Below are 72089 nucleotides of genomic sequence, written 5' to 3' on the forward strand. Positions count from 1 at the left end.
TTTTCGCATTCGCTTCACCCGAGGCCGATACAAGAACCAACATCACCAGTGCAGAAGCAGCAGGTGCACCTGAACCGATTCCCGCGAATCTCCGTTGTTGTGCAGTCCATCTTTATTCGATACCTCGGCAGTCAACAATGTTCGTCTTTTTTTAATCCTCAAAGAGGGTTGGAGGCTGGCGATGGGCAACGGACGCCAACGATCTTTGCGGCGTAACGGTCGAATTTAACCTTGACGCTAAAGCTGATTGGGATGAACAGGGAGGTTTGTGATACGGAGGTGCAAGGCGCTGCTTGGGAGAACTGAACAGAACAAAAGGACGTTTGATGATGCTAATGAAACACTCGGAAGCGCCAGAAATGTCGGAATAAAAATTTTTTTTTCACCCGAGGCCAAAGTGTCATCTTGGATTTTTCAGGGGAAAGTCGACTTTCGCCAAAATCAAATTTTTCCGCCGAGTGAACGCTGATTCTGTATTTTCTGGGCCGCCCAATGCCACTGCGCCCCTCACTGACCACAGAAATGAAGAATTAAAAAAAATTTTTTTTTCACCCAGAGCCAAAGTGCCATATTTATGCTTTTTTCGGGGGGAAAGTCGACTTTCGGCAAAATCGAATTTTTCCGCCGAGTGAACGTTGATTCTGTATTCGCATTACACGGGATTATTAATGGAATTATCGTCGGGTGGGACGGAAGAAACGGAAATTTGAAGTTCAGGGGGGCTTCGAATACGCTCGTAGACCGTCAGGTGTTGAGGGGCATCAAGACGATGGAGACACATTCTACTTCCCATTTTTTTGTAGTTGGATATTGATTTCATAGCGACAGCATCGTATTTCACATCCTGCAATGGGTTTAAGGCTCTTCCTATTTATGGGGAGCGGGATACCGGATAAATTTGGTTCCTCACTTTTAAGAATTTTTTTCCTGAAATTTCCGGCACACTTGGACATTTTTATCATGTGTTTTATCAATTCCATTCGATTCCTGAGGAAATTTGGGTTCTGTATAGGCAGATGGACGGCTCTAGCCTTAAAACCAAATTTCGTTCCCCTATAGGCAAGTAGACGGCTCAGAATTGCGTTTTTCCACTTCCTACACCCTGTACAAGATGAATTGAATTAATTTTTTTTGGCACTTTCGTTTTTCGCGATTATCTCGGAAACTATGAGAGATAGAGCCTTAAAACCTATTCCATTCGATTCCTGAGGAAATTTGGGTTCCGTATAGGCAGATGGACGGCTCAGAATTGCGTTTTTCCACTTCCTACACCCTATACAAGATGAATTAAATTAATTTTTTTTGGCACTTTCGTTTTTCGCGATTATCTCGGAAACTATGAGAGATAGAGCCTTAAAACCTATTCCATTCGATTCCTGAGGAAATTTGGGTTCCGTATAGGCAGATGGACGGCTCAGAATTGCGTTTTTCCACTTCCTACACCCTATACAAGATGAATTAAATTAATTTTTTTTGGCACTTTCGTTTTTCGCGATTATCTCGGAAACTATGAGAGATAGAGCCTTAAAACCTATTCCATTCGATTCCTGAGGAAATTTGGGTTCCGTATAGGCAGATGGACGGCTCAGAATTGCGTTTTTCCACTTCCTACACCCTATACAAGATGAATTAAATTAATTTTTTTTGGCACTTTCGTTTTTCGCGATTATCTCGGAAACTATGAGAGATAGAGCCTTAAAACCTATTCCATTCGATTCCTGAGGAAATTTGGGTTCCGTATAGGCAGATGGACGGCTCAGAATTGCGTTTTTCCACTTCCTACACCCTATACAAGATGAATTAAATTAATTTTTTTTGGCACTTTCGTTTTTCGCGATTATCTCGGAAACTATGAGAGATAGAGCCTTAAAACCTATTCCATTCGATTCCTGAGGAAATTTGGGTTCCGTATAGGCAGATGGACGGCTCAGAATTGCGTTTTTCCACTTCCTACACCCTATACAAGATGAATTAAATTAATTTTTTTTGGCACTTTCGTTTTTCGCGATTATCTCGGAAACTATGAGAGATAGAGCCTTAAAACCTATTCCATTCGATTCCTGAGGAAATTTGGGTTCCGTATAGGCAGATGGACGGCTCAGAATTGCGTTTTTCCACTTCCTACACCCTATACAAGATGAATTAAATTAATTTTTTTTGGCACTTTCGTTTTTCGCGATTATCTCGGAAACTATGAGAGATAGAGCCTTAAAACCTATTCCATTCGATTCCTGAGGAAATTTGGGTTCCGTATAGGCAGATGGACGGCTCAGAATTGCGTTTTTCCACTTCCTACACCCTATACAAGATGAATTAAATTAATTTTTTTTGGCACTTTCGTTTTTCGCGATTATCTCGGAAACTATGAGAGATAGAGCCTTAAAACCTATTCCATTCGATTCCTGAGGAAATTTGGGTTCCGTATAGGCAGATGGACGGCTCAGAATTGCGTTTTTCCACTTCCTACACCCTATACAAGATGAATTAAATTAATTTTTTTTGGCACTTTCGTTTTTCGCGATTATCTCGGAAACTATGAGAGATAGAGCCTTAAAACCTATTCCATTCGATTCCTGAGGAAATTTGGGTTCCGTATAGGCAGATGGACGGCTCAGAATTGCGTTTTTCCACTTCCTACACCCTATACAAGATGAATTAAATTAATTTTTTTTGGCACTTTCGTTTTTCGCGATTATCTCGGAAACTATGAGAGATAGAGCCTTAAAACCTATTCCATTCGATTCCTGAGGAAATTTGGGTTCCGTATAGGCAGATGGACGGCTCAGAATTGCGTTTTTCCACTTCCTACACCCTATACAAGATGAATTAAATTAATTTTTTTTGGCACTTTCGTTTTTCGCGATTATCTCGGAAACTATGAGAGATAGAGCCTTAAAACCTATTCCATTCGATTCCTGAGGAAATTTGGGTTCCGTATAGGCAGATGGACGGCTCAGAATTGCGTTTTTCCACTTCCTACACCCTATACAAGATGAATTAAATTAATTTTTTTTGGCACTTTCGTTTTTCGCGATTATCTCGGAAACTATGAGAGATAGAGCCTTAAAACCTATTCCATTCGATTCCTGAGGAAATTTGGGTTCCGTATAGGCAGATGGACGGCTCAGAATTGCGTTTTTCCACTTCCTACACCCTATACAAGATGAATTAAATTAATTTTTTTTGGCACTTTCGTTTTTCGCGATTATCTCGGAAACTATGAGAGATAGAGCCTTAAAACCTATTCCATTCGATTCCTGAGGAAATTTGGGTTCCGTATAGGCAGATGGACGGCTCAGAATTGCGTTTTTCCACTTCCTACACCCTATACAAGATGAATTAAATTAATTTTTTTTGGCACTTTCGTTTTTCGCGATTATCTCGGAAACTATGAGAGATAGAGCCTTAAAACCTATTCCATTCGATTCCTGAGGAAATTTGGGTTCCGTATAGGCAGATGGACGGCTCAGAATTGCGTTTTTCCACTTCCTACACCCTATACAAGATGAATTAAATTAATTTTTTTTGGCACTTTCGTTTTTCGCGATTATCTCGGAAACTATGAGAGATAGAGCCTTAAAACCTATTCCATTCGATTCCTGAGGAAATTTGGGTTCCGTATAGGCAGATGGACGGCTCAGAATTGCGTTTTTCCACTTCCTACACCCTATACAAGATGAATTAAATTAATTTTTTTTGGCACTTTCGTTTTTCGCGATTATCTCGGAAACTATGAGAGATAGAGCCTTAAAACCTATTCCATTCGATTCCTGAGGAAATTTGGGTTCCGTATAGGCAGATGGACGGCTCAGAATTGCGTTTTTCCACTTCCTACACCCTATACAAGATGAATTAAATTAATTTTTTTTGGCACTTTCGTTTTTCGCGATTATCTCGGAAACTATGAGAGATAGAGCCTTAAAACCTATTCCATTCGATTCCTGAGGAAATTTGGGTTCCGTATAGGCAGATGGACGGCTCAGAATTGCGTTTTTCCACTTCCTACACCCTATACAAGATGAATTAAATTAATTTTTTTTGGCACTTTCGTTTTTCGCGATTATCTCGGAAACTATGAGAGATAGAGCCTTAAAACCTATTCCATTCGATTCCTGAGGAAATTTGGGTTCCGTATAGGCAGATGGACGGCTCAGAATTGCGTTTTTCCACGTCCTACACCCTATACAAGATGAATTAAATTAATTTTTTTTGGCACTTTCGTTTTTCGCGATTATCTCGGAAACTATGAGAGATAGAGCCTTAAAACCTATTCCATTCGATTCCTGAGGAAATTTGGGTTCCGTATAGGCAGATGGACGGCTCAGAATTGCGTTTTTCCACGTCCTACACCCTATACAAGATGAATTAAATTAATTTTTTTTGGCACTTTCGTTTTTCGCGATTATCTCGGAAACTATGAGAGATAGAGCCTTAAAACCTATTCCATTCGATTCCTGAGGAAATTTGGGTTCCGTATAGGCAGATGGACGGCTCAGAATTGCGTTTTTCCACGTCCTACACCCTATACAAGATGAATTAAATTAATTTTTTTTGGCACTTTCGTTTTTCGCGATTATCTCGGAAACTATGAGAGATAGAGCCTTAAAACCTATTCCATTCGATTCCTGAGGAAATTTGGGTTCCGTATAGGCAGATGGACGGCTCAGAATTGCGTTTTTCCACGTCCTACACCCTATACAAGATGAATTAAATTAATTTTTTTTGGCACTTTCGTTTTTCGCGATTATCTCGGAAACTATGAGAGATAGAGCCTTAAAACCTATTCCATTCGATTCCTGAGGAAATTTGGGTTCCGTATAGGCAGATGGACGGCTCAGAATTGCGTTTTTCCACGTCCTACACCCTATACAAGATGAATTAAATTAATTTTTTTTGGCACTTTCGTTTTTCGCGATTATCTCGGAAACTATGAGAGATAGAGCCTTAAAACCTATTCCATTCGATTCCTGAGGAAATTTGGGTTCCGTATAGGCAGATGGACGGCTCAGAATTGCGTTTTTCCACGTCCTACACCCTATACAAGATGAATTAAATTAATTTTTTTTGGCACTTTCGTTTTTCGCGATTATCTCGGAAACTATGAGAGATAGAGCCTTAAAACCTATTCCATTCGATTCCTGAGGAAATTTGGGTTCCGTATAGGCAGATGGACGGCTCAGAATTGCGTTTTTCCACGTCCTACACCCTATACAAGATGAATTAAATTAATTTTTTTTGGCACTTTCGTTTTTCGCGATTATCTCGGAAACTATGAGAGATAGAGCCTTAAAACCTATTCCATTCGATTCCTGAGGAAATTTGGGTTCCGTATAGGCAGATGGACGGCTCAGAATTGCGTTTTTCCACTTCCTACACCCTATACAAGATGAATTAAATTAATTTTTTTTGGCACTTTCGTTTTTCGCGATTATCTCGGAAACTATGAGAGATAGAGCCTTAAAACCTATTCCATTCGATTCCTGAGGAAATTTGGGTTCCGTATAGGCAGATGGACGGCTCAGAATTGCGTTTTTCCACTTCCTACACCCTATACAAGATGAATTAAATTAATTTTTTTTGGCATTTTCGTTTTTCGCGATTATCTCGGAAACTATGAGAGATAGAGCCTTAAAACCTATTCCATTCGATTCCTGAGAAAATTTGGGTTCCGTATAGGCAGATGGACGGCTCAGAATTGCGTTTTTCCACTTCCTACACCCTGTACAAGATGAATGGGGATGGCAAGATTCTCGGCAGAACTGAAATCTCATTTGAAAAAAAAGAGTTTACTTAAACGAAGTACTTGGATATTTTTAATTTCACGAAGACTCGTCATTAAAAATTCACAATTATATTCTGTGGTCAGAAGGCAATGCCTCCTAATTTGTTTCTACCAATTAAATGATTTATTTGGTCTTCAACTCTACCATGTGTTAATAGTTGTTCCATTTTACGTCCGGGTGATTTTAAAAAAACCGTTAAACATGATGCATATCTCTTGAATATAACAATTCTCATGACAATGTTAAAAAAATTGAAAACCTCAAATGGAATATAAATTACATCGAGCGAAAAAATTTATACCTAGTAAAAAATATTATGTTCTGTGGTCAAAGCGCAATGTCTACTAACACTGTTTTTCGGTGAGAGGTTGTGTGATTCATTTACCTCGCGACCGCAAGTGCTTTCTCTGTTTATATGTACTCATGTGTTTATGCCGTGTCCCTGAGCCCTTGAAATACGACCTTCCCCCTCTCTCAAGACAATGGACTCTTTTCAGTCTATTTAACTTCATGAATTCGTGGAAATAGTCGCGAAGAACTTCTAGAATGGCCTCGTGTCATTATCTCATTAGAGACATACAGACAAAAAATTGTAACTTCAGAGGCAAAATGGAAATTTTCGACTCTTTCTGAAACGTCAATGACTCGTTGAATTTTTATTAGAAAATTGTGTAATTTTTGTCAACGGAAAAATGGGATTGGTTGTACTTGTGATGAGGCTGATCCTAGATAAATTTTGATGATAATCCACGACATTTTCAAATTCTTGTTCAATTTGCTTGACAAATATAATGAATGAATGCGCACGGAGAGAAAAATTCAATAAAAATTACCAGAAAAAAACGTAAAAATTACGTTTCGAAACGTAATCCGCGAGCGAAGTAAAATTCAATAAAAAGTGTGTGTCGGAACTGAAATTGTACGAATCGCCACGTAAATTCTACGATTTGTTCCGTAAAAATTAATCAGCCGCCTGATGACTCACCGCTGTGGGGGAAACAAGTCGATCCGTAATTTTTCCCCAACGATTGAGAAATATTACGGAACGGAACGTAGAAATAATTCACCAGCTTCAGAAAAATTGCTGAACGTTCAAGAATTTTTGATTTTCGAGGCATAATAAGTCACCAAGTTTCTGTAAGATTTTACTTCTTCGGGAAAAATTACGTGACAATTTCGTACTTTGTTCGGTGACGAACCTGAAAATTCACTGAACGTTTCAGATTTCTTCTCTTCCATTCCTATAAAAATTGCGGGGAAACGATTCCCCATTGCGGATTACGTGAATTATTCCGTAATTTTTACTGAATATTCCTCTCCACGTGTCCAAATCTGCACAGTATCCTCTGTACGAAGTCATAAAAGGTACACAGATAACCTCGAATTTAATACTGAACTCTGATATTAAACCGGAGTGGGCGAAAACTACGCCCGGGAGTTTATTATGAAAACGGCGATAATGGGAAATGATTTTATCTCGCAAAGTGAAGGAGTCGTATATGTGTTGCATAATAATACATAATGTATAGACCTTCAGGGGACAGATCGCAGCTTAGTCCCTCTCGCTGTGCTCGAGGGTCCCTCCACGATTCTAATTAACATTTTTTTATTCCCGGAATTCCAGTGTTCCTTATCTTGTACCTTGACATCAAATCCCATTAAGTTGGAATAAAAAAAATCCCCCGGAGTAATTTTCATTTTACGATGCCCCGATTTCTCAGGATTTTTATGACTCCATTTGAAGTAAAAAGAATACTTTGAGTATCCTTTGAAGTATTCCATTGTGGAACAAAGTGTAAACTGGCAGAATTGACGCATTTGAATCGAATAAACGTCTTTATTCAATTTTCCTCAAGTTTTCCTGCATTTCAACGAGTGGAGCAAGTTTGGAAAAAAATCTATTACGCTGCCCGCTCGGGATTTTTAACTGTGCAACAGAAATTAAAAAAATACAAAAAATGGGTTTAACGTGTAATTGCGCGGTAAAATGGAAATGGCATGAAAATGGATTTTTTGCGGTAAATTGTGAAGAACGGCAAGTAAAATCTGACCTTTCAGTGGAGGGAAATTCATGAACGGGCGTCAATGGGTCAGGGACATAACTCAGCGGAGAAAAACTATAACTACGATTGCTGCTATATAATGCAGCGGCTCGACGACTGTTGCTAAGGCGCAACGCCAAGTAGTCAATTATTTTTAGACGCGTGCGTACGGGTTTTTGTGTAGCGGGAAAATCTCGGACGAATTCCACGCTAAAAAATATGACGAGTGAAAAAATATTTTTGGCAATTTTTAAAACGCGGGAGCGAAATATCCGCGGACAGAAAAATCTGTTGAAGATTTATCCCTGAGTTTTGGTAATTAAATCATGCGAGGCCTCCCTGATTCCTACAGCACAAGTATAAAAAAGATTAGTTTAGATTTCATATATAAACTTATGGCTGATTAGCAGCTCTCGAGTTTAGACTTTGTAAAAACAATTTAAATTCTGTTTTATCTATTAGTAAAATATCTATTAAAGAAATATTTTTCATTAATTATGCACATTGTCACATGCGATCGCTATTTGTTTACAACTATTATGCAAAAAAAAAAATTGAATGAGATGCACTATGTGTTTTTTGGCACAGAGAAAGGTAATAAAAAAAAGATTTTATGACATGCGAATGCTAATTGATGATTGTAATAATCATAACAGAGTATCGGAGAATGATACTTTTGGTATTTCGAATCTATTCAACGTGTAGAAAGAAATTATCAGAAGTTTCATAATTTTAATATTAATATTGATTGCCAAGAGTTAAAATTAAAGAATAATTATATTGACCCCAGCAACAAATATGTTAAATATCAATGTACAAACTTATATATGTACTTTGAATAAAATTATTTTCGACGTTTATTCGATCCGAAATTATAGAGAAGCGCGGTAAACGTAATCGTCGGATTTTGGATTTCCAAAGGAAAAATAGTCGTCAGCGCCACGAGTGGTTGTTCATGAAACTTGCGCACAAGTCGGTAACGGCGATGACGTTGGCGTTGGCTGTCTCTAGGCGAGCCACGAAGCCGCCTCGGCCGAGAAGATAGGACGGTCAGAGAACTATTGACAAAATCACGAACATTCAAAAATTAATTTCGCCCGTCTCCCGCCCCCCCAAAGTACTGCCAAAAAATTGGCTTTTGCTCCGGCGAGAGTCGATCACGAATAGAAAAAAATTGAGAATATTCCGGGCGATGCGGACGATGTGGGGGATGATCAAGTTTTGAGGGGGGGACATGACTTTGCCACGGCCGGTTTTCCGTGAGAAAGATAAAGCGGGTCGGTGTGGCAGTCGTAGCGGCTCATGGTACTCTGCGTAGGCAACCCACGTAGAGCAAAGTAAAACGGGGTTTCTGTAGTTTTCAAGTGGCTCCAACCAACCGATGGCACTTTTAGAATGGCCGACTGAGTAAAATTCGCGGGAACTCGGGGGAATATTCCCCTCCAGTTTGACAGAATTTCTCCGTTGATTTGAGAATATTGAAATGGAACTGGTGAATTGAATTCTAGAGTCGAGTGTACACACCGGAAGTATTCAAACGGCGCAGATAGAAGATAAGGAAAGTGATGCTCAGGAAAGGAGATAAACGAGAACGAACTATATACGAATAAAACTAGGACATGATAGCGATGTTTTTGGATTAGGCTAGACGATTTTTCCAACTCCGCACGGTTTTATTTTCCATGAATACGAGGGTGAAAACTTCCTTTACAGCATCAATTAAAATTACTTGGCGGAGTGAAAGGAAACTGGAGCAAATGTTTCCCATCAAAAAATATATTAAAAATATAATATAATATGGGCCAATTCCATATATTTTTCAAATTTATAAAGAATATATGAAAAAATATATAAACTGTATTTTATATATTTTTTTACATAAATTGGACCTATTTAAGACATTTTTTTATGTTTTTCAAAATATAAATTTTTCCGTGTGGGTGGAGACTGAATAAGAGACTCGGACGCGTCCGAAACGGTTTAAGGATATCCAAGTACTTTGGTAATTTTTTTCTGCACTGAAATGCTTTCCTTTTATATAACGCTGAATATCCACGATTTTTTTTCAATTTTTTCTCACGGAATTTAATCGACGAATTTGTGAAGGACACATCAACGTCACCTCAGCGCGATAAAAATCCCGAAATAACACGTGAAAATAAACAAACCCAATCACCGAGTCCTCAGTAATTTCAATCACGTTTACAGCTCCCCCCCCTCCCCCCCAAAAAAAGACCTCAGAATACTTGAGGGTCAGGTGTTTTCCGTCGAGTCAAAAGTCGTCTCAAATAATCCTGCAGTTCCCCTTCCAAAAGTATCAAAACTCGAGTCCCCCTGAATATTTCATAGCCGTCAATTCGGACGTCATGAGAATTGACAAGCGGCCATAGTCATCCAGGCACGAATAAGGCCGTTACCTCACGTATACGGGCTAGGTGAAAAGGTATTCAAGGAGCCTTGTTGCATCCTCAACTCAGTAGTTTAACCCACACAATCACAGTCCGCACTTACGAATTACGCAGCAGGGTGCAATGTACCTGTTGTTTACCACAGAAGAGGGTTCAAAGCCCGGTCAGTGCAACGGGTATTCCCCTCCCCTGGTTTCTCTCATCTCCTCGCTTCCATTGGGACACTCCCATTCGATTCCACTGCCCCCCCACCGGGCGTACCTGTCTCAAGACTTGCCACTATACTCATTCTCCTGTGTAGGTCCTCCCCAAGGTGAACTCCAAATTTATGGTTTAATTATCGTTCTGGTAATTAAATTTTTGACGTCCACATAGAGGAATGACGCATTTGAATAAATGGAACTCTTCATTTTGCATTTTTTTAAAATGGAATTGGATTCTTCAAAGCTGATCAAAGGATTAGTTGTTGTTAACAAATCGATTTGTTTGGACACGGGGGTGTATTCGGTTCCACCAAATGTTCATTCGTTAATAGTTAACAAATGAATAACTATTAACGAATATTCATTTGGTCATATTCAACTCTACCATTCGTTGATAGAGAGAGAGAGTTTACTAACATTTTGTGAGAAAACCACGAAAAAGGAAATGAAAAGGTAATGGCGAGGGTCAACGACCGAGGGGGGGGGGAAGGGGCATTAGGGCCTGAAATATCGCGTGGTCTCGGTAGCGCGCTGGTCCAGAGATTTGGCGTACACCGTTACCTCCCGATTTAGGGCCCCAACTTGATCGTACGTTCATTATCATCATTCACATTTGTGAGCACGTGCATTTATTCAAAAAAATTGCTCCCCATTGACCTTTATTACGTCCCGTACTACTATCTGCGTCGAGTCGTCAACGCGTTCACGCGAATCGTCTGACGCGTGTTGAAAAGCAAAAAAGCCGGATATAACTGAATCCAAGGAGTTTTTGTAATGTTATTATTAATTTTTTAAAATAATAACATTGAAAAATTTCGTTGAAAATAAATAGAAAATCGTAAAATTTTTGATTCCACTGAAAATTCAATGTAATTTGACGCTGAATATTCATACGAGATTAGAAATTCAAATAAATTAGGGAATTCTCGTTTTTATGTTGTTTAAAATTCTAGAATTTTACTGAATTTTCAGAGAAATCTGGAATTTCATGATTTTTCCCCCTAAATCGCATTCAGTGTCACTGTCCTGAAAATTAGTAGTCAACTATCCATGAAATTTCATTTTTTTCCAACAGTATAGTTGGAATAGTGCAATGACAATTTGTGAAAAATCATGACGAATCAAATTTTTTTTATAATTGTTAATTTATCTGGACACGTCTGATGTCAGGACAGAATGTCGTCACATCTTTTACTAGCTGAGAGAATTTTCCGCATAAAATGTTTTATGCAATTTTATGCTGAACCTATCCATAACGAAAATAATTCAACATAATTGATCTCTTCAATTTTACTTTCTCACTGATTCCTTGATATATAATAATAACGTCCCCCGAACTATACAAAATAATTAATCCGTGTTTTCACCATGAAGAAATTGCTCCCAAACATAAGTAAACAAGAACAAACCCCACGACTCACAAACATGTAATCAAGTCCCGCATTTTCATTCCCATAAAATCCGGAATTATAACAAAAATGAGTTAAACTCGGTGAACGAGATTGTCGTATCACTCGCGAGTGCGTGATACATAGACACGTGGAGTGGCTTCCGTAAACAAAAGTGATCGAGAGCAACCGGATTTGCCGCAGTGTGAACAGACCCTTAAAGCAGAGGAGTCTCATGATATAAGTATAAAGTGTGAGAGAATATCCGTGAGGGTCTGATCGCTGTACATGCGATGGAGCAGAAGGAGCCGAGGGGCGGGAGGAGGTGGACCAATGAGACGAGTCGCTTTGCACAGGCCCTCTTGGAGTGCTACGACGTAGTACTCCAAGGGTTCAAAGCCCGGTCATACGCCCTGGTGAACCAGCCCCTGCCGAGAATATTCTCTCTCTCTCTCTCTCTCTCTCTCTCTCTCTCTCTCTCTCTCTCTCACTCGTTTTATTTTCACTCTCTCTCTCTCTCTCTCTCTCTCGTTTTGTTCCCTTTATCCTCTCCGCTTCTGCTTCTTCTTCACTGACAAACGTTTATATCTACAAGTATAGCCCACAGAGAGATAAATAAATCGTAACATGTTTTTTGAGTTTTTAATGTCATGAAAAAAATAACAGTGTGTGCACTTCCATGAACGAGTTAATGGCGAGAGTAATTTCTGAGGAGGAGAAAATTATGGTGAAGATTGTTGAGAGTTAGGGCTTGAGGTACAGGGCATGTTATTCTTGGAGATGTAATTGCAAGGTTTCAGTAAAAAAATTGAAATAATTTCAGAGGTGCAGTAAAATTCGCATGATTGATGATTAATGAGGAAAATTCAATAGGAAGTAAATAGATCATTGAGGAGAGACGCCGCGAAATTTTAGAGCTGAGGGTTGTCTGTATCATCCGCTGACAGGAAGAATTAATTTTATCAAGAGAATTTTACTTGAACCATCATTTGGTTTTTTATTTTCAAATAAAACGTCATTTGATTGAGAGAAATCGAACTAGTTTTTTTAATCAGAATAAACCAACAGGTTTGGATGCGAAAATAATTTTGAAAAAATTAATTTTCAATAAATCGAAATTCAGAGAAGCTGTTGCCTGAATTTTCAATTTTTTAAAGGTTTTTCAGTGCCGTGTTACCCTGAAAATCGAGAATTACTTGAATATTCGAGAAATTAACTGATTCGTTAAAGAAGAAATTTTTCACAGGAGATTCAGATAAAAATTACGGAACGCTCTGGAAAAATTCCGTGACAGTTCCGTAAAATTTCCTGCAATCACATTTCGCTCCGGAATTACGGGAAAGATACGTAATTTTTATTGAATATTTCTCTCCGTGTAAGATCTTGTACTAATGACAGAGCAAATGCTGTATTTTTCAATCTACAATTGCAAATTCCCAGCGCAATTCATTTTTATTGCGCCAATTACCGAGATTTTTGGCTGCCCTCTAATTGCGAGTTACGGTTGAGTATTAGATTATAAGTTGAAGGGAGAGATGCACATGCCAAGAAGAATTGGAGAAGGCTGTACGTCAGCCTCGGAACAACGAGGAGTCGAGAGAGAGAGAGAGAGAGAGAGAGGCAGCCTCAGAGGGCGACGGCCTCTGCACGTATTGTTAATCGATGCTCTTATATAGGGCATCGTTAGAGGGTTTTGATGAGTATAAGAACGATCGTGAACGATAAATCTACAGCAGTCCCAATGGAGACATTTGAGCTTCGCCAACTTCGCTTCGATTTTATTGCTTCGTCATTCTTGTTTTGAAGATGAGTCCCTACAGTGATGATGGATGGGTGAAGAGGGAAGGATTAGAATGGATGAAGCCTCGACAAAAAAATTAAGCCCCTCGGGAGGATACACCGTTGAGGAAAATAACAAACAAGGCGGTTGGCCCGCATTTATCGGAGATTTTTATCGATCTTAATCAATTAAATATTGAATTTTCGTCATAATTCAATGTTCGAAAATTCACTATTTGATGAAAAAATCTATTAAAAAAATTAAAATCCGCAAAATTTAGGTCAAAATATTTTTAAGTATATTATTATATACTTCAATAAAATAACAAATGAAATTTCAAGGAATTTCATAGTTGAAAATTCAAAATTAAACGCAAAAAAGCCATGAAAACAGTCAATTCCATTTAAATTATTTCATCAAAATTAGTAAAATCCGGGAAATTTTAGGTAAATATATTCTTCAATTTTGAATTAATTGAAAATACCGCGTAATCGAAAAAACAGAAATTTGACATTCGCTTGAATTCTCAATGAAATGTCAAATTTTACGATTTTTTCACCCCCGTATCAAATTCAATGTCGTCCTTCAGAAAATTATTACCAAACTGTTCACGAAATTTCAATTTTTTACAAGGCTAATTTTTCCAAAATTGTTTTCTCCACGAAAAAGTACACAAAATAAGAATGAATAAAAAATAATGGCCAAAGGGAAATGGCCGAGAGCACCAATATAATGTTATGGAGGAAATATTTTTTTCAGGTAGCCCACGTTAAATTCCACCCACTCCTCAACCTGGCGTATTTAAAATGCAAATTTGAGCGTCAATAAATCTCGCGAACACGGCTCCAAAGGAGCTAAAATCGTTTCGCCTTTTATATCGTATTTTCTTATTTTTTCCTCATCCCGGATCGAGTGCTTTTTTTCTTCGCCATTTAGGAAAAAAAATATTCTGACAAATTGCGGATAGAACTCATGATACGACATCTCTCCAGAATTTTTTGGGCTTTCGTGGAATTGCTGCACGCGATTTGCTATTTTTGAGGATGAAATATGATTTATAAATTGTGTGAAGATAATTGTCTGTCTAACGAGTTTGCAGGGGTGAGAAATGAATTTCACGGGGTGGTGGTGGTGGAGGGGGAGGCCCAAAAACGATTTCAATCTGCTGCCTTTTCTCCTCCTCTCTTCCACTCTACTCATGTGCTTCACTCGTCTCTTTTTCTTTGCACTGAGCTCCCAACTCGTCGTGTTCCTTATTTTCTTATTTTCTCGTGATTTGCCCGGTCCCTCTTCACGCTTCAGCATCGCCAGTGGTCCATGATGTCCCGAGCCACTCCAGGGTGCTGCAGCCTACGCGCAATCGCTACCGCGCAACACGCGTGCTACTGACTCAAGTGCGAGAGGAATAAATATACACGCGCGCTCAAATTGTTCCCCAAAATTGAAAATAATCCAGAGGAGAAAATCTTCTTCTTAAAATATGTAATTAGATTTTTTTTAGTCGGTAAAGATAATTTACACATTACTCTGGAATTCGTAAAATGCACTTGAAACGTAATCCGTGAGTGAAGTAAAACTCAACAAAAAAGTGTGAGTCGGAACCGAAATTGTACGAATCGCCACGTAAATTCATTGCGGATTACGTGAATTCTTCCGTAATTTTTACTGAATATTTTTCTCCGCGAAGCCGAAGCTCACGTGTCTTTCCCTCTTAATGTCGGAGATTTTTCTTCTCAAACAGAAAAATCATGAATTTTGTTTTGCAAACTTAAAACTTTCATTGGAGATCAATTCTTTCTAAAGATAGAAAAGACGACGATTAACAAAACCCAATTAGAACTTCCGATCAATTAAAACTTTTCCATTTTTCTATTTATCGAAGCTCACTCAAACCTGCCGATTCCTAAAGCTCCCAAGAAACTAAAGTTGCTAAATCGGTTCAAAAAGTCGATCCGCTCACACGACTTCATCAAACAAACTTCACGGCCTTGACTTTAAACTTTTCTCCCCTTCACATTGTATTCAATTCCAAATCCAGTGCCATGTTCTTTGAAGCGTCTTGAAGACCCCAGAATGCGCTTCAAAATAGTTCACGCCGTGATCTCCGCTGCTCAAGCCCCATGGTCTGTCCAATCCGATCGCTTTTGTCTGCTTCCCAGAAATAAACTCGTAAAAATCACTTCTCCCCCGAGGATTTTCCTTTATTTCGAAGCGGTTACGTATGGGAAAAACTTCTTGGAACCACTTCTCGTCTATTTTGCCCACCCCTCAAATTCCTCTACCGGCTATTATTATACATCGCTCGTCCCACACATCCACTTCTATAGGGCTCTCGATACTGTCAACATTTAACTCGTCCCCCATCTCCACTGTAGTTTTCCTCGATCCTCATACCATTCGTTTCGGTTTTACGGCCGGGCCCTCATAGCCGGTTCTACACTTTCCCCCCAAGGCTTCCTCCCCATCCACATCACTCTGAGATTATCTTCCCCCAACGTCTTCACCGCTTCTTTTTTTCGTCCCCCTTTGTCCGTCTCCCTTGTTCGTTTTTGGTTGTTTACGCCGAGTCTTTCTTCTCTCTTCTTGCTTCGTTTTACTTTTTTCCTTGTGCGTCTTGAGGCATCACCTCTTCCATCCAAGTGGTCACTCGCTTCGTTTCCTTTCATTTCTCTTCCCATTTTAGTCAGTTTTTTCTTTGACAATGCGAGCTCTTTTCCTCCAACAGCTAGATGTAAAAGACGAGAGGTCGGCGGACAGAGGAAAATGAATGAAGTGCGCGTTTGTGAGGTAGATGCTCCTATTTTATGTTTACTCCTGATGCATTTGGCTTTTATATTGAGGGGAAATGATTCTCCTGGTTCGGTTGGTGGAAGAAATTTGGGGCTTTTCATGACCGCACCGGATTCAAATCGCCAGTTTAATCTCCGGGACTTGCATGCATGAGATGTTGACTTTCGCTTTTTTTTAGATGTCGATCGAATGGGATTACCCGTGATTTATACGAATCCATGATTCAATAGTCCGTGAGAACTTGAGGAGCTCACGTAGCAAAGAGGAACTATGGCATCGAGAATAGGGTCATAGAAAAACATGAGAACGGGGGGTGAGAGGCGCTACACTGACTTTGCAAGCAAGTGCAACAGAGGAATGAAGAATGCAGACAGTAGACTAGTAAAAAATTTTCCTCAAAATATCAATTCGTTGAATACGAATATCAGTCTAGATTAACGTACAAGATGTATCGAACTGTCGTTTCTTTTCTGAAACAGACACATTTACGTAAACTGCCTAATCTAGTCACTGTTGATTGTTAAATTAACTATTTACAGACAAAAATACTTCTGCTTAATCAGTGTAATTTTGAAGCATTGAAATTTAGAGTCACGTGTCTTGTCTGACATATCTGCTATGAATCCACGGTCAAAGTTACCGTAGAGCGTGTAAATAGACACTGGCAAAAAAAAATCTCGCAGAACCCGTTACCAAAAATGGAAAAGAAAGAAAAAGGAAAAACAACACTCAAGCCCATTAAAATTTTCTTCTTTTTAATTCACGGCATTGTGGATGGGATGGGTATTATACATATATGTACCCTGAAATATACGACGGCCCGTTGAAATGGGCATTAAAAAGAGCACCCGAGAGGGCACTTAAACTTGGACGAGTCCTGTATAATCCGTATATAGCCCCCATGTAGCTACGAAGAGAGTCTGGACGTGCCTTTAATACGATTTAAGCCGTGTGCCGGGGCTACCCGTGTTACGAACTACGGGTTTTACTCTCCACCATAGGAGGCGCGGCCTTGAAGATGCTTTGCGGCTATTCAGCCAGTGTATACACAAATACCCACACATTTGCACAAAAAATAAAGTACGAATGGAAAAAAAAACACGAGTCTGTGTTGGTGTGCACGTATGATTGCAAAGGGGCGAGAGCACGCGCGGCCAGAGCGAGGTCCACTTCTTCGATGCTGATGACTGCCTTTTGTTATTCAAATTCGTAGCTATTTGAGGGACCAGTATTACATTTTTGGATTGAATCGATTCTAATCTTTTTTAAGGGTTTATTTTTTTTTTTTCAGGGCAATTTTAATTCAACTCGGTGATGAGCCGGGGATTCTCTTCCATTCATCTTGGGAATTTTGAGAATTCATGGGTGTTTTGGGATCTTGTTTTTTAAGTAATACTGGTGGGCACTAGATATATCTTGAGATGTCTATCATTCGGATATTCGAAATTAAATGTCGGAACTTGTATTTCGAACTGATTTTTAAAAGTCGCGGGCGGTTGGTATGAGGTTTCTCATACACTGAAGATCGATTATATGTCTAAAATCGAATAATTAGTGCAAGAGTCCAGGGCCTCTAATTTTTGAGCGATAGAGGTTTCTTTTTTTCAAAATTTTTGAAAAAATATGCAGAATGGTAATAAGGACCATAAGCACTTTTTCTCTAAATGCCTCGCCATAATAACAACACACGTATCCACGTAAAAAAAAATGTCATCAGATATCCATAAAAAATCAGATTTCATGACGTAAAAAAAGTGCACTAAACAAACGACAATAAACAAAAAGAATACAATCACTCACCAAATGAAGACCAGCCCTTGTCCTTCCATGGGGTTGCTTTCGTGATTTCTGCAGAGAAAAGAAAATAAACAATTATCAAAATCATTTGTCACATTCATTGATACCCGCGGCTTTCATGTGACTTCATTTACCAATTGGGAAACCCGTTCATTGCCCTCGAAAGACGAGATCAGATACGCGCATGCAACTGCTCAGTACGATACATCCACGCGTTTTTATTACATTATTGAATAAGTACTCGATGCACTTTTAAAGCCGTCCGCCGAAACTCACTTTTGTCAGATGCGGATCGACGCCTCGTCTTCTCGGGAGAACGAGTTTTATCAGGGGGGTTTCGTGTGGCTATTTTAGGGCGCAATAATTACGGTTTTTTGGGGAGTCAATTACTTCGGACATTTATGCATTGGACACTTGTAAATTATACGGCATGGTCGACATTTTTGAGGGGCCCAGAGGGGGGATGATTAGTGGCAGCAGTGTAATTATAATTATTTCAATTATTCAAGTACGGAAAAAAAATTATGGAAAAATTTAACGTTTTCGTTTGAAAAATTTTGGTTTGAAAATCAAAAACTATTGACTTCTTCTGTCAAATATCTATTGAGAAATATAAGTTGTGTGACCTGAATGGAAAATGAATGGACATTGGCGCAAGGAATAAATAGAATTTTTGGATTGTTGGAACAGAACCGATTTTGACTGTTGGTCAGTTTTCCATGAATATCTCGGAATCTGCGGCAGATAATTAAATTTTTGTTATGACCTTTTTTGTAGCTCTCATTCCGCTCTACAAAATATGTCATTACAAAAATTTCGCTATCTCCTTTAAAAGGCTCAGCTAAGAGCTAACTCGACCTGAATTGTTTTACCGCTTCACCACTGAATTGTAAAAATGTTTTTACAGAATCTGCGGATGAAATCACTTTGTAAAAAAATTCGAAGAGGTAATGGCTGTTTACGTCTGAATTGTCGATTGAAATAGATACTTTTCTATTTCAAGATGAACATTTAAATTTTTCTATTTTTAGATGATATGAATAGGAAAGTAGAAAGAAGGAAAAATTATGAAAAATTTGCTTGAGAGAATGAAATTCACCACAGATCCTTATTCAGTAACTTGGTAGATTCCATCTTCGCTGTGCACAACACGAAAAGAAATAAAAATAAACCCGGGAGTCTCCCGGGACATGAGAAACAATTCGTCATTCATTGATATCGAGAGTTTTGGATTCATTTACCAATTGGTACACCCGTTCATTGACCTCAAAACAGGGCAACACGTGCATGCACACTGCTGTGGACATCACCACACTTTTTTATTACATCATTTAATAAGTACGTGATGCAGTTTTGAAGACGTCTGGTGAGGCTGACTTTTGTCAGTGACCAATTCCACGCCTCTTTTCCTTGGGAGAACGAGTTTTATCAGGGGCTCTCGTGTGGCCAAAATGTACGTTAATAATCGTACAGTGGCAATTATAACGGGTGACTAAAAAATTCATCGATAATTTTTTAGGTCAGTCTTCTTGGTCAATGTAAAAATTATGAGTTTTGTATAATTTCAGGCGAGTTGGAAAAAACCTCTTTAAGTAATGACGGGCTTTAGTCTTGATCAACTAGAATTCTCCTCGAATATAAAATCTTAATAATACATTTACCTTGAAAAGGAGTGACATCAGGAGGAAATGTCCCAGAAATTTGTGAGTGGCTTATAAAATTTTTTACAAAAATGTTTTTAATTACATTTTCCGAATTTCTTCCTTCCAAAGATATTTACAGAACAATTTCAAAATCAACTAGAGTCCCATTTCCCGAATCCTCATTATATGAGTCTTTCATAACTTCAAACTCCTTCTACATTCCTCAATTATCATTAAAAAAAGTCCACGTAACTCTCCCCGAAACCTCAAATAACAGGTTTTGCTCCAGAAGTTGTCAATTACCCAGAGAACACTCACAAATCAATTATTCCTTGTCCAATCAATTGAAAAACAAAATAAAATCGCGAATAAAATTAAAACCGCTACCAGAAAAGATGGCAGTAGAATTTTGTGATGTGATATCCCCCACCCCCTGTAATCTCGTATGGATGGCAAGAGGCTGCCCAGGTTCCACCCTGTAATTACAAAATTGCGTTTTCCTTTGCTCTCGACAGGATCGCTCGGGCGGGGCCCGTCGTGGCCCCGAAATACGGCTTCCGTACAATCTGTATCGTGTTATAAATAGCAGGGGACGTGCAGGAGAGTGTGGCCCGCAGGAATATAAACTCGAGAGGTGCACCGTCCCCATCTCTCTGATACGAAAGACAGGGGCAGAATAAAAGAAAAAAAAGATGATAAAAAAGTGTGGAATGAAAAGAAGTGCTCTCCACTGTACGATCATTATCGCTGCTAGCCAATAATCATTGTAATTCGAGGAAATTATCGGAACGAGTCCACTCGAATTCGAGAGATCGAGGGAAAAAATAAAGTTTTATTTGCATGGGCTCCATGAAATATGCAAGTTTATGAGAGAATAATGACGAATTTTATTCCTCTTTGGAACTTGTCTCCTCGACAATGTTCTGGTGCACAGAGAAAAATATTCAGTAAAAATTACGGAACAATTCACGTAATCCGCAAGGGGAAATCGTTTTCCGGCAATTTTTGTAGGAATGGAAGAGAAGAAATCTGAAACGTTCAGTGAATTTTCAGGTTCATCACTGAACAAAGTACGAAATTGTCACGTAATTTTTCCCGCAGAAGGAAAATCTTAGGGGAACTTGCCGACTTATTACGCCTCCAAAATAAAAAATTCTTGAACGTTCAACAATTTTTATGAGGCTGGTGAGTTATTTCTACGTTCCGTTCCGTAAAATTTCTCAATCGTTGGGGAAAAATTACTTCGTACAATGCGTACGTATACGAATCATAATTTCAGTTCCGAGTCACTTTTTATTGAGATTTTCTCTCCGTGTAATGAGGTGATGATTCCCGTGTTTTTATTGCGCTTCAGAGTTCCTTCTGTTGTAATATGTAAATACGTTTCAAGCAAGTAGGTTGAGAGGACAGTCGAAGAGAACTTTCTTCGGGACCGTAAAATTTTCGGTAAATACACGAGGTCTTTCGATATTTCTCGACGATTTTTTTCACTCGTCAGGGTGATTAATGACTGGCAGATCGTATTAACAAGAAAATCTTCGTCGGTCGAATTGTCTTGATATCCCGAGCGATTTTTCATTGGTAGGATGATTGAATGATGGACAGATTGTATTAAAAACGGAATTTCCATCAACCGCGGCATTATCTTGATAATGATCGTCGATCTTTTTTGTGTGAAAGTTCAGACGCTTTGAAAATTCCTTGTGCAGTCACTCGTTACTGAGATGACTCAATGGTAACGTTTCGTATTTTATAAAATAAATTTTAAAATAATGACTGACAGTTTGTATTTTATACAAATTAGTTTTTGACGAATATCTCGGAATCTAAAAGAGATGGAAGAAATTTTGTCTCGACCTTTTTTATAGCTCTCAATCGACCCTACAAAAAAGGTCATAAGAAAAATTTTGCTATCTCTGTGAGATTCCGAGATATTCATCAAAAACTGACTAAAAGTCAAAATCGACTCAATCCGGTTTACCGCTTCGCTACTGAAAGTATTCTCCGATTCCGAAATTACCCTTAAAATATTAAATTTCCACTAGAAATTCCAGAAGACTGCTTTTAAAGCGTCTGATGAACTAAAGAAAAAATCTCGAGGCATTGAAAAAATAGAATTCATTATTAAAATGATTCAGCTATTGGCAATCAGATAGCCTCAACACCCCCATTGGCCCCTCAACAATAGTCATAATGAGGTGATGCCTTCCTTGTTATAATATTTTTTTTGTTCATTCAGAAGATGTTTTTCCATTTTTCATATTCCAAAAAGGGGCAGACTACATTCAAATTCTATTATTTATTAGGAGATATTGACGATGTGAAAAGGTTTGTTGTAGCTTACCTTCCTCTAAACACCAGAAATCTTGCAGTCCACTCCCTTCTGTCTCTCTCCGCATCCTAGACTGTATAATTGTTCCCCTCATCATCACACCTTATCAAAATGATCTTCAGTGTAGCCCCCAGCACATCAAACCACACAAACAAACACTTTTTTCCCCATCTATTCATCTCAGCGTTTCCCAAGTCCCTCATTCACCACAAAAATCCAAGATGCCTCAATAATTAACAATAATGATTACCATTTTCTATTTTACACAAATTGTCCTCCAATTCAGCAATTATCTTTGAAGTATTAGATTTTGGCATTTAATAAATTAGAAAATGAAGCTCTAGGCGTTGAAAAAATTGAATCCCTCATCACTAAGATGATTCAGCCATTGAAATGACAATGTAGTCGTGTTTAGGTGAAAACTCCTTCATTTTCATGAGGTTTGAGACTTTTCGATCATTTATTCAGACGATACTGACGATTTGAGGTTTACTGTACTTCACATCTCCCTAATCAATAGAAATCTTCCATTGGACTCCTCCTGCCACCCTGATAGACTGTATAATTGTCCCTCTCGTCAAAATAATCTTCAGTGTAGCCCACAGCAAATTAAACCACACAAACAAACACTTTTTTCCCCATCTATTCATCTCAGCGTTTCCCAAGTCCCTCATTCACCACAAAAATCCAAGATGCCTCAATAATTAACAATAATGATTACCATTTTCTATTTTACACAAATTTTCCTCCAATTCAGCAATTATGTTTGAAGTATTAGATTTTGGCATTTAATAAATTAGAAAATGAAGCTCTAGGCGTTGAAAAAATTGAATCCCTCATCATTAAGATGATTCAGCCATTGGAGGTCAACAGTCATATCCACTGTCAATATTTATGTCTCCATAAATCACGGAATCGTCTTAGACCTAACAGATTCCATCTCGCAACGACAATGTCATTTTTATGAGGTTGAGACTTTTCCTCATGTCAAAGGTATTTTTCCATTCTCCGAAAAGCGACCGAATACATTCGAACCCCATCATTTATCCAGGAGAAATTGGCGATTTGAGAATGTTTACTGTGCTCTCATTTACCTGTTACCTCTCCCGATTCACTGGGCATCGTCCTCTCACCCTCCTTCGCCTCCTAGACTGTGTAATTGTCCCCCTCATCATCTCACCTCATCAAAATGATCTTCAGTGTAGTCCCCAGCAGACAAAACCGCATTAACAAGCGTTTCTCCCCGTCTATTCATCCGAGGATCCCAGCCTTCCCCAACTCCCCCATCCATTCGCCTCAGAAATCCGTGGAGCACTGCCCACCGCCATCTTGCAGACGCCACGGGTACTCTCTCCGCGCTCCACCAATCGCGGCGCGCGTCACCCAACATGGCGGCGCTCAGCCCCCGGTTTTGGCGCCAACTCGTCACTCGTTGCCCGACCGAACGTGTCTCAACACGCTCAGTCCTCCCCCGTGACATTTCCGCGAACAAAAACACTCATTTACCTCAAATACACAATCAGAAGTCGTGAAAAGGGACCAGTGGCCAGTGCTAATGTTTCTCTGATCGATAAATAATGCAACAGCCACCGAAACGCCCAAAACTATCGAGTGAATCTTGCATCGCTGACATTTCTACGTCTATCGGTATATGAAATAACCAAATCCTCAGTAAATCGAGACATTTTCGTCGGGAAAGTGAATAAATAACTTGGAAACCCCTGGAAAAAAATATCTGGGTCCAGTTTTCGGGTTTTTTTCATTCTGACGTTCGATAGTTGGTGAAAAATCGGGCGAAAGGGCGGGAAAGGGGGGCGGAAATGATCTCAGTTCCTTTGTTTCCAGAGAGCATTGCAGGCACTGTGAAATCTATCGGGGAGACTCACTCGACCTTTCTCAAAGTCAATAAAGCTGTTGTCAGTTATCTGCTGGAGGAGAAGAGACAGGCTGAGGCTGTGAATCTCAACGTCACGCAGAAGTCTGACGGAGAGTCTACGTAATGGTGAGTTTTTTTGGATTCTAGAGATATTTGGAGGGCTTCACTGGGAAAAAATAATTATTTTTGCCAAAAAAATAATTTAATTTAATATTTAATTCAGTTAATTTGATATTTATTTTCTTGAGAGAAGTATTTTTTTTTTAATCGTGTTTCTTCAATTGAGTCATTCCTAGATGAGCCTGACTGCGGTTCAATTATAATAATCATGCTGCTCTAGAGGATGACTATGTTACACGTGACCTGGAATGAACTTTTGTCATGATTATTCATTTTTCCTAGCTTTCTTATTTTCTGGAAAGAATTTCGATTAATTTTTTAATGTTGCCATTTATTGAGGGATTTTACTGAAGGTCATTCTAATGAGGATTGCATGGGAATGACTCGACTGGAGAAATAAGTTATTGAAAAAATAAATACTTCTCCCAAGTAAATAGACATTTATCAAAAGTAATTTTTTTTCTCAGTGTTGTTTTTGTCTCTCGTTCTGATGAATACGTGTGGGGGACATTGGGGATATTCGTTGTTTCATTGGAAGAATTGTAGTTGAACTATTTCGTAATTATTTTGTGGGCGGGAATTTTTTACTGCATGAGTAGTTGTGGTTTTATTGGGAGATTTTTCGAGGCCTTTGCTTTATGCTTTTTGGGGCTTTTTAACGTTTTTTGTGGGAGCTGAGACCTTGGGAAGGTCTTGACAGCAGTGATCTTTCAAGGTAAGTGGAAATACCTGTTGTTTTGGGGATTTACAGGTGAGGTTGGGAATGTTTGTGCAAAGGTTTCAACGAATTTAGACATTTTTGGGAAATACGGGATAAGTTCCAACTTTTTCAATCGGTATTATAATTTTTTAGATCATTACTAGATCGAAAGTAAACGATGAAGCTGAAACTAACGAGAGATTCGACAGCAGACGATTTGTCTTAGGCCAGTCTAGAGATTTACAAATGTTTTTAAATAATGAACAAACTCTTTCGCACTTGAAAAACATTTGTACATGTGATTATTTGGCTCTCCTACACTTAAATATCCCGTAAATTGAATTTTCCGCTGACGAATATCCTGCTAGTTTCAGCTTCATAAGTAAAAGTTACATTTTGTCTGAATTGTTTTGTAATTATTTCGTAGGAGGGAATTTTTTGTTGCATGAATCTCCTCGGTTTTATTGGAAGAATTTTCGGAGCCTTCGTTTTATGCTTTTTTTCTGTGTGTGTGTGTGTGTTTTTTATTTGGCTGGGGGAGATGGGACCTTGGAAGGTCTTGACAGCAGTGAATGGAAATAACTGTTATTTTGGAGATTTATGGATGAATTTTGAAGGATTTGGGTATTTTTTGGGGGATTTTTGGGGAATACGTGAAAGTTCTCGATTTTTCCTTTGATATTACTCATTCTGTGGAGCATGGGATCGAAAATGAAAGTTATTTTTTATTCAAATCATTCGTCAATCATTCTTCCATTTCATAATTTTGATGAGTAAGCTATTTCCAATTCTTTTATTTCATGAGCTATGCAAAATTTTTTTTTCGGGTAACCATAAATTTTTGACATTATTAAATTAGATAATAGATGTTCTGTATTTTGAATTTAATTATTCTGAAACTGCTTAATTTTTTAAAATGTTGAATGTCAAGATTTTTTTGTAGAGACCTTTGTGATTTATGAAAAAATCTTCACTTTCTTGTTAAATCCCTTAATCCTAAAATATTTGCATGAATCATCTCTGAAAAACTTTTAATTGAAGCTCAATTATCAAAAGAAAAGAGCGATTCTAGTAACCAATTTCGGGAAATATTTTTTGTAGAGAATTTCATGGACTACGAGGAATTTTCTTGACTTGCTTCGTTATTGTGCTTGTAATTTTTCGACTAATCACCTTCGCAAATGCGATCTGTAGTTCATCATTGCACTTTATTGTCCTTCTAATTTCTCATTTTCCATTCAATAATGTACTTTCGAGTTGAATAACGTGAGGATTGCTTAAAATTATTTCACTTTATTTATCACAATGTTGTATACATGGCCTCAACTAGAGTAAACAAAAAATCATGTGATTCACATGAGTAGTCGCATGAATCGATAGATAAAATTGATAAGTCCTGAGGGATTAAGTACATCAATTACTCTAAAATGTCACTTCTCGAAAAATTCCCTCTCTCTTTACAATATTCGGTACTAAAAAATATGATAAAGCCTGAAACACTTAAATTAGGATGGACAAGTCAATGACTTCAACAGTGATGCCCAGAGCCATCAAAATACTTCGTCTGAATGATCATAAAATTATTCTAATGGTATAGTAATTGCTCAATCTTTGGGTTCGTCTTTGTGTTTTCTCCGCGGATCAGAGGCGTCGATGGGAATTATTACTGGAGGGATTTCCCCTATGCCCACGGGAAAACTGTAGTTGGGTCCTTCAGACCAGCCTTTTCCTGATGATATCGGTCGACAGCTGCAATTAATCCAATACGCGTCAGTATTTCCAATCTCCTCATTTTAATTTCAGTTGAGAGTAAAGTTAATGTTAGTTACAAAGTTAGTTAGTTAGAAAGAAAATAATTATGCTAAAGGAAAATAATCACGGAAAAATACTAATTTTGGAGAAAATAATTATGCTAAAGGAAAATAATTATGAAGAAATATTGCGTAGATATTTTCTATTAATTGATTGAGAATCAGGCGTTTTTGAAACCGAATGGATGAGTTGTGAAGATTGGGTTAAATTGGCTCGAGTCATTCTGTGATTGGTCTAGCGTTCGTTTTTAATAAAAGACCAACATTTCTGATGTTTATAAATGAAAAATTAATTATTTAGTGCCGAAGCTTGAGATTAAAAAAATTTTAAAAAATTCATGCAAGTTCCCTATTAATGAAAGCAAAGGTATTGAATTAAATAGCAGTCAATCCCTCTTCTCCATGCAATCCTTACAGATTGCTCAGTAGATCCACCACCACCACCGCCACCAAAATTCATAAGAATATCATTTTCTCGTCATCACACCTGCATGTATTCTGATCAAAATAATATCCAGTGTTGCACTCTTGAATATTTCTGCAGAGACAGACGCAACCGTCAGGATCCCAGAGCTTTGTTTTATTACTAATTGTGCATTTAGTCTCCTCGTCTGAATTTCGACACCTGCACCTGCACTCGTCCCGCACGTATTGTTGCTTGTCTGTGCAGTGCTGAAAACAGAAAAATATCGATATGAAGACGATTGACGTCAGTGCGTCAGAATTTTTGTGCGTGACTTCCACTAATTACTGCAATTAATCGTCAACCTGTGTTTTTAATTGGTGAATTATCGCAGTAATGAATGACGTCTGGGGAAAATGACAAAACATTTCTTGGAGAATTTTGAAAACGATGAGAAAATGTTTTGTGACATTTAATTCGTGGAATGAACTAATGCCAAGTAATTGATAAAACAATTTTTGGTACTGACCAAATTTCATATCTAGTCTAGCAATAAATAAAAATAGTGCAAAACTCTAATTATCGATTTAGCACGACTATATCGGTAAATTAATCTTTTGAGAAAAAAATATCAAAGTAGATTCGTTGGAGAGAATTTCAAGAGCTTCTAAAAACGTCTTCCAACATTTTCTCCTAAAATCACTCACACTGAGAGAAAAAATTAGTTCTGCCGAAAAATTACATGTTCCACAGAAGAGATTTTGTCATGTGGAATGAATTTAGTTGAACGCATAATAATTTCAAGAAAAAAGTTAAACTAAATAATTTTTAGGAGAATATTTTTTTTCTTGGGAAAACAATATTCTTTCCCCAATTTATTATTTTTGTGGTTCTGCCAACTGAAATGATTTCGATACACTAAACTATATTTTTTCTTGCCGATAGTTCGAATTCTTCTAGGAATATTTCTGATAGTCATGACAAAAATTAAATTTTTGTGAGAAATCTTGAATTTCCTTCTATCAAGTTGACTAATTTTCTCCAAATAAATCCGTTCCACTCTGTCAAATATTCTCGCGTGGAACATATAATTTTTCGGCAGAACTAATTGATTCTCGATATGATGACATAATTGAAAATATATAGTCAACCTCGATTTCATTCTGATGATTTTATCATGACTCATCTATTTACCTCTGCCTGTATCCTGCATCGACATTTGCACGATGTGTGCTCCTCCAAAGTCACAATTTCCTTATGACTGTACCTCATTTTATTATGTCCAGTAACTTTCGCCACGTGCACCTGAGGAATTAGCCAATAGAATTGTTAATTTTCTGCTTTTCTTCATGTCCCAAACGAAAGTTATTCGTTTTTCGCTCAGTGCATTCTCCCCTAATGATAGGTGTACCTCAAAATTTCGAGTTTCGTTTGTGACGGGTTGACAGGAGAGTGAAGGGTGGCCACAACAGCCACCGCATCTTTTTATTCTCGTGCAGGCTGGGTAGTAAACCACTGCACGGTCATTTTTATCCTTTTTGAATGGTACTGGCTGTAGCTCGGGCTTGCACATTGCGGACACTATTGCGCTCACGCTTGATCGTTCTTCACCTCCAAAACGACCTGACAGAAATTGATAAAATGATTCTCGTGAATTTGTAGAACATGATGATGATTCGTGAATTATGAAGTGCAATCTTAGAAATTTCTTAAAATTTCAGTCACAACGTCATCTGAATTTTTTTACTGTGAGATTGAAATCGATGTCGAGTGAAAGCGATCACTAAATTAATCGTTCATCTTGGAAATTCGAGAAAATTGGGTTTTTTGTGGTTAATATTTAGTTGTAGTTTTTCTGAAGAGGGTTTTCCTTTTTGTCGTGTTAGGGAGGAAACATGGAGGAGGAACTTTCACAGGCAGTTTCCTTCGTCAACAGTTACTTTGCTCTTGTAGACGGTCTAGCCTCAGATTTGGAGGATCATCTGGCTGACGATGTCGTGCTAGACTGGTTCGGACAGACCATCAAGGGTCGTAAGGATGTTGCTTCTTTCATGAAGTATCAGAAGATCAAATCGAGGCATGTGTTCAATGAAATTACACCGAAGACGAGCATTGGATATCGAGAGCATCGATCATTGAGGTAATTATTCGTTCGAACAAAGCATGAATTATCCCGATGATAAGTCGGTTTAGGTGAAGCTGTCACGAGATTTTTTAGAGACAATGTCATCTGCAAAAGAAATCTCTTGGCATTTTTCTCCTGAAATCACTCATTTCTCGGAAAAATTCTTCCCTTAATTAGAGTTAAAATACACTAACGACTTGAAAGATATCCAACTATTTTTTACAGTTTGATACAGATCATATATAAATTCAACCATTTTCAGTCGTCAAATTTGTTAATTTAATTGCATGAGAAAAATTTTAAAATCATAAGTATTCAACATCATTCAAATTACATTTTGCATAGAGCTACGATTTTTTTAGATAGTCGTTGTTTATAACTAAATAATTAAAATTGTCTAAACTTTCGGAAACCTTGTTTTTTAGGGATGAAAAATCTATTTCATTTAATATTTTTTCCTCTCGAATCTTTTTTTTTATAATTTTCATCTAACGATTTTGTTGGCCCAAACAAGACTTGTTTGAAAACTTGTTCATTTGTCTCTCAGCGTGGAAAAAAAATTGCCAAAGTATTTGGATATCCATGATACCAAAAAATTGCAAAACGTAAAAAATCTCAATTTAATTTGATAACTGCACCCTCGAACGTTCTTCTCATATCGAGCTTAAATTTTCCCCCAACAGACGAAAACACTATTCAACCGGAGGCATTCCCTCCAACAACAACCCCACCGCCGACGAAAGCGAGTCCCAATCAAAGTACAAACGCAAATGCTACTCAGACGCCTTCACCCAGCACCCCCACAACCTCGCCGACGACAGCATCATCTTCGACACATCCCTCTCCGAACCAGCGGCCCAGTCAGACCCCAACAGCTCAGCGGACTCGTTCCAGAGCAGAAGCCCCGAAGTGACGGATCACGTAATCGAGAGTGAGCTCAACATGGAGGGACTGCGCCTCGACAGCTTCATGACTCCCCAGCTCACCTGTCAGCCCCATTCAGGCGATTCTGGTGGGCATCACTGCACCTCTGAGACACCTGACACAGACATGACAGCCAACTTTCAGCCCACGAACATGGACGAGATGGAGATGAACATCGCTGAGTTGAAGGCAAAGGATCTAGTCAAAAGGGAGATTGGACAGGGCGATGCAGACAAGTCATCCCTGAAGTTTCTGGAGGCTTGTGGGGTCATTGAGTTCTGCAAATACTTCAACAGCCAGCAGATTCGAAAGGACACACGTAAACGCCACAGCAAGCTGCAGATCGCATACTCAATCAAGGACGAGAATTCAAATCCAAAGATTTTCCATTGTGATCAGAGGAGTGTTGGAGGCGAGGGGCACGAGGACGACTACGAGGAGGAGAGGAATCAGTTCCTCGAGTGCCTACAGCTCCAGATGAACAAGCAGGAGGGGAACATCAATACCCTCTCGACTCCGAAGTATGTGAGGGGACAGCTGAAGTTCGATAAATTCAAGGGCGAAGGACTGGGAGGGGCTGGGGACAGTAATTTTATTTTTAAATATAAGATTCATGTTATTATTTATGAGAGCAATACCAAGTGTCGACTGAACCTGTCTAATGAGTTCGAGGGGAAGGAATACTTGGAAGATGATGGTCAGTAGATATTTAGAGGGGTTTCTGGCGAATGGTTGGGGGGGAAGGTAGGGGTGAAGTGGAATGAGAGTTTTTGGATTTTGTGGTTTAATGGAGGACTATCTGGATTTTCAATATTTGGATGAAAATTACCAAATTCATGGTGTCTCCCTAGAACACTCAACATTTTTCTTAAAAATAACTCATTACGCAGATAATGATCAAATTAACAAATTAATGAGAGTGCCCACAACATTGAATTAATGTAGTTGATCAGGTGATTGTCTCCACCACGAGTGGGTCTTCTGGGTCTGCCGAAATGATTTCATAATTTAAAAAACTCCCTCACTAAACCACTTCACCACTGGACTAGTCTTTAGTTCACCGATTCATTGTTTTCTTTTTTTACGTTATTTTTTCAGTTTAAGATTCGATAAAGCATTTTTTGTTTGCATTTTTTTTTTCGTTTTATACTTTTATGTTCAGACTGATTCGAGTCACTACGTTAACCATGTACATTGAAACGTAAATCGTACTGCCAACCAGTCATTGGAGATAATAGTAATAAAAAAGAAAGTTGTCACATTTTTGTGGAGATTATTCCCTGAATCCAGTGCTATCGGTAATTACTGGTATTCCACATTTTCGTGATTCACCGACCGGTTTCTAATGGATATCGCCAATAACAGTAATTACAAAAATGTGGAATCCGGTTTCAAGAGTGCATTTGCACTTACTCGCCATTTGGACATTCCTCTCGCTGTCTGGAACTCCCTCCAGGATATTTAGGAAATCGTCCAAGGAGTCCAATTCGTTTAGTTGCTTCGCCAGTGATATTGAACTCTGTTGGGGAGAATGAATAAAAATTGGAGTCAGTATATACTTTGTTACTCAGCGATAATGTGATAATGAATTTCCAGGGAATAGATTGGCTCACGATAAAAATAGCAAAGGTGCCAATTTTGATGAACGTAAAACGATAAGATTTAGAGATTACTGAGGGGAGACCTTTCCACGAGTTGAAGTAGTTTCAGTTCGCATAATACTTTTCTGGTTATTAACTAGGTAGAAATTGTGTAATTTGAATATACAGAATTTTTGAACATGTATAATCATTAAATGAATGAAAGAATTTGTTATTTCATTCATTAGTGTACCCTCTTGGGTTTTCTTTTTGTTCGAAAACCCTTGAAAAATAGAAGAATTGATTAAAGATGCTGTATGGATTAGAACAGCAAGTGAGACTTGTTCAAGAATATATTTTTCTACCAGTGTAACAAAGAGTGGATGAAATAAAATAAAATCATTTAAAACAATAATAACGCAGCTCCTTCAATAATTAAACACTTCATTTTTTTGATCCATAATTTATTAGATTAGTAAGGGAATGGAAACTTTTTTCGAGTGCGCAATTTGAATGTACAGAATTTTTGAATATGAATAATAATTTTTATTTTATTCATCAGATGCTTACGATGCGTTTTTTATTTTTGTTCCAAACCCTTGGAAAATTGAAATATTTATGAAAGATGTATGGATTACAACAAATCATACGATGATTTAATAGATTATGGGTCTTGAAATTGAAATTCTTCAAGAGTTTAGCACAAAATGTTTTTTGATAGAAGTAAGGCTAGTCAAAAATATATTTTTCCATCAGTTAAAGAGTATGGGGTGAAAGAAAATGAAAAAAAATTAAATTTTATAAAAAATTAACACTAATGCGGGATTTCAATTGAGAGCGGATTCTGCTTATCTGTTTATTGCGCTAAATTACTCAATTTATCGTCTGACATGATTGAATCACTGGACTTGCTTTTCACATAATCTAATCGGGTATTAAAACACGATAGGGGCCGCACCTGTCCAGCATTTACAGAGGAAACACTAAGTTTTGGTGCCCCAGTTTCTAATACTTCGTAAATACCTCATTTTCCTTTTAATTTCCTATTCGCTGTGAATTGATTATGATTGTCCCTTCATTCATTCATAAAATCATCTTTATTTTTCTTGTTTGGTCATGAAATTTCAGTGTCAAAGAAGAGATTCTTGCCGTTTTTTACTCTGCTACTTTCAATGAAATTATTTATTATCGCATACTAATTTGTCCATTTTTTTCCATAAAATTGTCATCTCTCAAGTGATGATATTTTTTTTCTGAGAACGAGTGACTCTAAAACACAAGGTCAAACTAACAAGTGACAAAAGACTCTTTTCTCTGAACCTAGAATAATTTTCCATAAAAATATCTCCTCGCAACTTTTCCATTTGGAACCAAAAAACTAAAAACTTCATATTTCCCCAGCCTCCCATGCCTTGCACAGTCAACATAACTATCATAAGTTTTCACTCAGTTGACTCAATAATAACATTCAGTACGTCTTGTTCGCATTCTCCCTCTGCCACCATTTCCCTGTATTTTATTATTTTTACGTGCCTATCATCGAAATACTTTATCTGATAATTTTTCCAATTGTAAATAACCGATGTCTCGGTGAGTCACGGTTGTCGAGTGGCCGATACCTGGGATGACTAATAGAGAAAAAATTAATTAAATCAACAGGTCAAAATTCTGACGCCTCCGGAATACTGAAGTATTTACGAAGTTGTCAGGCTAGATTTGAAAAAGAATTTTCCTCCGGTTTTTCCGCGCACATTGAAAGGTCACAGGGATTCCCTCGGTTATCTCGCGGTCTCCAAGCTAATGGGCTATTGCTATTTTCATGAGATTTCCTATTGCGGGGATGGATGACCGCAAAAATCGAATACGTATAAATAATGGGTGACCTTGTACCGTCTTTGATTGTTCTTTTATCAGTGGACGATAAATATTTAGTTGTTCGTGACACTAAATCGCATTCGGTGTCCTGAAAATTCAAGAATGCAAAAATGGAACTGAAATTGACAGTTCTCTGATTTTTTATTTTCAATGACGAAATTCCTTGAAATTACGGTCGTAATTGAATTCGGTAAAAATTTCCAAAAAGTGTACCAAAAATTTCAGGCCAAAATTTTTAGTGTATTGGAGGTTTTGAGGATTAAGGATCTCCAAATTTGTTAGTGCGGTCCGCACGGAACTGTGGAATGTACTCAGGTATCCTTAAGTTTTTTCTGTTATCTGTTTCCAAATAAAACCTCAGGAAAAAAAACCATTCAGGTTCATGCCCAGGAGTCCCTCCGCAAATATTTTACCTCCTGCCGTGTGATACTGAAGACGTTCTTTCTGAGAAACACCATCTCCTCAGAATTATGACTGATATAAACTGAGAATGAACTAACGGCGAATTAAAATCACCGCTTCCCTGAAATCATTGGAAACCGATGTATTTCAAGTCTGGAATGGAGTGAAAAATGCGCGTTGGTGATTGAAAATAGCCTCCTATAATTTATAATTGAAGATAGCGTTAGTTTCTGGGAAAGTGAGGCGTATTTGACGTATCTGGAGACTTTACACATGTCGCGTATCAATTACGAGCGATTGTTATTTATCACGTTGTTGCTGGCCGCAGGCGTTCGACGGTTAATCTGGAAAACCTGATGACGTTCTATTAAATTTTCACAATCAAGGCTGAATTGTTTTTTCTCTGAAAATGTTAATGTCCACAAACATTAACTTTCCATTAGCGCAAACGCCTGCAGCTTGATTCATGAAACTTGGTCATTTATCTTTGAGTTGTTCATCGTTCTCTTCCTTCCATTTATCATTTCACTTTATTAGGCTCGAGAAGATCAATATGATGAAGTGATTTGCATGAAATTTGCAGTGTTTTTCATTTTTTCATGAGGTGAGGTGAAGAAGCTTCCAACATGAATAGGTTTTTAATAATTTCCATTCGAGAACAACTTGCAAACTTGAAACAATTGTTTTGTAGCGCCGAAAAAATTATTGGGGACACCATAATTGCTCTAGCGCCGCACGAGAATTTTTCGAGAATTACCGAAAATTGTTTAAAATTGATAGAATATTTATGCGAAGTCAATATTTAAAAACAGAGTAATTCTGTCCGAAATATAATTCGATTTAGAATACCACCATATTGCCAATTTATTAGCAAAAATAACTAATTGCCTCCAATTATTATCCGAAAATTCAATGAACGAATTGAACGTCAATTTAAATGAAATGAACAAGTTGAATTCAATAAGCAAATTAAATTCGTTGATTCCGAATTCCCACATGCGATTTTTAATCACGATCTTGGAAATTACTCCGCCAAGGTAAAATTGTTGAGACGTCTTCCAGAACCCATAAAATTTCTCACAAGAAATATCTTTTGTCAATTCTCACTAAAACCACTCATCCCCTGGATAATGAGAAGATTACTTCAATATCAGCCATTACTTTTCCGTAATTCCGGAGCGAAATATGGTTGTAGGAAATTTTACGGGACCGTCACGTAATTTTTACCTAAAATCACGGAATTTTTCCAGAGCGTTCCGTAATTTTTATCTGAATCCGTGTGATTTCCCCCTTCTTGACAAATTTCTCAATGAAACTCAGGCGCATACTCGGCACGCAAACGTCTCAGGTGGCGTCAAGTTCGTGATTAAATTCGCCAACAAGTTGCGATTGCACAGCTCTGAATCCGCTACCGGTACGATCTATCCTCGACATTATTATGCCGCGGCCTTCGAGGTCACATGGACCCGGCTCGCTATGTTGAAAAAACCCACTGACAACTTTACTCCTGTCTCCGGACCTATTTTGTTCTGTTCTATTTGATTCTACTCAGTATAATTTTCCATTTCACAAAACTCATATTATCTATCTCTTTATGATCACTTCTGTCAACATAAGGCGACGTCACATCAATGTCAACGCAGCAATATCAAGGAAAATATTCAAATGTGACAGGTGTTTGTCGCCTGTGTATGTGTCTCAAGAATGCCAGTTTGAATTTACGTAATAAACCGTCAGGCAATTGTGTGAATTTTCCGTAGTGATTTTCACTTTTGCGAGTTTGGGGAAGGGCCAATGTCAATTCTCGCAGGAGGAAAAGCGGAGGACATCACGGAAAAAGAACTAGAATGCGATTCTTGATTTTCCTGAATATTATCGTCTCAATATCTTCAAATTACCGATAATGAAGTCTGCGGGTTGTCACTCCCTTCGTCACTACTTCGCGAATGTATCTGTCGATTCCTGGGGCTGCTGATGGGTCCATCAAACACAAAATCATCGAGATTTCCGTAATAAGGATTGCGTTGACCAAACACGAGACCAAATGCAACAAACACTATCAATAATTTCATGTTGAATCTCCGGGATTTTTTCCAGAAGAGTGTGAGCGTATGATTTCACTTGATTGAACCACTAAAGTTCAGTTGGAATACTGGGGTTGGGCAGTGATTACAAAAACTCGCACAATCTCCCGCGGAAAACTCGAAAGTCTGGGGAGACATTCGGTTCGCACTGCTACCTCGCACGGACACGACTGTCCGGTTCGAGCTGCGTCTCTCGATAATGTGTAAGCGTGGAGTCTGCACGTGTTGGTACGTGATAATGGGCGTGTAAAACCAAATGAATGAGGCATTCGCAGCGGTAGATTTGCGCATGCGCGCTGTCATTGCGTTTTTTCACTCCAATCATTGTTTTTTTCTTGTTACTTTCGAATGAAAGCTTCGTAATCGCTCAAATTTAAGGTGTTTCGGATAAAAAGTAAAAATAATGAAAGAAAATTGGAAAATTCGTGGGAGAAATTTCAGCAAAATCGAACTTTTTCGCCGAGTGATGGATTGCGGTTATTTAAGGGACGGGCTCTCCAGAGGTATCAACTGTGTGGGGGAAAAGTCAAAAATGAAAAAAAAAAATTTTCACCCGAGGCCAAAAGTGTCATCCTGGATTTTTTCAGGGGAAAAGTCAACTTCCGCCGAAATCGATTTTTTTCGCCCGGTGAAGGTGGATTCCGGTTATTCAAGGGACGGGCTATCCAGAACTATCAACAGTATAGGGGAAAAGTCAAAAATGGAAAAAAAAATTTTTTCACCTGAGGCCAAAAGTGTCATATCTTGGATTTTTTCAGGGGAAAAGTCAACTTTCGCCAAAATCGACTTTTTTAGCCGAGTGAAAGTGGATTCCGACTATTTGAGGGACGGGCTATCCAGAACTATCAATAGTATGGGGGAAAAGTCAAAAATGAAAAAAAAAAATTTTCACCCGAGGCCGAAAGTGTCATATCTTGGATTTTTTCAGGGGAAAAGTCAACTTTCGCCAAAATCGACTTTTTTAGCCGAGTGAAAGTGGATTCCGACTATTTGAGGGACGGGCTATCCAGAACTATCAACAGTATGGGGGAAAAGTCAAAAATGAAAAAAAAAAATTTTCACCCGAGGCCGAAAGTGTCATATCTTGGATTTTTTCAGGGGAAAAGTCAACTTTCGCCAAAATCTATTTTTTTGGCCGAGTGAACGTTGATTCTGTATCTATTAACGATTCTGATGCCAATGAAAGACTCGGGGGCCCCAGAAATGCAGAAAAAAAAAATTTAGAACGAGATGATCTCTTCAAATAGAAGTCTCGTCTGAGTCTCGTGCGCGGCCGTATAATTACCACAGGTCGGGTGCTAGACTCTCGCGAATTATCTGCTCATCTGTGTTCAGATGAGCCTACTCTACCGACGCATAGGTCGGTCGCGCTATCGGTAATTTACCCCACAAAGATTCTACATAACCGACGTTCCCCAGACCGTTGAAGACGTGATCGTGAACCCTTCAAGCCTCGCTCCCTTTTCCACAGTTTTATCAAAAACTTCGAAAAATGTCGAATCCCGCACATACAGACATGGTCGAAGAGGATGCGGCAGACTTGCAGTTCCCAAAAGGTACGTCAACCTCATCTGCATACTCTTAACCCTCTTAATTCACGAATATAACCTCCAAGCTCACATTTGTTTACACCAGAAAACACGTCAATTTTTTTCTCTACACCCTAGATAAAGATGTAATACTGACCATAGATGAACTCCTAAATTCCTATGATTTAATCTGCTAAACACTAATTACTATTGATCAATTAAACCACGAATGTATCAAGTTGAATGCCCAAGAGGTTTACTAATGAACTTTTTTTTGGTTAAATTAGTTATTACTCTACTAATTTGTCTTTAGCTACCACGGGACCACAGGTTTTCGAAAAAATTTGAAAATGTAAAGACCAATCGATTAATTAAATTTTATAGGGCTCATGATAGGGAACTTCCAGTCCAGCAATAGGGAACTTCCATGAAGCTCAATGTTTTCTAATTCCCCCATTCACACATTCCTCTAAACGGCGAAAATTATGGAGAAATATTGTCTAGATGTATTTCGACAATTAATCGAAAATCAAGAACCCTCCCCCCCCGTGCAATAAATCGGCGTCTAAAGTGACGATTTTCTGCTTTCAGACTGCTCTCACCCCCTCCCCCGCGCCCCCATATCAGTCACAAAAGAAGAAATCCTCACTTCAGACCCGACTTGTTTCACCTGCCACTCCGCCCTCTCCGAGCCCTACATAAAATGCGCAATCTGCCAAAGCACAAACCTCTGCCCCAAGTGTTTCTCCCGCGGCAAAGAGCGCGTGCCCCACAGAAACGACCACGATTACATAATAATCAGGAACGAGTTCCCCCTGATCGAGTCGTCCACCTGGAGCGCAAAGGAGGAGTCCGCCTTCCTGGACATCCTCCAGGACTGCGGCTTCGGCAACTGGGTGGACGTCTCGAAGCGAATGCAGGGGAGGTCCCCCGAGGACTGCAAGTCCCACTACCTCGACAACTACATCGACAATCAGAGTCTGCCAGGTTTGCCTGGCATGAGAGAGGCTCCTTCGACTGTCCTCTCCACCGAGGCCACTCCTTACTCATTCAAGCTGCAGGACCTCGAGGAGCCCCCGAGGTTCGCCACAGGCACCTCCAACAGTCGACTGTTGGCCGGATACAACGCAGCGAGATCAGACTTCGAAGTTAATTTCGATAATCACGCTGAACTCCTCGTGTCAGAGCTGAGGTACAACGAATTCAGTCGAGAGGACGACGATTACAGACTGGGGACTAGTCTCCAAGCTGCCATTGTCGAGTCTTACAACAACAGATTGAGGGAGAGAGCGAGACGAAAGGCGATAGTTCGAGAGCACGGACTGATCGCCTTCAGGAGGACAATGTCCTGGCTCCAGAGGTACGACCAGACAATCACCAGGACAACAGCTGAAAGACTCCTGGTGTTTATGCAGCTGGCGGGGGGAATGGACTTCGATTATGTCCTGGAGGGCCTCCATCGCGCTGGAGAGTTGAGAAATTCTCTGAGGAGACTCTCCGAGTACAGGATGAATGGCATCAGGAGCTTTCACAGCATTCCCATGTTCAAGAAGCTTCTGGCGCTGAAGGGGGAGAGCGACAGGGAGAGGAAGATGTACTTGGGGAGTGTTGAGTACAGCTGGAAGAGCTGTCTTCCTCAGAAGTTGACGATTAGGGAGGCGCCTGTCGTTGTTGGGAGCTCCTCCAGGAGGCAGCCGCCTCCTTTGGATATCAGGGGACTTCCTGCTGAGGAGAAGCTCAGTCCCGAGGAGAGGGAACTCTGCATTCATGCCAGGATCCCTCCTGAACAGTATCTCGATCATAAGAAATTGCTGATCAATGAGAATAAGAAGATGGGCTCGCTGAAACTTGCGCAGGCTCGGACTTTATTGAAGATCGATGTCAATAGGACGAAGAAGCTGTATGTTTTCTTGGTGGATCATGGGTGGATTCAGAATAAGACCTCTTGAGGGCAATGGCGTTTTTTAGATTCGTAAGTGAAAAAATTCAGAGATGAGTTCTGCTGGTTTTTTTTAGTTGAGGAAAATGGGGAGGAAAAATTGGGGGGTGAGGAATGATCAGGTGGAACGACAATATTATAAATTTCTATTTCCAATTTAGACACTAAAATTAGACATTCAGAGATGGTTTTTTATTGCTAAATTTCCTTAATCTGGATTATTTTTTATGAATTACGGGTAATTTTTGCCTGGTTGTTTCTGTTAATTTTGGGTTAATCTATGGAAGAAGATGTTGAAATTTCCAAATTGAAGAATACCTCATAATAGGTGATTTAAAGAGTTCGTTAGAATTAAGAAAAAGTCAATGTTATCAGTTTAATACGACTCCAGAATAGTGTCAGTGCCATAAGAAATTGATGATGGGTGGGGATACGAAGCTGAAGTGAAGGAACGTGCGCAGGCTTGCACTCGACAACGAAGAGAAGAGATAAAAATATATTTTTGGTTGAATTTGGCTGGATCCAGAATAAGAGGTGTATTGAATGAGAGGGTTTGATGCTTTGGCAGGTTTTTTATTTTAAAAAAATACATTGATACCAAAAATGGAGATGGCGGATTGGGCGATTTAAGGGTGAATCGATTAGTTGGGTTATTGTCTTGACCGGTGGGTGCTGGTTTATTCTGCGCAGAGTTCGAAAATGCTGAGACTCTGCTCATATCGGAGGTCCACATGCTGCTGGAGCACAGGAAGGCGCAGAATGAGTCTGCTGAGGAGGAGCAGGAGTTCTCAGAGGTCTTCATGAAGAGCCTCAACTATACTGATCGGTTCAGAAAATTCAAGAATAAGGAGGTCATTGCTGCTGTTAGAAAGTAAGATTCATTTATTGACATAAATTCGGATTTAGTGGGAGTTAAACCAATAAAAATCCGTATGTTAAGAGGATAGTGTCAAGAGATGTTCTCTCGCATCACTTGAAATTCTTCGCAAAAAGAAACTTTAGGGAAATTTTCGGAATTTTCATCTCTCACTAATCATTTCTCTTCTCTTTCCAGCCTACTGATGCAGAAGAAGCTCCACAAGTTCGAACTTGCGTCCCTGGCAAATCTCTGTCCTGAGACTCCCGAGGAGGCGAAGGCCCTGATTCCAAGTCTTGAGGGTCGTTTAGAGGATGAGGAGTTGCGAACAATTCTCGATGACATCCAAACCAAGAGATCACTCCAGTACTGACGTGTCACCACTCATTCTCACCCCAATATCATTCGATCCCCACAATATTTTCATGTGAATAAATTTTACTGCGTTTCATTCATCAAATCAGCATTTATTTTCTCATTTAATTTTGTACAATTTTGACGTAGATTAAGTATTACTTCATTTTTTTCAATTTCCAATCTTTCCTTCCTGAGCTGTTCCCGCGCGACCACCCATCCATCTAGTGATTCTCAGCGCTGCTTAGCTTCTCAAAGCAATAATTTTTCCCGTTTTTTCACATGTTTTTTGCGAATTACTAAAGAGCCGCAGAGGGCATCGTCTTCATAAAAAAATCAGTTCTAAGTTACATGAAGATGCATTAATTGGAAAAAAAATTAATCTAATTGCTTCATTTGTTCAGGAGATATCGTTGGACAAAATTTTGACCCACACACACACACATGCATTTCTAAAAACGTGTCAGTATGATTCTAGGGGTCATGAAACGTCGACAAATCATGAAAATTCCACTTTTGATTTTCGGGGTAATTACAATAACTTCCTCCCTTAGGGTCGGTAAGTTAAAAAGCAACGGAAGAAATTTAAAAACGACCGTTTTAGCTCCCCATTCAAGACGTCAGTCATCAATAATGGAGGGAATTCAATGCGTCGAATACCATAAAAAAAGGGACCAAATGAGTAACTGATTTCTCAGGCACTTATAAAACTGAATAATTTACATTCGAGAAAACTAAATGAAAATAAAAACAGCGAAGCGCTGTATAGCGACAACCGCGTATTATGTCGCGGGATAATTACAAGATGAAGACGGTTTTATTCCTGCACGCAACGGACATCAAGGGCCGTCATTATCTACCCATTTTACTCGTCCAGCGGGAATCTTCAATTGCAATTAAAGTAGCTCACTTTCGTTATTGCAAGCTCTACTTGAGTTTTATCTCCATGAATTAATGCTTTTATTTCACGGATAATTTCTCTCAAATCTCTTGTGGATTTATTCCACTCGCATGTCTCGGTTTTTTTTTAATGAATGAATGAAGGGAGAGATGCGTTGGGTGGATCAATGACACGAGCCACCTGTAGTTTATTACGTGACTGTAATTGCCGCTTTGATTGGTGTGTCTGAAGTATTTTGCTCCCTCCTTTCATTCTGCTCATCTGCATTGGGCTGAGATAGCCTTACGCGATTTCCAGGAATCAGGGGGGGAATACGGGGAGAGCCTTTAGGGTTTATTTATGGAAAATATTGGGAGAGGTATTTGGATGGATGGGAAAAGGGGAATTTAGTTCGGTTTGGGGTATTTCCCGAGGAAACGCGTTTTTCTTACGATTGTTTCCTTGATTTTATAGATAATATTTGGAGTATTCTCCAGCTAATGACTCGCCAGTGTCACGCGTTTATTATTTCAGAATTTTTTCGCGTTTTCGCAATAATGAATTTTTAAAGCATCAGGACACATAACTCATTATGATGCGGACACGTTTGCTATTTATTCTGTAATAAAAAAGAGACGAATTAGAATGTTTATTAGTGTTCACTCAAATTATTCCATATTCAATTCGAAATGTTGCGCAAAATTGGTGTCAATTATTCAGGGTCCATCCTCCTGATTAATGTGAATTGTATTTGAATGGAGAATTGTATTTTATTGGCAATGAGAAGGATGAATTGTTTGATTGATCCATCGTGTTGATATGATATTCGATCTTGTTACCATAAAAAAACTACCTCATCGATTGCCCTCTCCCAATCCATCGGCTGGCAAATAAGAAATCTCCATCAAAACCAAATTCAGCATTGACATTCGGACAAAATGTTTATAATTGCGTTACGGGGCTCTCAGTCCTCCGAGTACTGCGGTTATTCTTAAGGTATTTATGGCGTGGTCAGGGGGGATCGAAAAAAAGTAGAGAAATTGATGATGTTTTTTTTCTACATTCTTCGATTTTTTCAAAACCTCTATGGAAAATCCCAGATAGCCTAGGAGAATGAGTGAAATACAGGATTTTAAAAAAAAATGCATTGTAACGCGGGCTCTTACGGGAATAGCTCATATAAGAATCACTGGGGTACCTCGGGTTGTCACCGCGTTCGTCCCCATGAAATTTCATTTTTACACAATTTTATAATGACCCCAAAAATGCGGCCGAGTGTACATCGTATTTCGTTGTAATCTTGTGAGAGAGAAAAAGATTCCCTCCTCAACCGAGCGTAACGAGTATCCTCGTTTGGTCCGGTGTCCTGTGATATTACACCACCTGACTCACGTTCCTCTCATTCTTATTCTCTCCCATCTCCATTTTTATTTCGTTTTCCTTAAAAAAAGGGGAGCAAAAAAATTCTAGTGGATGTCTCCGAGGGAATATCGAGTTGCAAGGTCGAGTGTCGGCCCTCCGGCACTCTTGACCTGAATATCTTATCATAAATACTGTAATAATGAGCTGATTAGGTTTGAATTATTGATAACAATTTCTCCATTAGAACTAAAAAATTCCAGTTTTCATTATTCGGTTTTCATTTTCATTCTCTATGCACCGTGCGTGAATGAATAATCCCAGGTGATTAACCGTAATCGATCATGATAATTGAGAGTTAAATTTTGATTAATTAATTATGCATTAATGACACACGACGTGATCATTTGAATACGATATTATTCTTAAGCGTATTATTATCTCGGAAATGAGGAATTTTCCACGAAAATGTCATTAGACACGTTTTTGAGGAGTGAGAGATTTTCTCTTGAAATTTTTTTTTGTTCAATTATTTTGAAACAATCAATGAAGCTCGTTACAAATTCGGATGGATGCACAGGGAAAGCAAATTTTCTAAAATTATTTTTTTAACTCTAAATATGTAAAATTTCTGTGGTGAATTGGTAAACAAAAACAACAAAACATGATCATGAATATTTCCCAAGGTTCCGATGTGCCTTTGAATATTCACAATCGATTCCCTAGTTATTCTCATTTAACCAAGTGGACGAGGGAAACCTCATCTAGACTCGCTCATCGTATCGTAAAATTCCGACTTTTCTAGTTTATATTTCCGGTATTCTCGGTCTCACTCTTTCCCCTCTGCAACCCCCTCCCCCTCCCGCTAATCGCAGTGGAGTCCAGAGGGTAGAGGGTGGGGATGCGTGAGTGTTTGGCGCATGAACGACGAAAATACAAACCGAAGACGTTTGCCTCCATCTCTACTACTCAAACGCAACAAGTTTACGAGTTTTGCTACGAGTCTTGTGCGAAATTGATAGAATAAATTTGCGTAATGTATGCCGATAGCTAAGGCGCGCAAGGCGACTTGGCTTCGATATTTCACGGAGAAAAAGTTGGAGAAAAATGACTGAATAAGTCAAGTAGTCATACAGCGGAATTCATTTTTTCGGGTCCAGGCTCAAAAACACTTTTTCATCACATTGTCCGTAAAAAGTCATCTTACGGACACTTCGTGAAGAAAAATTATGTTCGCCACTCGGTCGAAAACAACTTTTCTGACTCGTGTGATGGCATTCCTCGGCTTCGCCTCAGTCTGCAACTCTCACACTCGTCAGAAAAGTTTTTTTTGGCCTTGTCACGAAAATAGCTATTCCGGCATACCGAACGAATCGTAAGATATTCTTGACAAAAATTATTTTTCATCACGCTGTGACGAAAAGTGAACTTTTCGGCACGCTCCGCGTGCCTGAAAGTCCAATTTCCGCCACATTGTGATGAAAAATATTGTTCGTAACTCGCGAAAAAATGTTTTTTAAAAACACTTTTTTGCACTCGTTACGAAATATACTAGTTTGACACTGCTACTACGTTCACCTCGTGCCGAAAAGTGCCTTTTCGTTTACTCGCGAAGGAAAAGTAAACGAAGTCTTTTCGTTTACTTGTAAACGAAAAAGGCACAGTTCGGCCGCTCGCTGAACGTAATATCTCTGTCAAAAAATATTGTTCGACGGCCACTCGTGTGATTGACTTCCCAATCGTGAAAATTCCGTCTCACTCGCATTGAAATGTACTATTTTATTGAACTCGCATTTCCCAACACGATTACTCTTCCACATAGTAAATTTGCGCGATTTTATAGATAATTTTTATCCAGCTTATCCCTCCGTGTTCCTCGGTCGTTGGGTCTCTGGGAAGTAAAATGGCGAAGAGGGTTCGGAGAGTGTCGAGGGTGAGGGTCTGAGGATTACGTGGTTTAATGCACTGCTCTGCCATTTATTTCCTTAAATCGGTAGAGTAACGTATCAATTTATTTTTGTACCGCAAGAGAGTGAATTTCAAACGAGAAAACGGTTTTCCGTTCTCACTATATAATTGTCGTGGGAGTGAGAGGAAAAGTATGCTATTACCGTCTTTTCTCTATTTCGCGGTCATTAATTGGTGATATGATTCTCCATAGCACACTCACTAGATCGACTTGAATAAAGCTAGACGTAACTATCTATCAGATGTTGCTAAGGAAAAATGTGTACTTTGCCTAGAAATTCCCGGACTTTGCTTTTCGTGTCGTAACCCATTGAATTTACCCTATGGTCTCCTCATTTCTATTTCATGACTTCATTTAATCCTGAGATAAGTAAAATTTTGAAAATTTCATTAGTTCAAGAATCATTAGTGATAAACACCCACACGCGTCAGACCATTCTAGGTCATTCACGATCAATATCTGAGAATCGAAAATTGTCACGCGCATAGAGCAGGAGAAAGTGGTGGAGAATAACATTATTGGGGTGATAATCCATTTGGAGCTGGAGGGAATGGACTTAGAAAGTGTGTTTGGTATGACACTTGGGATAGCAGCAGCCCTGTAATCTCGAGCGAAGTTACAGGGTTTCATTTCGCCGCTATAAATTATATCATAAAGAGATATAATTTCAAGAAATTTTAAGAAAATTGTTGTTTTTCAATTAAATTTTTTTCCCGTTCAAAACCCGTGACAAAACATCGAAATCGATATCACATGTCTTGAACCCCACCCAGTGGAAATATTTCAGTGCTCCCACCCGTAATTTCGATCCTGTTACATGCGTGCGTGAATTTAAATCGAATCCATTAAAGGTCTAGGGAAAAGTACATCGAAGCCCCAATTCAATGGTGCGATATATGCATGTCCTGGGTGTACGCCGAAAGGAGCTACCGTATGTGGGCACATTCTCGGTGGCGCGAGCGCGGCACGTGCGTCAAGGTACGTACCCAAAGTGAGGGAGTATTTTACAGTGGTTCCGAAGTTACGCGTTATGGAGTCACAGTCATGGGTGTCGGTGGGCTGCAAAAACAGTGGGAAGAGGGGGGTGGGGGGAGTGAGAGGTTGTATGGTACACCGTCAATTCCCCTCCCCGCCGTTCTGCCCGAGTCCTCACGAGCCTCACCGAGCAGAGGGAGTGTGTTCCCTCGTCACCGCAAAACTGAGCGGCGGTGGGGGGAGCTGCAAACAACTCTCCTCTGACCCCTCTTTCCTTTTCTGTGTCAAAACACACCCGGTTTTATCTTATATTTTATGGGGATGAAAGTGATTTATGGTTATTTGAAAATGGTTGGCTTTAATGTTGATAGTGCGTTGTTTATTGCAGTAATTATTGTAATTTTTTGCTTCCGAATTAAAAAATGTGCGTATGCATGGCCGAATGTGCGTGCGAATTTTTCGAAAATTTTTTGGAAATCGTCACAGAAAAAGGTCTAAAGTTTTTAAACTTTTTTTATTAAATATATGTCACATGAGACCTTGACTTCATTAATTTTCATTACAATTATTTGTTACGACAGTTTGACACTGACCAAAATTTTTTATATTGGTCACAAAATTTTCGTTCATTTTTTTCATTTTTCGAGATTTTCTCTAGATTTTAATATTCTCCCTAACCTCATAGAGTTTATTTTCTCATGAGACTCTCTAAATTAATTTTAAATTATTACACGAGACTGTTGATCAAACACAATCTCAATCAGAATGTTTGTATTCATATTAACTGTCATTCAGAATTTAATCTTCAAAATTCAAGTTATATTTATACTACTTTAATCTCTAATACATCACACTCCAAAACTTGGAAACCACATTTTTATCTGTTCTACGTGCATCACGAGAGTTTATAGTCAATGTTTATCTGCTCTTTCTGTAAATAACCATTCCTACACTACGTCAAACGTAGATAATAGGACTTTATTCTCCTAAACTTCGTTCATCGAACCGAAAACTAGTTGAACGAATGAGAATTATGTGAGTGATGACGGGACGCGATTGCACTTTTTATTTTAAAAAACGAAGACGTCAGGCAATGCTTCATTGGTCGAAAAAGAAGAGAGTGGGGAGTTCTTGTCCTCCATTGGCCGAGGCGCACCTCCAGATTGGGTTAGGTCGACTCGAGCCATTCTGTGATTGGTCCAGCGCTCGACCGTCCGTGTGATGCAGTTTCTGCATCTTCTCGTCTCGTCTCGTCTCGTTGTCAGGAAACCACTCTCTCGTCTCGTCTCGTATTGAAATACGAGAGCAATTTTTTCTCTCGTCTCGTCGAGAATTGAGAGATTCTCTTGTCTCATCTCGTCTCGCCTTATCTCATTTCTATAATTCAATATGCACCAAAACAAAAAAATAGACAGTGGGGCAGAGAGGGGGAGGCTCTCTTGCCTCTCGTCCCTCTCGTTCTCGACCGGCTCTTCTCGTCTCGTCCCATTCCTCTCATTGTCTCGTCATGTCTCTCGTCTCGTTTGTCTCGTCTCGTCTCGTTTCTCCTCGTTTCTCCCGCGCCTCGCGGCCTCCCTCCCCGTATTCATTCTAAATAATCCAAACCAAGTCCCTAAAAACCTCGCTCCCTCCACACTTATGGTGTCACTCAATTCTGTATTGAGTAACCCCCCCCCCCCNCGATTCTGTTAAGAAAAGAAGACCCAAAGAGAGGGAAAAAAGTCCGGTCGCGCCGGTCTCTCCTCTCGCCCCTCGCCCGCCCCCGCCAGATCCCTCACCAACACCCGTGCGTCTGCCGCGTTCGCGCACACACCGAAGAGCGCCCTCGCCTTAACCTCCCATTCGTTCGCGCTCCCCTCCACTCCCCCTCCTCCCAAGCGGCATTTCCATGTGTGTGTGCCTGTCTCCTCCACCAGTGCCAGCATTGTGTGGCTGTTGGACTCTCTCTCTCTCTTTCTCTCTCTCTCCGCCTCGGACTCAGTCCCTCACATCTCTACGTTTATTTCGTCGTTGCGCGCGGTATACTCGCTGGATCCCTCGTCCTCCCGTCTCGTGGGGTCAGTGCCTGCTCGGATCTTGAGCGGGAACCTCGGTGAATCGTATCACCTCGGCTCTATCACCCCGCGGTGCAACAATTGTCCAAAGAAATTGGCATGAAATTGAAATAAACAAAAGTGAAAATAAATAAATAAATGCAAGAATTCGTGAATAACGAGTGAATCATTTGGATTGATGAATTATCAATGAATTGTCAGTTCTTCATTGTGCCCCGTGAGTGCATGCTTGTGTTATGTTCAATTGGGAGAAAATAAAATTGATTAATTAACATAAAAAAGAGAGGGAGGGAGAGCGCAATACAAACAAACACTGACACTACTGTTGCGCGTGATTTGGAGTGTAGGGAGAGCACACAGCGGAACTTGACGTTTTATCGGCTGGTGTTTGGGTGTTTGTTGTTGACGAGTCAAAGTTTGACCGGAGTTTATACTCAACTCAGTTTGACGGACGCCATCGTGCGATAAAGACCGTGATTCCGGTGTTGAGTGTTTAGTGATTTAAAAGAACGTAGCGAAGGTGGTTAGTTCGTGTTATTAATTATTTCTAATCAGTGTTTTCGGGATTAGTTGGGTGTGAAATTGAGTGTGGAATGGATATAGAGTGATTCTACGGTTGTCGCAGGCAATTGCCATCGATTTAACGACTGTGAATCCACGATTTCAGCCGTTAAGACGCCACATTTTTCCCACAAATCCAACAATTTGTTGGACTTCCTATAATTTTCTATTCTAGTTACCTCGTACTCTTTGGGGTGCACCCACCCCGTTCTTTCCAATCGCCAGTCGCTCCATTTCCTCGAGTCCTTGCGCACTCTCCCTTCCTCGTCGGCTAATTGGGAACTAGTGGAAAAAAATAGATGGAATCGGTGGGTTGGGGAGTGGGAGGAGAGTGAATGCAAGTTTTTGAGATTGTGACTTATTTTAGCGGGCGCTGGGAGGCACTGGGGGTGAGCTCGGGGGAGGAAGTCATGCTGGATTTTCAGTATCTTCGGGTGATGTGAGTACTTGTGTTCCGTCGTAGAACAGAATGTTGTATTAATTCAGTAGCGAAGTGGTAAAAGGAGATAATGCATTAAATAAAATAACAATTTTTGCGTGAATCACAATGAAATATTAATTTTCAAATAGTAATCATAATATTAAGAATTTCGAAAAAATGCACTTATCCTCTTTTACCAGTTCGTTAGTGAATTAGCTTGAAAGTATTCATGAAAATGTTTCGAATTTTTAATTTTCAGCAAATATCATGGATCTGTCGCTCTAAAGCTACTAAATATGCACGAAATGATACATTCGAGTATTTACCGCCTTCAATTGAAGAGACAAACTGTCGTGTATCCTTCGGTTCATGAAAAATACAGCTAAAACTGAAAACTTGAAAAAGCTCTTGCAATGAAACGTAGTCATACGCAAAAAAAGACACTTCACGTTGATCTGTCTGTGTGGACGCATCAAAACATTCAATCTATCCAAAATTTAAATCAATTGCTCGGTCTCGGTAAATACTGAAGTGAATCAACCTCAATTCAACTCAAATTTATATCAAACTATTATTGTTACTAAATCAATTTATCGTGCTAATTTTCACTGGAAATCCCAACTTAAAATGATAAGGATCCTCATGATTCTAAATCAATTTGAAATTGAACACAATTATGGAATTCATAGTTCTTCGAAATCAAGGAGCTCAATCGTTTCGTTATTAAAAATTTTTGACTGAAATTTCCGGTAGAATTACTAGGAATTTTGATCAAGTGACACTTTCACATGAATTTCGAGGAATTTCGTCATTGAAAATTCACAATTCAATGGGAAAAATTGAATTCATTTCGAAGTTATTCTTTCCCTCAATCCTAATGCATACGAATTTCTCATATCGATTAATAATTCACGATGATTTTTGACGTCACCGCATGAGATAGATGTTACGCCTTGACTTATATCGGTGCGTTTGAATTATTCGTTCATGATCGGAGGTAATTCACAATAAAATCACCCAGTACGTACGTTTTGTAATAACCCTGGTGCGCGAGGGCCTCGTAACGGGCGAGAAAATTGGCCCGGGATGATTTCTCGAACAGGTGGATGGTATTATGATTTCCTCTCTTTTCTCCTCCTCCGGGGTTCAGGGGAATTTGCTGATCGGGATTATTAGCCTGTCGTGCGTGTCAATACGCTCTTTTCTCTCAATGTTTTTGACTCGGGGATTGCGTGGCATGTGTCGGGTGGGGATGCATGCGAATTGTTGAATAAATTTGGCCAATTTTTTTAGGTAGTGAGACGGCTTTAATTTACCAGCTCTGACGTAAATTTATTCCCTATTCATTATGAAAATGTATAATTTTAGGGGGAGATATCGGGGGATATGTCTTGTGGGGAATTTTTTTAACTTCGAAAAAAGTAGGGATAATGCACTGTTAATGCTTCCATTTGATTCTTGTCAGACAATTACAGCTGGATTATTGGGGAATTACCTCACTAATGACTTTATTTAGAACAGAATGTCGAAAAATTTCTTTTCGGAAATTCATTGACTTCCGTAATTCGACTGGAAATTCAATAGAATTCTACGTTTTTATTATTTCTCTTAATTTTCAAGGGATAATTGAACTAAAATTGATCATTTACATTGATTTTTTTAATAAGTAATTATGCCATTTTCGTAATAACTAAATAACAAATGGGATGTGGGTCGGATGGATTATTAATGATTCAATTTCATTCTTATCAGAAAATCATATCTGAAATATTCCGGAATGACCGCTTACGAGTGGATTTGAGTTTGAAATTTCCTGTTTGAGACTTTCAAAATTCCAATCAAATAGTCATCAGTAATGAATGGCTTCGAGCAGAAATGTCTCGAGAAATTTCTCGCAGAAAATTTCCTCAGCTCCAGTCACTTTTCACAGCCCCAAGAATGAGTTTTCTCTGCCTTATTCACTGGTCCCGCCTTCCTGATAAATTAATCTAGGATTCAGCGTAGTGGAAAATATTAGTAACCGATACGGCTGATGGCATTGAAACTGTAGGAGTAATGTTAGTCATCCGGCTCTGAGTATCGATAATAATGTTATGAAAATAGTAGTTCCCACAATCAGTAACAGTCATAATAAAAAAGGATTATTATGTGGAGGTCATTAAGTGTCTCGATGAGTGTCGTCTAGTGCTGTCTAGTGTCATTACTGTCCGTCATTTATGAAACTAAATCCAATTGGTGTGTTTGAACTTTTCACGATAACCCCTCAGTGATAAGACGGAATGATTCTCTTTTCATTTCTATTTGTCTCTCGGTTACGCACTTGGATCACAACTGATTATCGTCTCGACGAAATTTTCCAATGGACCATTTGGAACCTCTCCAACTGTGCGTCATCGTGCTGATGATACTGAGCGCAGGAAACGCATGGGGGGAGAGAAAAAAAAATGGGATTATCTATTTTTTTTATTTCTTCACATTTGTTTGTTTTCCTTTTTCATTCGGTTTGAAGTTCGGGGAGCTCTAGGCGATCCCCTCGGGGATTTCGTGGAGAGACTTTTCTTCATGCACTTGAATTTATCGGGAACAACAAACCGATGTTGACATATCGATTTTTTTTCTCTTTTGTTGATGATAAAAGGAGTATGAATTGGTTTTTAATATCTTGAAGGCTCTCGCTGTTGAATGGCTCGAGCATTTTTTAAGGTAAATGTACCTGTGCTCGACAGTCAAAAGAATCTATTGCGATGGAAATACGATTGGAGTTATCATTTTGGTTAATAAGAAAAGTTGTAGACACCAATGAACAGTGATTTTTTGAATAATAAGAGACATCTAATTTAAACCATCGCATCTTCACGCTCACTTCGATAGAACTATTAGACTAATGATGTGTTCACCGTAGCTAGACGAGCTTAGGATCATTTACCTTAGTAGGGAATTGTTATTGCTTACGAAAGGAAGATTTGTGATCGCTCAAATTTAAGTTTTGGATTTTTTGTGTTATGCATTTTCCGTCGAAATTGAATGACTGAGGTTTGATCTATTCAACTATTAACCGTGTTATTACGTCCGTTCAATCAATCCCGTCTATTCAGCTGAATCATTATTATTTTTTTCATAACACACAACCCGTGGCAAATCGCGACTTTGATGTTGGAATCCACAGCAATGGTGAATGACGTCGAGAATTAATACAATTTACCGAACGAGATTTCATGTAAATTTGGCTCCTAATTGTGACATTCCAACGTTTGATCTGTGCGATCACCAAAACGATTCGAAATAGTTAACCTGCCCGTTCACCCATGCGTCAGCCTTCCGATATTTGGCTTGAACTCTGTCGGGATTTTGCAGGTAATTCCATCAAACATCATTGGATTTTAACGAAACTCGTGACAGTTTTTTTATCCGTCAGATTGAACGCATTAAGTTACACTGGATCTATGATACGTTCGTTATCAGGGAGTTGGGGCTTGGGACTGTCTGTCTGGTAATTGTGACAGTGACAGCATGAAAAAAATAGAACATTTGAAAAAATCTCGGAAATGCGTGCGATGGAGGAAAAATTGTGCTCGTGACGTAATGTGGGGAAATACTGGAGTTGATATCTATGAGTTTGAGTGTTACATTTTTTTCACTGTGATAGTGGCAGTTTATTACTTGTACGAAGAGGAATCGCTGATAAAAAACGGAGGGAAATTCTCCAGAAACTCATGAATTTCCTTAAATTCTATCTAGAACTTGAAATTTTACAATCATTTTTCGCTTAAATCACTGTTATAAATTTTTTGAAATTTAAGTAACAGATGCATTTGAATTTTCAATATTGTGAACTTGAATTCAATTCCAGACTAAATTGCTCATGGAATCCCTGAAGATATTTTTTATATCTTGTTTGTAAATTTGAAAAATATATGGAATTGGCCCATATTATATATTTTTTAAATATATTTTTCGATGAGGGTCCGCCGAGCCCAAGGTCACCGTCATTCCCCCCATTACCTAACAAACCCCGCTACCAACTGCTCTCCGCAGTGCATCAGAGAAAGCGTCGGTGATGCTCGATCGTGATATACAAACGTACCTTCACGTTTGTATTCCACGCCTTACGTCTGTCGCGACGTCACGCGATTGGATCGGTCTGCACGTTCCGAGGGGCTCGCGCCCGCAACAAACAATCGATTGCATAAGCGTCGGCTGAATAGCGGCCCAAGAGAACAATTGTCAAGTCTTCCAACCCCATAAAAACACTCACCCCACCTGACCCTCCCCCCCCTCCCCCTCCAGCCCTCCCCAATTGCATTGCAATTATGTCATTCTATTTTCCTTCCCTTGATCACGATTAGTGGAGCATCCGCTAATTCCGACAACTGAGTGATCAAAATCATTATTTTTCCTCTCCTCATGTATCATTTAACACAGCAGGTGGCTGGGCTGGCGCAGGGGGTGGCCCCAGAGGGCATTAGGCCTCTCGTAAGTAAAAAAGGTGAAGGTGCTCGAATGCCCTCCCCATGCCGCAGCTCCTCGGCGCACAACCGACTTCCGCTTCGTTCAAGGGTCGCTACGAGAGGGATCGATCGCCCACGCGGGCGGCCGGGGGGTGGGCGCCGGAGGGGAGGTGTTTTATAACCCCCTCGTGTGCCTCGGTGGTTTACACAGTGGCCGAATAAAAAAAAAGAAGAGAACTTGCCCCATCAATTTTCACGTGATGCAGTGAGGGACATAAATTACGGGCTTTTTCGTGGGTTTTCTTTTTTTCGCGGGGTCTGGGGGGGTTCTTCGTCGATAGGGAACGAAGTGGGAGTTATGATTATGGCGGGCGAGGGGAAATACGAGAATTGGGGAGTGTGGGGAGTGGAATGTGGGGATTCTTCTTCGCTCGGAAAAAATTAATCGGCTGGGCGCATTGGTTGAAAACAATTTTGTTATTATTTTCGGTGCAGTCGTTATTCAGTAAAAAATACGGAACAATTCACGTAATCCGCAATGGGGAATCGTTTTCCGGTGATTCTTATAGGAATGGAAGAAAAGAAATCTGAAACGTTCAGTGAATTTTCAGGTTCATCACCGAACAAAGTAGGAATTGTCACAAAGCGGAAATTTTTCCCGCTCGCGCATTACGTTTCGAGACGTAATTTTTACGTTTTTTTCTGGTAATTTTTATTGAATTTTTCTCTCCGTGTGAAAAGTAAATTATGCAATATTTGTCTATAGTTCTTCTCGTTGGGTTATTTATGGATTATGTAGAATGGTGAATAGGGAAATTAGGGAAAACAGAGATTTATGCAGGCCCCCCTATCCCTATTGAAGGATATGCTCCGCAAACCGTCTCACGTGACAGTCTCAGCTCTTCCTCTCCGTCATCCATCTTTGTTAGCGGGATTTTACCACTGGACTGGATCGGGTTCAACTGAAAAAGGTAACGAGAACGGTAGCGTGTTTGCGTTTAGCCGGTCTATACAAAAACACTGCGGCTCAAGCCGGCGGATGACGTAGTTGGAGCGCGCGTAAGCCCGTGTATTCTATGATTTACATAATTGGAATATCGATCGAGGGAGTGTGAGCGCGCGTCACCGACCTCCGCTCGATTCTGTCTGCCTCTCGTGCTTGTAATCGCTACACTGCTTTCCTATTTTTTTTCTCTTGTTTTTCTTTTTTTTTTCAATGACATGAACGAACGGCCGCACACATAAAGCCATTCTGAATGTCCCACGATGGGAAAGCGGTCATTTGGTGATTAAGCATAACTGGTAATCGGGAATGATCGTCTGAAAAAAATTGATAATTGTTCGGAATAATAAATAACTTATTTTTTTTATATTAAGAAAATATTTGGGAGTAGGCAATTCATTCCATGAGAATTCGTAGACATCAGGAAAATTCAGGTGAACATTAATTAATTTTCAATTAATTGAAAATTGAAGTGAATAGGAGAATTCTTGTCTTGTAACGAGTGACATTGAATTCTTAATTCGAATTTAATGTCACTCGCCCGAAAATTACTAGGATAATTACAACAGTCAACTGTCCATGAAATTTTAATTTCTTTTTAACAGTGTTGTATTATCGCCGGAGTTTATTGATTTGTTTTTCAAATTGAACGAGCATTTTTTTTTCTCAGTTGATCACGTTCTGCGAAATGCGGGGACTAGAAGTGTTTCGTAACACGTCTTCTGTGCATTACAAAAGCGACGGTACCAGTTTAATCAGGACATTTTATCATTGTCTGTTTACTGAGGTAATCCAAATTGATTTATCAACTGTGATTGTCAGGTGGTGGGAGATGCAAGAGTTGATGTATTGAAAATCCACTATTTTCGTGATAAAGATGTTGTTTTTTATTTCTCTGTCAATCAACGGAAGTTGCAGAGTTGTTGGTAGTTTTTCCTCGTGACGTGATTCATTCATTGATAGAAATTTATCGGAAAAAATTCGAAGTAGAGGAAAAACGGCGGTCAGTCACGAGCATGAGGTGTAAGAATTTCAAGTGTTTTCAATTCTCACCAGTATATATCAGTTGATAGATATGATTTTTGTTTTATTCGAGGATTGATGCGTAATAAATGCAAATTTCACTTTTCGCTTCCGGTCAATTTTTTCTTTTCCAATTTTTTTGGGTTTTTAGATGGTGGACACCTTAATAACAGATAGGCGTAAGTGCTATGAATTCCCTATGTAGATACGCTTTTCTGTGATTAAGGTGTCGATGTGTTTTTTCTTCATTTTTTTTAAATTTTCGTAAAAGGAATCGATCCGGTATCATGAATTTTTTTATGAATATTGAAAAATCAATTTTGCATAGAGATTCCAAAAAATTGATCTTTCTCCAAAAATTTCTGGTTCATTTTTTGAAAATTTTCGTCACGTGGGAGTTCCACTGAAATTTTAACCAATTTCGTCATTGAAAATACAGAATTTTATGGAAAAATCAAAGAGAACTGTAAATTTCAGTTCAACTATTCCCCGAATATTCGTAGAAATCTGAGAATGCCTCGCAATTCGGCCCTGAATAAAATTCAACAATACCATCAAAGCCCATATTGATAGCGATCCCTCCTCGCCTACGACACCGCAAAACTGATTTTCATCTATTTGAAACCCATCAAAATCCCAAAAGGAATTTTCCTTCTCTATCATCATGGCAAATTGAGGCCGTTTCGGCTGCGAAGAATGAGTCTGGCACCTCGCCAATTTTTCCTACTCATATACTCTATTACCGCGCCGGAGGCTAGCCACCCCGCACATAAAACCCTCATCTTATCCACCCCCACCCCTCTCTCATTTCTTGTTCCTGTGCTGGTTACACCCACCGCGGAGAGAATTGATCGTGGCTTGGGAAAGGGCAATCCTCTTCTCTCAGGGCTTGAAAAATGTATTACACTTTCATCTCGTCCCTCCGTTTTGACGACAAGGGCATAACAATTCACAGGCGGATGTTAACTTTTTCGTGGGGATCGAACTTTCGTGCTGTGAAAAACTAAAGCCAAGAGAGGGATGACATTGCTCTTTGTTACCCTCGTACTTCGAACAACTTGGCGGCTGAGGGGTCAGAGTTACTCCACAGTTGTCGCGGCAATGGCCTCGTGTACTCATTCAGATTCTGGGGATTAGTTTATATTTGTTTGATGTCACTTTTTTCGGTGCTTTAATTTTATTTTGCGTTTTTATTTGAGATAGAAAAGGTGGAACGATTCAGTCCTCCTCTCCCACAAAATCAGCTCCAAAAAATTTTTCAATTCCTCCCCTCCCTATTATTGACCACTAGCCTTCATATCTCCAAATGCATTACAGCTGTCTATTCACGAATACCTCTTCAAGAATTCAAGTACCGATGAAATATGGAAATGCTTTTGAAACTTTTTCCATCCAACTTTTTCAAATTCTCGTACTTTTCGATATCCCCTGAATTCTCTCCATTCTCGTGAAGTGGCTTTCCATTGGGATTGGGTACACCGTTTTGCACTTCATAGTTTATCTGTAGCTCTGATTGAATAAATGCAAGGCTCGAATATTTTATACAATTGGCCCCAGAGATTTTTCAGTGAATGCAAGCTGTGTTGCGAGATACGTTAATTAAAAGCGGTTATTTTCAGTTCTATTCATTATTTTATTCGCCTCTCTCTCTCTTCTCCCCCTCCGCCCCTGAATATCGATGTATTGATTTTTGCCCCGTGAATTCGCGTAAAAGACGAGACATTCATTCGCCTCGAGTGCGAGTTTTCGTTCATCCTGAATGGCAGCGGCCTTGGGAATTCGGCAATGACCATTTGAGAATGAATGAAGATTCTTTTTTCAGGTTAGAGAGAGAGAGAGACTAGACTATTCTACTTTTAACTCTCCTTGTCCGTGTCCGGGTGGCACCTCTGGGGACGTTAACAATTCCAGTAGTCGTCTCATTTTTTTTCCTCTCTCTCTCTCCTCGACTTTTTATTCTCCGAGCGAAGAGGAAAAAATGAAGCTGAGCAGAGATCAAGTGAATGCCGACGACTGGTGCCCGAGGGCGTGACACACACACTCGTGCTTTCTTCGCTCCATCCCCATCCTCTCAATCTCGTGATGCGGAGCATTTATATCCGCTCGCATCACCTATTTTGAATTGTTTTTGATAGGATGATCTGGTGGAGGAAATCAGATAAGATTCAGAATTTTCAGGGGAGTTTTGGAATTATTTTGTGATGGGCAATGTGCCACTGGTGGAAAAATTTGATTTTCATCGACGGTGGGGTATTTTCAGGAGCGCGAAATTCAATTTGCTTTAGAGGGGTGGAATCGCGAGTTTCAAATTTCATTGACTACTTCCCCTTTGCGGATGCCAATCATTAAAAATGCAGTATTTCATTTTTTGCGGCTATCCCACCCTGACTCACCCAAAATGAAAAACTCAAAAAAAAATTCTCCAAAACTATTGAGGTGTTTCGCCTGAAATCATTGAGATTTTTTTTGTAAAGTGGGTTGAGTACAAGATGTTTCTCAGTTGTTTAGGCACTCCATAATATATCAAAAGTCGCTCGATAGTTATTTTCATCAACCGAAGCCTCTCAAATTTCACCCGGTTCTCCCCTTAAAACGTTTCGATTCTCGTGGGATAAAAAATTGACTAGACGGTGTCAACTGAAGTGATTGAGCCCGCTTTTCCGCATGAATGCAGCTTATTATACAGCTTGCTAGTGTATTGGTGAAAGGTGGATGGATGCATGTGGAATCGAGAGTCAACTCGCGAATCTACTGATAATGAACCGGCGCCTTGCTCGTCGGACGCCTCTGGAATCCGGCCAGATCTCTGCTTTTATTATTTCTCTCATTTCTTTCTACATCACCTGAGGGGAATTTGAGAATTCACATGGTGCCGCACTCCGGGAGTGTTGACAATATTCAGGGAGAGTTGCAAAATTTTAATGAGCCTGAAACTGGTGAACGATTCTGGCGAACGATATCCACAACTTTTGGAGCGGACTGTACTGCCGACGCTCCAAAGGGACCGCGGACGGGGGTCAACTTTTTTACCCCTAATTTTTATAAATAATTGAGGAACATGACAAAATATGTTTAACACACCTTTACCCCTCCTTATGCGTACATTATTTGAAAGAAAAATAAAGTTGCAAAATTTAAATGAAAAATTTTAACATTGGGAATTCGAGAGGGGATGTAGGTGGGATGCATAATAGAGGAGGGCTGAAAATTTTACTCAACAAGGAGAGGGATGTGTAGAGTCTATCTGAGCCACCCCCATCCCTCCGTTCGCATGCGTTAATTAAATAAAAGAAAAAAATTGTCAAATAAAAAGGAAAATCTTGAAAATTCGGACTTTGAGAGGGGGTGTAGGGGGGATGCATAACAGGGGAGGGTTGTAACTCTTATTTAATTAAACGGACCCTTTATTTAACAAATGAGCGAAGTGAGACCGCTCGGGTGAAATCGGTACTCGGCGAGGGTTTCCGAATACCTCAGGCAGCAAGTCGAAAACGTCTTGAATTCTTTCCGAAATCGGACACGATTTCAACCCCCACTTGTTTCTTCTCATTAAAATCTCCCTCATCCTCAAATCATCCGTCCCCTTATAACATTCCCATCCCACAATTCCATGAGCTCCAGATTCAGTCATTCCCACTCACAGCGTCCCGATTTGTTCGGTCCTCAGCATTGTCGCAAGGCTATTCATTTCCGCCTGTTATCCCCAACTATAACCGTTGCTCCCATGACAATTTCATCTTTACCATTTCTATTTTTCCCTCTTCCCGGTTTGCCAGCGGGGCGGATGCAGCGCGGTATAATTAAAAAATCGTAATTACCTTGATTAAACAGAGTGCTATTAATGCCCATGAGCGGAGCATTACAGGGGCTGGAAAATAAAGGCAGAAGGCTATCGATATTGCGGACAATGGCCATTGCGGAAAAAGGAAACCGATAGGGGAGGAGTGTGGAACTACTATTCCATTCCGTTTCACGTCTTTCCATTGACCGGGTTCCTCCCAGAATGCTAGATTTTACCTCTTCCATTCTACTCTTTTGTTCGTCCGTGGAGGAACGCGTTGTACAGTCTTGTGTGACGTGAGCGGGTCAATAAGCTTCTTTGAGACTTCGATAGCCGCATTCTTTATCTGTTTCTATTCTCCTCCCTCTCGGACACGTCTTTTTGCGTCGTGAGAATGGGAACGGGGAGTGACGGGTTTTTATCTGTCAGTATTGCTCACTCTAATCAATATCAATGGAGATCGTTCTGGGAGTACAATGAAGAAGAAGAATTCGTCGTCGAGGGAAGGATCAGTGATTCACAGGGAAAAAGGGATCTGAAGAGGTTTTATGAAACGCCTATCCTTACCAGAAAAATATCGCCTCAATACACGAGATATTGCTTAAATATTACGCTTCATTTGAAATTTTTCTTTTGACGTGGATACGTCTATGGTTTCAATATGGAGGGGGGGGTCATTTCGGGAAACGGTCCTTAGGTGCAGCGCTATCTATCGGAATTCTAGAAAATTCTAGACATTTCGAGAGAATTCGAGAAGTTTCTTCAAATTTCGAAAAAATTCAAGGAGTTTCTAGGAAATTCGAGGGAGTGCAAGGAGTTTTTGGGAAAGCCGAGAAAGAAGGAAAGACCATGGACATATCCACGTACAACTGTACAACTGTATCAAGATACAGCCACCTGCAATTTTTTTAAGAGCAAAATTTAATTTTTTCTCGTATTTTTACATTGACGAGAAAAAAACAGCAGAGTTCTCAAACAAGTCTTGCTCGCGCCAAAAAAATCGTTTGTTGAAAATGATAAAAAAAGGATTTTTATGTCACGGCTATGTCCAAAGTGCGACTTAGTGCTTTGTTTTGCGTGCAATAAGTTGCGTATTATGACCTTATGCATTAAGCAATTACGCGATGCGATAAGTAACGTCTAGGGCGATAAACAGGCGCCACCAGCGCCGCTAATGGCATGAATAGAGAAGAACGTCGCGAGCACTACAACATGACGAGAGCTGCAATGTGTAATGGAGAGTGCAATGAGAATATTTTGTTAAAATAAAGTTTATTATGTTCAACAAATGGGAAGAAGTATTATATGAAAGTTGTGGAAGACAGTTTTTTATCGTTCAAATAAAGTGAATTGTCTTAGCAATAAGATGATTGTATTTCAAAAATAATCTTTTCTCTTTGGAATAGTTGGGCTTTTCTTCAATCAAAAATTAATTTTCTCTCAGAGTAGAGTGACCATCGCCGATCCGATCGCGAGATGGAATTTCTACTAGTGTAAAAATATTCGAAACATTTAAAATCCCGTCAAATTGTGTGAGTAGAATCGTACGGGTTTCGCCGTACGACTAGACCCTTACGATCGCATCTAAATTTATGGACAACTTTGGAGTCAGTTGCCGTCGCATAATCATCTGAAATTCAGTTATCAACGAAAAAGTATCCTCTCATGCCGTCTATCTCCGCGATAATGACAATTTTTCACCCCCCAATGTTTGCCTCTCAGGAAAATGATGAAAAATGCACGCAGATTTCAATGTCTCCAGCCATGAAAAATATCTCCACTGAATTATGCCTCTCAAGAAAATTATTTCCTCCCCAGTACAGACAAGAGACTCGGGCTCTTGCTCCTCTCCTCCTCCACCGAGTGAGAGAGAAATATGTTTTTTCATTTATCATCGTCTCTTTGTCTTTGGGATTTCTTTCACCGAGATGCGCACGCGACTCGAGTTGGGCTCTTCCATAATATAAAGGGACCGGGTTCTGAAACCCGTCTCTCTTATTCGCCGGGCACCCGATGTAGCTTGAAGCCTTCAAGCAGGTGCGCCGGATGCATTCTGTGCATACCGGCCTCTTCGAGCCTTGTCCTCATCCAGCATCGCTTCGACCTTCCCCCCTCCCCAGCCATATCCAGTGCCATTCTTCGCTGCCTTCGGAATTAAAGTCGCGACTGAGATTGTGTTTACTATTCGTTTCAAAATCCAATTTCCCTTTCGTCTCGTGCTCTCCATTTTTTGTTTACTCTGGGGGCGAGGGCAGTGACACGAGATTTCACACACATTCACATATTCCTTGTCGACAATGACAATGTTATCATGAGGAACATTAATGGAGTTGATTGATTTTACATAGAGATGGAAACGGACAATTGCAGGCCAGTTTTTAAGGAATATCTCGGAATCTAAGAGAGGTAGCAAAATTTTTGTTATGACCTTTTTTGTAGAGCTAATTAAGCGCTACAAAAAAGGTTATGACACAAATTTTTCTATCTCTTTTAGATTCCGAGATATTCATCAAAAACTGATGAAAAGTCAAAATCGACTTGACCCGGTTTACCGCTTCGCTACTGAGTTCTAGCTGAATTTCAAGAAATTCAATCATTGAAAACTCAATATTCTAACAGTGCACTATTGCCATGATTTTCTACGTAATTTTTATCCAACTGTTCTCCCCGCGTAATAGTGTAATAATAAAAGAGTAAAAATTTCACCACAAATGCAACTGAAAATGATTTCGCACACTACTTTCTATCGCGTATCATCTCAGTGATTGTGCGGAGGAGCAACACGTCGCGACCGGGCAATGGCCATTGAAATCGAACGTGCATTCTTGGAACGAGTACGTAAGCTTTCGATATAAAACGCGCGTCGAGTATTTGAGAAAGGGTAGGATGAGGGTCAAGACACTCATTCCGTATTTAGTCAATAACTGATCGGCTCATCACCCCCGCACTTTCATCTTCAGGACAAGTCTCAAGATATTTTTGGCAACACGAAGTCTCACTCCATTCCCTTTCCACACATTCCCTCGCATGTCGTAAAATTTCCGAATGTGTGAGGTGAAGTGGAAACAGGAGCGGAAGTGCGATACGAGGGACTCAGGGATATGCGATAACAGTGACTGAAAAACTTGAAGCACAAAAAATGTTATCGTCGGAGAATTATAAATTTTTGTCGACCCTGCATGCGCCGAAAAAACAGTAGGCGATATGGTCAAACGAAAAATTTAAATAGAGCGGAAGAAAAACGGATACTGGGCTCTTACATTTCGGGAATTTTCCCTGTCTCTTATCAGCTCCTGAAAATCAAGACTTTTAAAACAATATATATAAACAATACAGTTTTTTTACATAAATTGGACAAATTTAAGATATTTTTTGATAAATTAAAAAAAAAAATTTTTTTCCGCGTGGGTCCGACTAATTTTATTTATTTTTTCCAAAATACTCATCTTGTTCTTTCTCTGTGAACGAAAAAATTAAACTACTCTTCATTTTTAGTTAAAAAAAAAGTGAATATTGATCTAGCCCTCTTCACGCTTAGAAACTGAATTTTTTTGGGTTTCAGAGCCCAATTTTTCTGGGCAGCAATGTTCAGAATTATGATTAAACAGAAAAGCTCTCGGGGGCAGTAATTTTTTTCAACAACAATCATTCATGCAGCTCATCAATGCTCTGGTCACCGGGAAGCACCGGAAATGCATGATCGCGGGGTGATCCTATACCCTCTGAATAGACGTGGACTGATGATTTAACCACGAATGAGCAGCCCTAATAATGCCGATTATGCTATCATTTATTCATTTATTCACTTATTAAGAAGGGAGCCGTGTCCCCAAGCCGTGTTCTAAGTAGATCAACGTGTTAGTATCATGATATGGGAAATAGTCTCCGTGGGAGACGATGTCATTCTGTTATGCACATTGGCATTTCCATTTTATGATAATGAAATCTGCAACGGGCGAAATTTTCTGTTCTTTGCACTGTCGACAATTTTTGGGTGAAATTCCCGTTACATTTCTTGGGATTTTTTATCAAGTGCCAGAGCCACTAAATTCCAAGAAATTTCGTTATTGAAAATTTACAGTTTGATAAAAATTCAGATAAATGTATTGTTAAATTTCCTAATTGAATATTCAGCATTATTTGGTAGTGACTATTCTTTTTTCTAATTAAAGTTAGGGATTGATATTTGAAATTTCTTGCTGTTAAATTTTCGCTGAATTTTGCTGATAATTTCACTGAAATTTGAAGGAATTTCGTAATTGAAAATTCGAAATTCGATAAAAAAAAATCAATAAAAACTGTAAATTATAGTTCAATTCTTCCACGAAAATTATCAGAATATATTCTTGAATTTTTAATTAACTATCACAATTCAACGTAATTTAATACTGAATATTCATGATCTTTTTCTCCTTAAATCGGATTAAATGTCCGTGAAAACTACTCTCAAATTCTCCATGAGTCTTCACACGTTTATCCAACATTTCTCTCCGCGCAATTTCTCATTCATTTATTTCAAAATCAATCAAACCTCAGGATTTCCTCTCATCAGCAAAATAGTGTTCAGCAAATTTCAAAGTATTTTCAGCTAGCGCCGCGGATAATTAAGCTTACAACCTTCCCAAGATCTTAACGGGCTTTACAATGTTCCCGTTAACAAAGAAACTTATTCCGCGCAATCTTCTACCTCTTTGAAAATTTCACAAAGTGCAACAGGAAATTCTACTTCGTAACATGAGAGTTCTTCTGTAATAAAGGAAACACAAGTTCATGGTGGTCAGGTACCTCAAACTTACCCATTCTTATTTTATCTACAAACTCTAGCTGGATAAATATTTATTCGGCACTGTTACGTTTAAAACAGATCCGCGAATTGTTGCAAATGTCTTTACGACGAAAGAGGATTTGAATTTTACAGATTACTTAATGGCGATTGATAGGGCTCAAGAATACCTACATGTGGAAAAAAGATTGGATTCCATCCATCCATTAGCGAACAATTGAAGAAAAATTTAGGTACATAAAAAATCCAAAACTTGAATTTGAATGATTACAAAGCTTATATCAATTTCTTGAGAAAGCCAAACCTATCAATGCCGTGTGACATATTCTTCACTGACATGGAGACCAATTTCTCGAAGTAGAGAGAAAGAAAAGTTGTAGATAGCCTGGAAGAAAAAAGTTGAAGAGTTTCAGGTACGTTTATTAAATTTTAGGAAGGAAACTTGAACGAATCTCAGTTTCTTTCTCCCTCCAGTTCTCGTTTCCCGCTCTTGTGTTTGATGACAGATGGAAGTGGAGGCGAACTTCATCCGTACGAAATGCCAAAACGTCTGGTGTTCAATCACGGGGAAGAGATTGGGGTGGGTTTTCTCGTGAAAGTTTGGAAATCTTCTTGAGTGGAGAAAGCATAAATTTCTGAATCTATAGTAACTTTTGTTGAGGCAATATTTGCTTGGCGGAGGTTTCTATACATCAAGTGGAACTCCCGGTTCTGAGGGGATAATATATTTACCATTCGCCGAACGAATTTCCGTTTTACTTCCGAATATTTTTAAACGTGTTTCCCAAATGAAACAGGGAAGAAAAGTTTATGGTTTCCAGAATCACTGTACTGACATCCAGTAAGGGACAAAAATTTTCGGCGTCATACTTTTTTTTTTTTTTTTTCTTAATTTAAAGCCCAGTGCCTTACTGCGGTGGGTAAGTTCGTTGCCTCACGTGCGAAAGGTTCTGAGTTCAAAACCCGGCCGGGTAGAACGGTGAGATCTAACCAGGTCGAAGAGATGTAAAATCACTATTAAAAAAAAAAAGACATTTTTCTGGATTGCAGATTTGCAAAGTGATGAGACCGATATTTTACCCAATTACCTCGTCACTTACATCTTTATTTAATTCATTCAACCACCTTTCACTCGTTGAAATTGTTCCCGTGATTCTGGCCCAGGTCAATCTGTCAGAATAAATCAGGAGTTTCAAATCTCCGAGATTCTTCATTTGGAATGAATGCGGGGAAAGTCGACAAGTCGTTGACACTCGAGCAATGATTTATCATCCTTTGCCCGTCGATTCTTTCTTTAGTATTCCTAAAAGTGTCTGAGTATAAATGATCGCTGCGAGCACAGAGTGAAGCACTGAGGAAGTGTTTTTCAATGGAGGAGAATTTCTTGAATTGTTTGATTTATACCACTACTAAATCACGCTGGAAGGTTTATGGCTGTTATTCGATATTTACGGTGCTTTCATTACGCATAATGGGATAATGGCTATTAGATTTCAATGCCGTCAATATTGGATCCCCGATATTCGTTCAAATAACGGGATTTGTTTCCATCTATCAGCTATTTGAAGCTCATGACGAGGTGTTGGATATTGAAACTGAATCTGGACTATAATCTGATCATCCCGTTGCATCGCAATGCAATAAGAATTGAGACTAGCTTGAATCTGCATTGGAAATTCTAGGGATGGATTAATTAACCGTTTGAGAGGGCGAACGAAGGAGAAAGGAGGAAAATGGAGATTATTTGAATTCCAGGGATTGTAGGAAGGAACTAGAGCAAACAGCTGAATTTTAACGGTTTATTCCGTTATTTTCGTATTCGATTTTGATCCACAACGCATTCCTCTTATATTTTTTATGGACATTGGTACCAAAAAAAAATACTAGGGACTTTGTGATCAGTATCGAACGGGGATGAGCAAAATTAGCGAATTACATGATGTCCTTTCTAAGGAAAGCATGGACAATATCTCGAACGAAAAATTACGGAACGACTTGTTGTCCCCACAGCGGTGAGTCATCAGACGACTGGTTAATTTTTACGGAACAAATCGTAGAATTTACGTGGCGATTCGAACAATTTCAATTCCGACACACTTTTCATTGAATTTTACGTCGCTCGCGGATTGCGTTTCGAAACGTAATTTTTACGTCTTTTTTCTGGTAATTTTTATTGAATTTTTCTCTCCGTGCACGTGAATATATCGGCGATATAAAATTCGGAAATATTATCTGTGGAGCGATCACTCCCCGGAATCCCCAAAAAGTCAATTACGAAAATAAATGGAGCTCTCCCGCATGCCGCCCGATGCACCCGCACAACCTCTATATGGGTCACGATGGCTCTCAACTTGACTTCTTGAATTCGCTCTGAAATTACACTCCCCCGACATCATCCATACCCGATCGATATGCATAGTCCACCCATATACCTCGTCAACGATACATCGACGCACACACACCACCGCGGGTGATCCAGCAGGTAAGTATATGTGGTTTCTCCCCGGAGGTAGGCTCCGTATCTCGAGCGGCGTCACGTTCTGATAGCAAATTCGAAACACGAACTCTCGTTATCCCGGCGAATGTGATCACAGTGCGACGAGCCACGGCGTTTTAGCCGGCTAGTGGCTACTGTTCCGTGAGCTTCTTTCGGCCCATTCATTCGGCTTTGTCGTGTGCGAGAGCCCAAATGAATCGCTTCTTGACACTCCCGCTGGGCTCTTTATCATTTTGAATTTCACCGTTCGACAAAGGACGTCTGAATGGTGGAAAAGCGCACTCTACGTTCTGTAGGAGGAGCGGAACCCTCCAGCGCTAGTCGGCGAATCGCTTTCAAATGGGGACGAGTTGAAATCAAGCTTACGGGGAAGGGGAAGGGTGACGCTTTTGCATGCATGATGAATACTGAGTTTTCAGGGGAGACTAATGGGAGTTTTCAAAATCACGGGCTGCGGGAGCGAGATTTATCATGCATTGAAAATCGATTATATTTGGCTGAAAACGAATAATTAGTGCAAAAAATTAATTATTTATTGTTCGTTTGCGTGAAAAACCCAATTTTCTTGAATTTTCGAGATGAATGAAAAATTCAGTGACGTTTTCATTTGAAATTGAATTGAAAATTCAGATGACATTGTCACTGAAATTTCAAAAAATTTCCAACAGTGTAGTCCCAATAGAATTTTTATTAAATTTGAAAAATCAATTCATTCAATTCAACTAAATGATTTTTTAAAATCAAATAAACAATTGTTCCAATTTTTGATTAGACTTTTCACTCCACTATATACGCCCTTCTTTCACCATCATCCCCCTGATACTGACACCATGAAACAGAAATTTCTTCTCCACCCCCCTCCCCCTAAATGTCTTCCGTGATGTTGAAATTTCACTTCACCAATCACTCGAAATGTCTGTGCAACTGTCACTTGAAAAAAAAAATTCCAAAGTGAAAAAGTTGATTTCCGGAAGTCAGTCAACAATTTTCAACAGTACAGCGTGAAAAATGTCTCCTCCCTTCCGCAATAAAGCAATAAATCTTCCGCACGTGTGACATATCAAGTGGACTAATGATAAAACCGTAACTGGAGCGTAGAGAATGAAAAAAAAATTCGGAATTCTTCAGATCCATCACTGTAATTCCGGCAACGGGGGACAGTAGTAATCTTAACAACGTCCGCTCTCTGATTATAATAGTAACGTCACCGCACCTCACCGGAGCTCGTGAAAAGAAGTGGTGCGTCAACTCTCGAGAAAGATAAACATTGTGTTTGAGTTTGGGAGAACTGGCGAGTGACTCCTGTTCTGCATTCGCAATTCATGTTTGCTAGTGAATATCATAGGGCCTCCCGCTTTCGGCAATTTGTGATTAATCAGCTCGGGTGAAAATCAGTCTCCTCCGGGCCTCGTGGATATGTGGGCACGGACGTTTACTTTATCAGTGGGAAGCTGACGCTCGCGCTGGAAATCGATTACCGAAACATAAACTCAAAGTTTGGGAAACTCATTTGCCCGGGTGTCATGTTAGCGTTGAATTTCACGAAGCTTGCGCAGAGAAAAAAGTTTCCAGTTTTCAGCACCAGCAATCGTTGACCGGGGCAAAGCGGGGTAGCTAAGACAAAGAGGCGAGGGTCGGAGCTTCCATCACACTTATATTACTTTTTAGCAATCACTATTCACATTCTAAAATTATCAACTCGCGTCTCAATTACAGTTGGGGGTACAGTGGGCTAGTGTCCAAAAATTTTAAAGTAATTATAAATGTTGTTTCTTTGTTTTTCACCTTTGAATCTCAAAAAAACGACAGAAAAACTCTGAAATCGGTGGGGAAGTTCCCGATGAATCGATTTTTTAATTTGGGGCACAATAGCGTACGCATAAGAGAATTCTTTTTTTTTCAATTTCAATTTTTTTTCTATAAATTGAAATCTCCGAATTTATTCATTAGATTTGTCTTGTTCATCCCAATTTTACAAAGTGAAATCCTAATACTTCTAATTGATTGTTTAAAAAATTCTAACAACGTCTGTTTATTAATGAAAATAATTTTTCTAATGAAGTTTTGCAGATTTCACGCTCCATCACGATTCCCTCATCCGATAATAATACTAGACCATGAATCCACGTGTGCAATAGATTTCTCGTTCTCCTGTTCATTTCCAGCTTTAGAATGTGGGTACACGTAACCTTGAGTCACAAACCTTCACCGAAATCTACTTGAAATTCAACGGATTTACGATAATCGCCCGCTTATTTTTCATTTCCCAGAATTGATTAAGTCTCGAGTAAATACACATTAGAATGTTATGTGGCGTATTTACCTGTTCAAATAATTCACTGATAATCCCCAAGGCCTGGAGATCCGGCTGAGGTCGAGATACCCTCCGGAAAAAAAATGTGGGGGCGATTCACTATAATAACACCCAGACAGCAGTATATTTCGTCATTCCACATCCCCTCCTCGAAATCCCCCAATATTTGTCCAAGTATTTTCTCGTGTAACGCTCAACTTTCGGGCTGTGAGCTTTAAGCACTCAATTCTATCTCGACGAGTCCCACGGGGGTGGAAACTTTATCGAGCCAGGGAGTCTGTGAAATTAATAATTAATCTCGAGGACTGTAACTCTATCCGATATAAATGGAGGATGTGTCTTTGAACCAACCACTTTTTCCAACTTTATACCGAAGTTTTATTGGATCACTCCCTCGCAGGATGATGAATGTTATCTTTCATTAAGACGTATGACGGCAGCATAACTGGGGGAAAATCGAGGGGCAGAAGTAAAATAACTTTGAGATAATATTTTGAATCGGTGAGCTCGTAATTTAGTGGGTTGTTATTCATTAAGGCTCCACTTTTATTTTTCTTTTTAACTGTTGAACATTTTTGAGGGGAACTCACACGGAGAAAATTATTTGGTGAATTTCAACAGCTAGTGAACTCACCAACTAATAATTAACGAAACGTTGCAAATGACAATTAGATAAATGTTGTTTTCATTTTTCTCGCACATCCGTTGATATTTTTGGATAACTAGTTGGTGAACTTCAACAACTCGTTGGTGATTTTAACGACTAGTTGAAATACCAAATCATTGTTCACCAAATAATTTTCTCCGTGTACAGTAGACTTGTAAATTTATATCCATCGTCGGTTTCAGTCGAATTCAAGGGGATTGCGTCCTTGGAAATTCAGAATTTTATGAGATAATTAATAAAAACTGTCAATTTCAACTCAACTGTGGATCCTGCGTCATTTGGGAGTGCGGGGTCATGTTTTGATTGACATTTGTAGTCAGTTGGGCAATTCTTGTCTCCTTACTCCTCAAGAATTTGAAATTTGTGATTTTTCCCAGCTCGAATTAAGTTTTTCTTCAATTTTTCGCTAACGAATTAAATTTTTTTCCATATGTATTATTGAGCCTTATCCATCAACACTAATTAAAATGAATCCATATATCAATTCTTAAAATTCAAGTTTATCTTCAAAAATCGGTTGTCTCATGGTAACTCGAAAAAAAATCTAAATTCATTGACAAAAATTGTCTTTTTGATTTATAGAATAATTTTCAAAAAATTTTATCCGCGAACAGCCATCGGCATGATAATAAATTTTAAAGAAAATTACATTTTGAATGAGTCAATTGTTTAAAGTACTCATCAATTTTTACATTAATAAATTAATCATCAATTGAAACTTATCAATTATTCAAATTATCAATTATTTTATTATTCTTCAAACTTCAGTGAAAATAACTAAACCTTAATAATTATCGTAAGGCGCAGCTTCTCATAATATTACTAAACTACTGATTGATGCCGATCCATGACAGTGAATCGGGACCCCTCTATTAATCCAATTGAGATTTCACAAGCTGGAAAAGTGAATAAATTGATTCGGAAAAACTCCAACTATTTTGAGTGGAAAATGAAAACCATGTGAGTTTCAAAGTTGGGAGGGGTTCCTGCAATACACCTGCGGCACACGGTTGCTCGTGCGTCAGTCGCCAGATGATCAATAACTAGAAGCCCGCACGTTGCTATCGCGAGGTCCTAACCGTGTGTATGGTACCCTCTCAGGTTCGTCCTTCGTTTTGCGCGTGAAGGAGAGAGTGAGATGGACAGGGGTGGGTGAGTGGGAGGAGGACAGTTGATCGAGAGAAAAGCGAGATGGAGAGTGATAGGTGCGTCATACCACCTAGTGTACCAATGAACACGCCACTGTACCACCCTTCCTCTCACTTTGAGTTTACCGAGTGCACGAGGACGCGCAAACAAACGGAACCTCAACACCACTGGGCCCTTCAAGCGGAAAAATTCAGATGTTGCACCAGCTATTCTTGGGTATTGTCTTTTCGGAGGAGGTCTACTGTTTTTTGTTAGTGGGGACTGCTGGGATAGTCAAATTCATAATTAATTACCGTTAAATATTGTCGCTACACTGAGAGAAAAACAAACAAGTTGTCAAACAAGTCTTGTTTGGGCCTGTTGGCGCTAGTTGAAATCGCTAGTTGAAAATTGCCAAAAAAGAATTTGTTTGGTTGGAATTTGAAACGATTCAAAAAGTTTTACCGCTGAAATTTACATGCGCCCCCCCAAATCGCATTAATTCCCGAATCATGACTACACAATGACTTCGTTACCCCCTAGAAAGTTCAACAATTGAATAGGGCAGTAATTCGGAGTACCAGTGTAGGTCACACTCATGAAACAGAATATTATAACCTGAAACAACTCCACCACAATTTGCAATAGTTCAGTTTATGGGTTAGCATGGTCGTAACAATAATATTCACTCGGTTAATACGCTGTCTCAAGGGCGGTTGCGCATTAGTGCATTGCATCTGCATGGGAGTTAATACAATTTCATGGCAGTACAACAGAGATGACCACTTCACGGCTTGTCTATGGAAGCAACTATTCAGCCGTCTAATGATTGGGTGAATGGTTGTATGAACATGGATTGTGTGCATATGCGCGGTAGGCGTCATTCATGTGAGTATCTACATCCACAGCTACTGATCTCTTGATCTCTGGTTAGGTACAGGTATGCCAGGTTGAGGGTGATAATGCTTTGTCTGATGTCAATAAATTGATGATGAATCACCCGTCATGGCAGCATTTGCTGATGTATTGGGAACAATCGATCGGTCGGGTTACGTCGTGACTTCGGAATGATGTAGATGTCGTGTGATAACAACTTGATTTCAATGTCCGAATGATCCGTATCATGTCGTATCGTGAGCGGAACTGCTTTTTCATGAGTTCATAAATTTGGCGGTTGATACCTATGGGTTTTGACCAGGGCGATATTTGACGTAACTCTTCAATTCTTTCATGAGTGCTCCGCAATTATTTTGACAGCCCCAAGAATATATTGAGATTAAAATACGATTGGAGTTATTATTTTAGTTAATGAGAAAAGTTGTAGACACCAGTAAACAGTGATTTATTGAACAATAAGAGAGAAAAATCCTGTTCACATCAACTCTTGCTACGGCAGAGTGAATTCTTAGCCGCAAGTTGAGAAACTCACAATTTTAAAATGTTGATGTCTCCGTTATAATAGTGAAATGGGATTAAAATTCC

General features: G+C 39.3%; 4 protein-coding genes across 6 annotated transcripts; 3 read left to right on the forward strand and 1 right to left on the reverse strand.

Moving 5' to 3' along the window:
- The first annotated feature begins 23593 nt into the window (after positions 1-23593).
- LOC107039580 lies at positions 23594-32117 on the forward strand. 2 transcript variants are annotated; one of them, XM_015259281.2, is made up of 4 exons: positions 23594-23813; positions 24012-24168; positions 28963-29216; positions 29885-32117. In XM_015259281.2, the coding sequence occupies exons 2-4, from the start codon at positions 24166-24168 to the stop codon at positions 30828-30830; spliced, it is 1203 nt and encodes a 400-aa protein (XP_015114767.1). In that variant the 5' UTR covers positions 23594-23813; positions 24012-24165; the 3' UTR covers positions 30831-32117. The 2 variants fall into 2 exon arrangements, with proteins under 2 accessions (XP_015114767.1, XP_015114768.1); XM_015259282.2 differs by having other exon boundaries at positions 23594-24168.
- On the reverse strand, positions 26136-36276 carry LOC107039581 (vascular endothelial growth factor A). Of its 2 annotated transcripts, none has more exons than XM_015259284.2 (6): positions 35881-36276; positions 31539-31644; positions 28488-28699; positions 28271-28381; positions 27161-27345; positions 26136-26611 (listed from the first exon to the last, which is right to left on the reverse strand). In XM_015259284.2, exons 1-6 carry the CDS (start codon positions 36052-36054, stop codon positions 26467-26469), a joined length of 933 nt encoding a protein of 310 aa, XP_015114770.1. In that variant the 5' UTR covers positions 36055-36276; the 3' UTR covers positions 26136-26466. The 2 variants fall into 2 exon arrangements, with proteins under 2 accessions (XP_015114770.1, XP_015114771.1); XM_015259285.2 differs by having other exon boundaries at positions 26523-26611; positions 27089-27345.
- Positions 36277-37486: 1210 nt separating this feature from the next.
- Positions 37487-40218, forward strand: LOC114841292 (transcriptional adapter 2-alpha). Its single transcript, XM_029126204.1, has 2 exons — positions 37487-37622; positions 38187-40218. The coding sequence occupies exons 1-2, from the start codon at positions 37559-37561 to the stop codon at positions 39542-39544; spliced, it is 1422 nt and encodes a 473-aa protein (XP_028982037.1). The 5' UTR covers positions 37487-37558; the 3' UTR covers positions 39545-40218.
- Positions 40219-40265: 47 nt separating this feature from the next.
- Positions 40266-40763, forward strand: LOC107039528 (DNA-directed RNA polymerase II subunit Rpb4). The gene is made up of 2 exons (XM_029126205.1): positions 40266-40405; positions 40589-40763. The coding sequence occupies exons 1-2, from the start codon at positions 40266-40268 to the stop codon at positions 40761-40763; spliced, it is 315 nt and encodes a 104-aa protein (XP_028982038.1).
- Positions 40764-72089: the final 31326 nt, after the last annotated feature.

Source organism: Diachasma alloeum, unplaced genomic scaffold (assembly GCF_001412515.2).
Source record: "Diachasma alloeum isolate Michigan unplaced genomic scaffold, Dall2.0 Dall_scaffold_00301, whole genome shotgun sequence".
Taxonomy (NCBI): Eukaryota; Metazoa; Arthropoda; class Insecta; order Hymenoptera; family Braconidae; genus Diachasma; species Diachasma alloeum.

Coding starts and splice junctions, on each gene's coding strand:
- LOC107039528 (XM_029126205.1), top strand. CDS start 40,266: ATGCTGCTGGAGCACAGGAAGGCGCAGAATGAGTCTGCTGAGGAGGAG. Junction 40,406..40,588: donor GTCATTGCTGCTGTTAGAAA/GTAAGATTCATT, acceptor TTCTCTTTCCAG/CCTACTGATGCAGAAGAAGC.
- LOC114841292 (XM_029126204.1), top strand. CDS start 37,559: ATGTCGAATCCCGCACATACAGACATGGTCGAAGAGGATGCGGCAGAC. Junction 37,623..38,186: donor AGACTTGCAGTTCCCAAAAG/GTACGTCAACCT, acceptor TTCTGCTTTCAG/ACTGCTCTCACCCCCTCCCC.
- LOC107039580 (XM_015259282.2), top strand. Junction 29,217..29,884: donor CGAGAGCATCGATCATTGAG/GTAATTATTCGT, acceptor TTCCCCCAACAG/ACGAAAACACTATTCAACCG.
- LOC107039581 (XM_015259284.2), bottom strand. CDS start 36,054: ATGAAATTATTGATAGTGTTTGTTGCATTTGGTCTCGTGTTTGGTCAA. Junction 28,382..28,487: donor ACGAAACTCGAAATTTTGAG/GTACACCTATCA, acceptor CTAATTCCTCAG/GTGCACGTGGCGAAAGTTAC. Junction 27,346..28,270: donor GATGCAGGATACAGGCAGAG/GTAAATAGATGA, acceptor TTCTGTTTTCAG/CACTGCACAGACAAGCAACA.